The sequence below is a fragment of the Amborella trichopoda genome, chromosome 5 (assembly GCF_054954075.1).
Source record: "Amborella trichopoda isolate Santa Cruz 75 chromosome 5, AtrichopodaSantaCruz75HAP2 v2.0, whole genome shotgun sequence".
Taxonomy (NCBI): domain Eukaryota; kingdom Viridiplantae; phylum Streptophyta; class Magnoliopsida; order Amborellales; family Amborellaceae; genus Amborella; species Amborella trichopoda.
In genome coordinates this window covers 32,520,870-32,592,958 of record NC_142340.1, presented here as the reverse complement: position 1 = coordinate 32,592,958, position 72,089 = coordinate 32,520,870, and the positions used below count along the sequence as shown (strand labels likewise).

The window sequence follows — 72,089 nt, the reverse complement described above, 5'->3', positions numbered from 1 at the left end:
CTGTTCATTAACCAAAATATATCTAATTGAGGCCACCCTATTTCTAAATGAAAGATGAGTGAGTCTACTTTCAAAAATGTTTTGGAACCATGATCAAATTCCCTATCGATTGGAAGTTATGCCCAATTTTTTAAGAGACTGTCACACTAAAATTCCTGCTATTTTTCAGGATTGTTATATGCTTTTATGTGGAACTATTCATTGACCAAAATATCTCTGATTGAGGCCAAACTACTTCTACATGAAATATGAGTGAGTCTATTTTCAAAAAGGATCTAGAACCATGATCAAATCCCCTATGGATTGGAAGTTATACCCAATTTTCTAAGAGACTGATACACTAAAATTCCTACTATTTTCCAGGATTGTTACATACTTTTTTGTGGAACTGTTCATTGACTAAAATATCTCTGATTGATGCCAAACTATTTCTAAATGAAAGATAAGTGAGTTTATTTTTAAAATGATTTTAGAACCATGATCAAATTCCCTATAGAGTGGAAGCTATGCTCATTTTTTTAAGAGACTGTTACACTGAAATTTCTGCTCTGTTATGAATTATTGGGTATGCATGGTTGTAATAAGACATACTTATGGAATAGTGAATGCTTATGAAATATTGAATGTTTATGAAATATTGAATGAGCATGGTTGTAATAAGACATGCTTATGAAATAATAAATGCTTATGAAAAATTGAATGTGCACGGTTGTAATAAGACATGCCTATGAAATATTAAATGCTTATGAAATATTGAATGAGCATGGTTGTAATAAGGCATGCTTATGAAATAGTGAATGCTTATAAAATATTGAATGTGCAGAGGAATGGTAGAAGTTTTAAGCCATGGGATTAGCTTGGCTTGATTGATAGGGCATTTACTTCAGGAGTATGCAACACTAGGATTGCATGTAGTTAATATATGTTTGCCTGAATTTGTTGATCTGTTATGTTAATGGAAAGATTTGATAAACTGTTAGCTCTTGTGATGGCAGATATTTGATTTGCGATTGCCCCACCATGAAAGGAATTACTCACAACATATTACTAATACAATTGTGATACATGACTTTATATTATAAAACCTGCATAAATCTTGGGGAAGGTTATGAATAACGGTGTATAGGCAGGAATGCTAGACGCTTTGATCCACTTACTGGGCTTCATAGCTCATTCCTTTGATTTTCTTGAATGTAGAGTGATAGCTCGTAGGTTGAGGCCCAACGGTTGGGTGATCGCGACTAGCAGTTGAAGACCCGCACTTGAAGCTCCTTTTTTATTGTAGGTGTTAGATGGCAGTTGGCTATATAGTTGTTTTGTTGGAAGCTATGTATTGTTTTTGTTGTTGGGCCTTTCTTGCCTTGAACAATTTGTAATACTCTGAAAACTGTATATAAATTTGATTTTAGTTTGTACAGCTTTTGTTATGGTTGTGTTTAGATATTTTGTTTCTTTCGTGGTTTGTTTGATTCCTGCTTTTCATAAGCATCGAGTCACTCCCACCTGAGTGGCATTCGCTACCTCTAGTCACGGTCCTGCACCCTGTTACCCTCTAGCAAGGACGGTATTGGGGCAAGGTGCGGGGCTGTGACAATAAGAATGTTTACTTTTTGGTACGAAAGGATGGAATAGTCGTAGTTGAAAATGTGTAATCGTTTGTGATGTCATTGAATGCATTCAAAGTACGAGAAAGGTTTTCTCGGACTTTTAAGTAGAGCAATGTTACTGCATTGTTTTTTTTTCCCTCAAAATCGTCGAAGTCTTTTCTTCAGGCTCCAAGTCGAAGTGAAGCAAATCGCTTCCCCATTAAAATGAATATATCATTATAAATTTCAAAACTACTCACTATAAATGTAAAAGCAACCTTAAAATATACAAAATTTGAAAAAAAAAAAAAAAAAAAAGCTTGCATTCATAATTTTATAAGATATGCCCCTATAATAAACTTTTTTTACAAATTGTTATACATGATCCCTTTTTTTTTAAACTTTAAATTACTCCCAAAGACTTCCTCCTAATCTTTTGCAGAACCGAATTGCTTCTCTATTATGTCTATAGCGGTGCTCTAAGAAAGCTTGATAACATTGCTATAGAAAATTGATACATTTTTGTCACCAAAAGCACTTTCTAGACGAGAATTTGAGGTGACGCTTTATATTGTTCTCATAAAACCTTGGCCTTATATAAACCGCATCATATATGTGTGCATGTGTGTGGAGGAAAGTATACGATAAGACAGCTTTTTCACTTTTTTATAGAAAATGCCCAATTAAACCTAGATGTCAAAAGTTAAAATGGGTGCTGGTAATGTGCCATTGTGCTTAAATTTATTCTCGAAATCATTTGTAGAAAAATGATATATTCCCACTATATAATTTCACATTTCATGGCTAGGAGCAATTGTAAATTGTATGGTCCGTAAACAATCTTATAACATATAATCCTTATATAAATATTTTAAAAAGAGATTGTATATTATAATACAATACAATTAACCTTTCACAGTCGCTCATAGTTGTCTGGGTGTGCCATTATTTTGAAATATTTTCTCTTGGACTATAAGTTTGGTCAATGGGACACGTTTGGCCTTCTCATTCCACATCCAATGGCCAAACATGATTATCCCAATACTATTATTTTATACTTTCCCAAATACTCAGAATTTCAATGTAATGCCTTGATAGCAAACTGCAGAGCAATGTCTCCATGAAAACCACAACATGGCAACAATTTGAGAGCTAAACCACCTTAAAAGCAGTTTTGGACTCTTAATAAGTGGATTGGAATTCGCAAAACGCAGTTTTGAAACCCGCATAGTGGTTTTCTTGTGATTCGATGACCGGAGAGTTGCTCTCGAATATGGTTTCCTGGTAATGCAAGGATGAAGTGGTAAGTTGAAGGCAAGGAATTGGCTTACACTATAGAAGGCGGAGGGATCCACTAGAACGATAAAATGGTAGAGAGAGAAATTGGTGGTATGCAAAAATAAAAATCTCCAATTTCTGCCTTCTCTTTCCCCTACTCTCTCATCACACAATATGTTTTAGATCACAGGAAAACCTATCTTTTCCCTTACTTTTTTTTAGGGTTGAGATTTGAGAATCAAAATCAGATGAGTTTTAAAAACTCATTTAAAACAATTTATTTTACAAAACAGTGATATATATATATATATACGCTTGAATTTAAAACTAGTTTTTCTATCAAAATTATAGAACAAAGTATTTCTGTCATGGAGACCCAAGATAAATTTCAACTACTTTCCCAAAGGATGATAGAAGATCATAAAAGGAAATAATACAAATATTTACATATTGGCCTTGTCCAAATAGCTGTCAAACCTTTAACTAGAACAAGACTGAACAATTCTGTTATGCTCTGTTTAAGGGACAGCCGACATAAGCGATGCACTGATTCTCTGCTAGGAATAGTAGAATCCAGTCTCTGTAACAGGCTCATCTACTTCAATTGTTTTCCAAATTTTTCAGTGGCCCTAACAGATCCAAATCTCTTGAAAGTTTTAACTTTAAACCTTAAAACTCAAGAGTTTGACATGGACCCCGATTCACAAAACCTAGCTTTTGTTTACCGAATATGTTATAAGGTATTGAATACCTTATGTCTTAATGTTAGGCAAATGGCTTCTAAAGGTCAAACAATATTTTTCCAGACAAATATGGAAAAATCAAACTTGGTCATACCCAAGTCTACAGCATGGTCCCAAGTAAAATTACCTGAAAGATGGTCTTTGCAAGCAGAAGCCAGAATCAAAGCTCCAGGAAACAAAAACCCTAAACAAATAATAAAATATGCAGACGCAGAGATAAAAATCTGCTTTCCATCCTCCAGAAGAACCACACTAAGAATAGCTGACCCTACTATCAGGGATCCTCCCAGAAGTTCTACCTCTTCAATTCCACAATCAGAACATGAAAGAATATCTTCCCATAGAAGAACTATTATCGAAAGACTAAATAGAACTCCAAATCAAGTCTAGTAACCAGTCTATAGAGTTGAGACCCCAGGTTCTTCTGAAATAGAAGAACAAGAACCAACTCCTTCCGATCTAGACTTTGATATTAATGTTATTCAAAAGGAAGATTTTGTAATTGACAAAGAATGGATTAAAACGGACTTTTATTCTGACAAAAACAAATTAATAAGAGAATGGTTTTTTAAAGAATTTAAAGAACCATTAAGGGATGCCTTTCATTATAAGTTTAACTGATTTATAATAAAACATAAGGCAACTGTTAATTCTTTAAATGGTTAAAATACATAACCAAAGATTATAATATCAAAATCCAAAAGTTTGAAGTAAATATGGTAGAAAAATCCTTTCAAACATATCAAACCTCCAAGGGAGAAACAATTGAGTCCATTCATCCCCCTTAGACTAGTCTAGTACTTACAAGAGAAAAATTAGGGGAAAAAATCGAAATTATAGCCTCACCTCTAAAATTAGGACCCAAAGAAGGAGAGCAAAGCATGGCCAATCTTGATAAGATAACGCATATTATTGAACAAAATAATTATACGAACATTTTCCTTCAAACAATAGGAAAACAAACCACCCGAATAGAAAATGCCATAAATAAGTTGAAACCAACTCCTGGACCCAGAATCTTGGATAAGAAAAAGGAAGCTGTCCTCTTCAAACCTCCTCCAACTATTGAAACAGGGAAATTCAGCCTACAGGGAATAAAAAAAAAAGAGGAAAATAGTGAGCTGATAGATGAACTGGTCAAGAGATTGAAAAAACTGAATATTAGTGATAAAGCTCAATCTTCTAAAATCCAAAAGGGAGAGGTTCAGGTCTTGGAAAAGGCACCTGACGAAGAGATCGAACAAATAGAAAAAGCTTTTAAGTCTGCAAGCTTAGAATTAAATAAGATTGATTATGGTAAAAAAGTGAGACCAGTTTCTCAAACTCGAATGTACTATCCTAGACCTACCCCAGTAGATCTATAGATAAAAGAAGACTTAATATCAACCTCAGTCTCTTACTCAGGAAAATCCATAGTGAATTGGAATATCGATGGTATGGCAGAAAATCAAATCCTAGATCTCATGAAACATATGACTATGTATGCCACCGCCTGCAAGGCAAGTCGAAATCAAGACCATGAGATAGCTAAAGCCATAATATGTGGATTCACTGGTTGGTTAAGAGGTTGGTGGGACTTTTATATGGATGAAGACTCAAAAAATCAAATATTAAATGCTACAAAACAATGGATAGTTAAATGAGAAAATGGCTAGGAAAATATAGTACAAGAGGGTGATGCAGTTAATACATTGATTTATATTATAACCCTCCAGTTTGTGGGAAGCACTGCTCTGTTAGCAGCAAGGTCAGATGATTTATTATCTAATCTTAGATGTCCAACACTCTCTCATTATAAATGGTACAAATATATCTTCTTCTCATGACTACTGTCAAGAGAAGATAGTAAATCAGACCATTGGAAGGAAAAATTCATAGCTGGTTTACCATATCTTTTTGTAGAAAAGATTAAAACCATTCTAAAAAACAAACATGGGGGACTTATTCCTTATTCTTTGTATACATTAGGGGAATTATCAGCTGAAATTTGTGCTGAGAGTCTGGCTTTGTGCACAGACTTAAAACTTAGAAAACAATTAGAAAAGCAAAGAATAACATGGAGGAAAGAGCTAGGAGATTTTTGTAAACAATTTGGATTCAACACTTTACCCCCATCAAAACCATTTCTCAAAAGAAAACATGAGACAATCAAAAAAAGGAAGTTCAGACCTTACCAAAAGACAAAAGATAAATTCTCAAAAAAGTTTCTAAAAGACAAAACATCTTTCAAATACTAGGGAAAAAGAAAAATCCTTGTTTGTTACAACTGTGTCAAGGTTGGTCATTATAAAAACAAGTGCAGGGTCCAAAAGAAGATTAATTCTTTAGAATTGGAGGACGATATCATAAAACAATTATTTGAGATACTCCAAATTGGAATTGAAACTTCAAACTCTTCTGAATCAGAAGAAGAAATGCTAATTGGAGAAATCAATTATGAAGATATCATTTTTAGTAGCTTCGATTCAGATTCAAACTATGAAAAGGACCTAGAAACAGATAAGGATAATTGTCAATGTAACTACTATAAAGCTATAATAGATATGAATGGTTTGAATATCAATACCCTTACAAAAGAAGAAGATTTAATTATAGATCTTATTGACAAAATAATAGACCCAGAAGCTAAGAAAGAAGCCTTAGTAAAATATATCAATATGTCAAAAACTCCTTCAAGAAAACCCAACTCTTCTCTTGTCCCTACAAAAGAAGACTACAGTTTTCAAGATATTCTAAAAAGAGTACAAAATAAAACTCATAAAGAAAAGGAACCCTCAATATCTGAGCTGAAATTTGAAATTAATGAAGTTAGAAATGAACTGATAACTCTAAAGTCAATAGTCCAATCTTTAGAACTAGCTCATGATCCAATCAAAGAAACAAATGAAGATGAGAATATAGAGGAAGAATTTGATCAATTAATAACTGAACACAATATCCCCATCCCACCAGAAGTTGAAGATACCCTTTCGAAGCCCGAAACTTCTTAAGCTGGAATGATAATAGAAAAAATTCAAACTTGTAAATATATAAATCTGGTAGACAAAATAATAACTCAAAAATGGTTTACCAAAATCAAAATCGTAGTAATAAAAGAATACATCTTTCAAACCACCGCTTTAATAGAGTCAGGTGCAGACCTGAATTGTATCAACAAAGGTTTGGTACCAACTAAATATTTCAGTAAAACTACCCAAATCCTTAATACGACATATGGTAGTAAAATGCTCATAAACTACAAATTGACTGATATTGCAGTCTGCAACAATGGTACTTGTTTCAATTTTCCATTTATAATGGTAAAAGGGTTCTGCCAACCTGTTATCCTAGGGACTCCATTCCTTAATATGCTCTATCCAATCACGATCGATGATATAGGGATAGAAGCCATTATTGAGGGGCATAAGGTCAAATTTACCTCAATAGAAAAGCCTAGAGTCCATGAGATTAACAAAATTAGAAATACAGTTTCTTCCAAAGAAAAATTTTTATATCATTTGAAAGAAGAAATAAAATATATAAATATAGAAGAGAAATTGTCTCTTCCTGAAATACAGAATAAAATCAAGTATTTAAAAATAAATATGGGAAAAGAAATATGTGCGGATATCCCTAATGCCTTTGGGATAGAAAACAACACATAGTAAAATTAACCTATGAACCAGATTTTAGAGAAAGCAAAATTCTTACAAAAGCTAGACCTATTCAAATGAATAATAGGCTACTTGAAATCTGTAAGAAAGAAATAAAATAATTGTTATAAAAAAGGCTTATCAGAAAAAGCTCGTCTCCATGGAGCTGTTCGGCCTTTTATGTAGAGAAGGCGTCGAAAATTGAAAAAGGAACTCCAAGGTTAGTTATAAATTACAAGTCACTCAACAAAGTCTTGAGGTGGATTAGATATCCAATCCCAAACAAGAGAGATATTTTGGATAGACTAGTCAATGCTTGTATATTTTCTAAATTTGACCTCAAATCAGGTTACTGGCATATCCAAATTCCCAAAGAAGACAAATATAAAACTGCTTTTAATGTCCCATTTGGACAATTTGAGTGGAATGTTATGCCATTTGGATTAAAAAATGCACCCTCTGAGTTCCAAAACATCATGAATGAAATCTTTAATCCCTACACCAAATTCATGATTGTCTATATTGATGATATACTTATTTTTTCAGAATCAATTGAGCAGCACTGGAAACATTTAAGTATGTTTATCAAAGCAATAAAAAATGTTGGCTTAGTAGTCTCTGCTAGAAAAATAAATCTTTGCCAAACAAAAATTAGATTTCTAGGGCATAATATTTTTCAAGGCAGAATCATCCCTATTGACAGGGCAATTGAATTTGCATCCAAATTCCCAAATATAATTTTAGGCAAAATTGAATTACAAAGATTTCTTGGTTGCCTAAATTATATTTTAGATTCTTATAAAGATTTAATACTTAATGCAAAACCTCTATTTCAAATATTAAAAGCGCACAGGACAATAAAACAGACAATCAGACAATAAACAGATAACAATCAAATATTACAACATTCTTATAATAGAAGAAACAATATCTAATCACAATGAAGACTTAAATATAAAACATACTTACATCTGGCAAATACAGAAGCTAGTAAAAAGCTTTAACTGTTCCGGGATGTAAACAGGACCTCGTCCCAAAAACAGTCACACATAACACTTTTATACTCACTAAGCTGAATGGCTATATACACCACCAGATATACAGAGGAAAAAGTAGAAAACTAACAATAAACAGAGAACAGAGAACAGAGGGGTTACAAAGAGGTTGTAGAGAGGTTGCAGAGAATCAGAGAGACTGTAGAGAGTACAAAGGGGCTACAAAGAGGTTGTAGAGAGGTTGCAGCGAATCAGAGAGACTATAGAGAGCACAAAGGGGTTACAGAGAAGTTATAGAGAGCTTGTAGAGAATACAGAGAGGCTAAAAGCAAAGAGGTTTGTAGAGAAAACAGAGAGGCTCGCAGAGAGAACAGAGAGGCTGAGAGCAGAGAGCTTACAGAGAATACAGAGAGGCTAAGAGCAGAGAGGTTCGCAAAGAAAACAGAGAGGCTCGCAAAAAGAACAGAGAGGCTGAGAGCAAAGACTAAGAGTAGAAAGACTAAAAGAGGCTAAGAGGACTTGGAAACTCCAGGATGCTCAAATAATCTCAGGCCTTTTCCTTTTATAGACCTCAAATTCGGCCGACTTCAAATATTTGGAATCCGCACCGACGCTACAGTGACCGCACTTCAGCTACAGTGTCCACACTATCTGCTACAGTAAGATGCTGTCAGTGGCTTTTGTCGGTGATATGATGCTTTTGTCGATGATGTGATGCTTTTGTCGGTGATGTGATATTTTTGTCGGTGATGTGATGCTTTTGTCGGTGATGTGATGCCTTTGTCGGTGATTCCTTCAATTTTTTGGGGGTTCGTGTCCTCGATAGTTTGGAGTCGTCCTGCCCCCTCGAAATTTGCTTTACTTTAAAGGAAATTTGATGTCGTATTAATCATCTTCATTAAGGGGAGTACAGTCTTCAGGTTCATCACTTTGGATGAACATGGTTTCATCAGTAACTTTGAGAGCTTCCCAGATTTTAAGTTTGAGCTCGTCTTTAGACGTGGATGGATTTTGTTGTTGGAGAAGTGCTACATATTCTGAAATATCCATCTTTGGAGGTGGGGAAGATGATATAAATTTTATTTTGATTTTATTGGGATTTAGGGAGTTATTTTTGTAACTATCCCACCATTTAATGGAGATCTGTCTATGTAATTCTGGAACATAATCATATATGTCCATATCGTCTGATGAGATTTGGTACTCCTATTTTAAAATCCATGGGACCTAATATAAGACCATAAAATATAAGTGAAAGTTTCGTTTTAAACTTTTCTTATTGAAATCAGAGAATTCTGAAAATAGTTTGGAATAACCTAGATATAGTTGTTTCTTCCATTACTTACAGTGGTATAATTGTGCTACTAGTGCTACAGTTTTACCACTGTAAGTAACAGTCTATTTTCATTATAAAGATTTAGCGCTTGATGCAAAACCTCTATTTCAAAGATTAAAAAAGAATCCTCCAGCATGGATGGATGAACATACCAAAGCTGTAAAAAAGATCCAAATAAAAGCAAAGGAATTACCATGTCTGGCCCTATCTTGTCCTACAGCATTTAACATAGTTGAAACAAATGCCTCAGAACAAGGATTTGGTGCCGTACTAAAACAAAAGGTAAATGATCAAAAGCACTTGGTTCGATTTACATCTAAGACATGAAACCCCGCTCAACAAAATTACACGACAGTCAAAAAAGAGATCCTCACAATAGTCCATGCCATTACTAAATTCCAGAGTGATTTACTTAATTAATCATTCCTTTTAAGGACAGATTGTAAAGCAGCTAAAGACGTCCTCCAAAAGGACGTAAAAAATCTTGTGTCTGAACACATTTTTGCAAGATGGCAAGGTATTCTTTCTGCTTTTGAATTTACTATTGACCATATTAATGGTCAAAATAATTATTTTCCGGACTTTTTGACTCTAGAATTTATGCAGGGAGGACAAACGAAACCAACAAAGACAGACGATGGACATAGTCCCTAGTCCGGGTTCATCCATAGCCTCCCCATATATATATATATATATATATATATATATATATATATATATATATATATATATATATATTTATATATAACACTACGCAACACCTATAGGTGAAATGAACAGTGATTTCGCCTACCTCCATCACCGTCCAAAGTTCATCGTGCGGTCACGATTGTCCGATAGTATTTTTTTTTTCATTTTTTTTTCTACAAATCGAAATGACTTGAAATTTGGAACGTATATTCATCAAAAATAGGGAATCTTCAAAAATTATAAAAAACAATATTTTACATGAACAATTGACCAAAATACCCCCGAAAAGTTTTAGGGGTATTTTGGTCAATTTATTTTTCACGGATAATGTTTTTTATATTTTTGTTAGATGCGCCTCAATAAGATGTATATACCCTCCAAATTTTAGGTCATTCTAATTTGTGTTTTCTACTCATCAAGCCGTACTTAATAAAAATATAAAAAAATTATCCGTGAAAAATAAAATGACCAAAATACCCCCCAACAAATTTGGGGGTATTTTGGTCAATTTATTAAATGTAAAATATTTTTTTGATATTTTTTAAAGATTCACGTATTTTTTATGAACACATGTCTAAAATTTCAAGTGATTTGGATTTGTAGAAATCAAACAAAAATTCAAACACTACCGGACATCTATGATCGTCAAATCAGCCTCTATTTAATCTGGGCCGTTGGGCTCATATGTTCATATGAGCTAGTGGGCTAATCCCATCTTTTTCCATATATATATATATATATATATATATATATATATATATATATATATATATATATATATATATATATAGAGAGAGAGATAGAGTAATGATCCTATAAGACCATCGTCCACCCATTTGTGTAGGACCCCAAATGATCACCATTAAAATTGGTACGGATATCTAGAAAATTACATGGGTGTGAGACTTGACTTTTCTATAGATCCGTGTCAAATTTAATGGTGATCTTTTGGGGTCCTATACACATGGGTGAGGGAGGGTCCTATAGGATCATTTCTCATATATATATATATATATATATATATAGTGCAGCTTGTATAGAGCCTAGGCTCTAAACAATCAAATTAGAGCCTACCTTCAAATATTGTCAAGAAATGTGGTTTTAATGCTGGAAATCTTTGTAATAGCCTTAAAATATATTTTCATATTTATTTATAAAATTTAAAGCTTCAAAAATGGTGTAGATCAACAGATCTATGAAAACTTGAAAATTGATGGTCTAAAAATGCGTTACAAAATACACTATTTTCAAAACTTGAAATCCACTTTTTTCTCATGTTCATGCATCTTGATGTCGAGATGATCAATTTGTCGATATTTCGGCATCAAAACAACCTCTTCTAATGAAATTTTTGAGGTAGGCTCAAATTTAATTGTTTAAAGCCTTGGTTCTATATAAACTTTTCCCATATATATATATATATAAAGATAGAAAGTATAAAATGTGACCATTTACCTTTGGTACAAGGTAGTCACATTAATCTTGACCATTGGATGTGAAATTTGGAGGCTATAATTATTCCATTGACCAAGCTCAAACTTCAAAAGAATTTTTCTCGAACTTTGTGACACATCCAAGCTATCAATTTTCACATCGGATGATTGTAAGCAATTTTGACCAACTTGTATCAAAGGTAAATGGTCTCATTGTATAAGGTTGCAACCTTAAATAATCAAATTAAGGCTCACCTCTAAATTTTATCATAAAAAATTTTGTGTCAAAAATACTTAGTATGGCTTGAGAATATATTTTCATCTCTAATTATAAAATCTTAAACTCCAAAAAGGGATCAAATCAAGTAAATCTATGAACATCTGAAAATCTTGAAAATTGATTGTCTAGATAAAGTGTTGCAAGATACCCTATTTTTAGGACTCAAGAGAGAATGTACCTTCAATAAATAATATAGAGAAAATTACAAGAAGACCCCAAGAGTACACTTTCTATGCAACTTACTCATAACTTAACTTTTTCTCTCATTTTTTTTCCAAAAACAAACTTTCCATGCAAATATACCCCAAGGGGGACAATCATTTTTTTTTAGACAAAAATGCCATCCCCGTGTGCAAAAATCAATTTGGCCAGATTTGACTTTGACTTTCGAACCCCAGTAGCACATTGTTGGAGTGCACCATAGCATTGTCGGACCGAAACTGAGTACTACCGGACTACCCTTTGCAACTATTGGAGCCCAGTGACTCAGAAATTCTATTGCCGAATCTCCCTTTGCAACTTCCGGAGCCCAATGACTCAAAAGTTCTACTGTCGGACCACCTTTGAAACTACCAGAGTACTATGACTCCAAAACATTTACTGTCGGACCGCACTTATACAGTGTCAGAACCTTGTGACTCCAAAGTGTTCCACAGCCGGATCGCACTTACACAGTGCCGAAGCACTTGATCCACTGTCGGACCGCACTTACACAGTGCCAGAGCGTTATTTTGGTGAGAGAGAGGAGAGATAGGCATGGGTAAGGTAAAAGTAAGGGGGGATAGTTTAGGTAGTTTTTTTATTTATTTTTTTGTTTGGGGGGGGGTATTTGCATAGAAAGTTTATTTTGGGGAAAAAAGTGAGAGAAAAAGTTAGGTTGGTGAAAGTTGCATAGAAAGTGTAGTCTTGGGGTTTTTTTTTGTAATTTTTCCAACAATACATTGGCAACCACTGTCGTCAAGATATTAGCAACCAATATTTCAATATAACATATTCACAACCAATATCTTTTATATATGTATATATATTTTATTTCCTATTTCTCTTTCCATCTCACTACACCCATTATCACTCTCCCCATTTCTCTCTCTCTCTCTCTCTCTCTCTCTCTCTCTCTCCTTCACAAAAGCATTCATAAAAATATCTTAACCTCTCATCACCTCTAAATCTCTCGCTCACTCTTTGTAAGGTCTGAGACTTTTCCAGAGAAATGAATGTCGATGAGTGAGCAGCTGGAGCGGGTAGACAAGTGCGCGTGGAGTGCGGATGGATGAGTGCGCAGTTGAGCGCGGGTAATGAGTGCGCATGGAGCACGGATGGTTAAGTGTGCGGTTGGGCTCAAGTGGCGTTTGGTGGGCTTAGGGTATTTCTTCTCTCTCATGCTCTTTCTCTCCCAAGCATGCTTTCTCTCTCCTCATGCATAATCAATTGAGTATCATGTGGCGCATGCATGCTTCCACCCCTATCATTGTGTTCATCAAGCATGTATTCTCTCTCTTCATGCATGATCACTTGAGTGTCATATGGTACATACATGCTTCTACCCCCATTATTGTGTTCCTCAAGCATGCATTCTCTCTCCTCATGCATGATCACTTGCGGCACATGCATGCTTCCCCCCATGCTTATATTCACTCATTAATTTGGTTTTTTCTCTCTGTCATCACCTCTTCACGTCCTCACTTGCCCTTTTTTCCCCTTAGCCTTTAAACCCCTCCAAGTCCCATCATCCCCCCCACCCTCCTAAGCCCTTAACCTCTGAAGCTTGAACCCAATCCACTTGATGCTTGGCAATCGAAGTGGAACTTGTTGAGCTTTGCACCTTGGAAGTTTCAATTGGAGTAGGTAAGTAGATTTAGTTTTCATGGTGTCATGTTTATGTTAATGCATGTTTCCTTGCCCAATTAAAATGTGAAATTTGAGTGTGGGTGCATGCTACTAAAATTCTGTTAGAGTGTATTCCGATTTCCAGAAGTGTGGTCCCTGTTTGAGAGATTGTTAGGGCACCATAAACCATTCCTTAAACCATAAAATTTGGTTGTTCAGTAGTATGTTGAATGTACTTCTATATGGAATAGACCCATTTGTAATATCTCATTTAGTTTGAAAGTTGTTAACTGTTTGTTGAAGCATGTCAGATCTGTGAAATGAAATTCCAGGAATTTAACATATTTTTTTGTGAAGAGTTTAATTGATAGATGAGTCTAGTTAAACATTGGTTTTGGATTCATAATAAAATTCCTTATGGTTTGAAAGTTATGGTCATTTCTCAAGTAAGGTGTCATCCTGGATTTTCTGCTGCGCAAAACAGAAATTTCATTCTAGAACATCAAATAGTTTGACAAACTTTAGACCGATATTTGGGGTTACTTCCTACATAAAAGTTGTTTTTTTTATGAATCTGGATTGTCATAAAAGTTGTTGCAAGGTTGAACGATCTTTAAATTTAATGATATGCCATTAAATGTGGACAGTGTTCATACTGAAAAATCAGAAATATGACATAGTGACATATTTTCCATTGATATATGACATGACAATGTATCTAGAATTGATAAGCATGATAATATGACATAGTGATGTCTATTGCATTGATATATGACATGATATTGCATGACAATATATCTAGAATGATAATATGACATAATGATGGTTCTTGTGATTATATGTATAGCATGCTCTAGGTATGTTGATATTTTTGTGATTATGTGTATGATGTGCTTCTAATATGATTCATAGAGACATGGTTCTGTTATATGATCCAAGCATGATAACATGTTTCTGATATGATATGTGTGTATGATAACATCCTTAAGATAAGATATGTGTGCATGACAACATGCTTCTGATAAGATATGTGTGCATGACCACATGCTTCTGATATGATATGTGTGCATGGTAATATGCTTCTGATATGATATATGTGCATGACAACATGCTTCTGATAAGATATGTGTGCATGGCAACATGCTTTTGATAAGATAAGTATGCATAGTAACATGCTTTTAATAAAATATGTGTGCATGACAACATGCTTTTGATAAGATATGTGTGCCTGGTAACATGCTTCTAATAAGATATGGGCGCATAAAGACATGCCTCTATTATGATATGATGAGATATTTGTGCCGGCAGCTGTTATTTTTCCCTAAGCCTCTATGATAGGATGAGAATTAGGAGTGTGTGTGCGTGTTGGGTGGTCATTCCTTCAAAAATTATGTGAGGCACTACTTATTGAGACCCATTTAGTAGTGTAACGCTCTCTTGCCAAAAGGCACATGAGAGGGCCGTGTCTTGCAAGGCCAATACCTATCAAAAGTCCCAAAGCACGCTGGGGACCGTGTGTGTGTGTGAGGCACTACGCAACAGATTTACCTGTTGGTGGTGCTTCCTCTTGGTTGTAATGGTAGAGGCTTTACGCATCAGGATTTGACTTGCCAGATAATGGGGCTTCTACTTCAAGAGTTAGTTGGTATCTTTTGATCTAAATTATGCTTGTTACATACGTGCATAACTGTTTTGAGCTGTTATGACACTCATGCTCGAATGATTTGATCGACTCTTGTTACAATCATATCTAATGAATCTGATTTGTTATTACTCTAGCATGAAACAAATCATGCATGACACGTTTATTTATATGTGAATTTGACACATGACTCCATGTTTTGTAAGATTTGCATAAGACCATGATTATTGTTGTGATGTGATATTTGTAAGTATGATTGCATGACACCTAGATCTATTTACTGGGCTTTACAGTTCACTTTTTTAAATTTTCCCTCCATGTAGAGTGATAGCCAGCGTGTTTGGAATGACATGTCTTGGTGGTTGCGCTTGGGGTCCCTTACCCCCCTTTGGTTGAAGCTCCATTTTACAATATACGTTTTGGTCGGCTGTCTGGCCATATAATTTTTTCTAAGTTCGTATATGTCTTGATGTTGGGCCTTTGTGCCTTAGACCCATATGTACTATTTTGGAGTGTTATATGTATTTTTGGGACTTGTTTGTCCAATAGACTATATTGACATGTATTGTGTTTCATTTTTTTCGTTTCTTTTGTGGTTGTCTTTGATACTGGAAATTCTTTCTCTTCATAATGTTGAGAGGACTCCGGTCTGAGTGGCACTCGCTACCTGTGGTCATGACTCCACGCCCTATTGTCCTCCGACGGGTCCGGACTTAGCCCTTTGTGGGTCCGACAGAGATGGTAGGGAGTGGAGTCGTGACACTCTCTCTTACTTTCCTTATTTCTCTCTCCGCATTCCATAAAAATCTCTCCTCTCCTAAAATCATTCATTATTTCTCTCTCCCATGCACATAAACTTCATAAATTGGAAAATGTGGGATCTGTACCTCACCGGACCTGGACCCCACTCAATATTTTGGGTCCTGCATTTGGACCCGACCCGATTGCTGGGTCCAAATTTTGGACCCATAACCAGACCCGGGTCGGTCCCGTCCATTGCCACACCCTAGCTCCCCTCCCTTTCAAACAAAACCGTTAAAAAGATAAATTTATGCTCCCGCGGGAGCTTGCTCAATTCATTAAATCAATCCACAAGCTTGTCAAAGAACCGACTTCTTCTTCCTCGACAATGGCTCTTCTTCTGAAGCGCTTTGCCAGAACTGCTCCTGTGGCTCTTAGATCAAGGGCTCAATCCAATTTGAGCTCCATGGCTTCTTCTCCTTCCTTTCACACAACCTCTGAGGAGTTATGGAAAAAAAGCAAGGCCCATTTTGGAGCCATTTCTGCAATTTCAGGTGGTCTGGCGTACTTGTACTTGTTCTCTGATGATAAGGTAACCTCCCACTTTCCTTTTTTATTTTGCATCTTTTTCATAGAAGATGTGATTGTGAGGAGTTGAATTAGTTTTGATTTCTCTGTGTTCCAACTAACTCAGTCATTTTGAGTAAAAACGTGTTGTTGGTTACTTTTCCCAGTAATCATGGTTTTGGTGGAAATATTTTGGTAATTTATGGGTTTGGACACTTTATTTCATGTTTTATTCTTTGTCATAATTTTTTTCCTTTTTTCTCTGTATATTGAATTATTTTATTTCCATCTCTTTGCTTTTTCTTAGTTGGTGTCTACACATGGATCTATTCGCTTGTTTGTTATTGCGATTTTTCAAATGAGATGCATGACTAAACTGAAAATATGTAGCAAAAACAAAAAATGAAACGAAGATTTAATTTCAGGGATTCAAATCTCCTTATAAGTTCATATCTGTTACGGACATCTATCTTAAGAATATTAAGTATATTTTAAAACTTGGGTACAATTGGGGATTCATGCATTAGTTTCATCATTGATTTTTCACTTTGTCATTGTTTATATATATTCCTTTTTTTTTCTCATTCTTTGAATAATTTATTTATTTATTTCTCACAACTTTAGGTGAAATATGCCAACCATTTCGATTGTATTGATAATGCTTAAATCTGAAAGCTAAAAGGCGTTTCACCAATATTTTGGTCTTGTTCTGCAAATGTAACTATTTTCTCTTACGACTGTATTTTGCTAGTGTTCCTTTTTGCTTTTGATCCAAATTCAAATTACTAGGGATCTTTTCATTTGTGTTGACAGGTTCAGCTAGACTCACAACCAGAAGATTCTGCTCGAAGTGGAGGTATGTAGTCCCTTTGTTACAAAATAGTGTTTATTCATAATTGGATGGAAATGTATCCTTGTAATTCATGCCTCTTCTACTCCCCCCTTTGATAATTGCCAACTGTATTTGCACGAGTGCAATACTGTTGTTCCATTTACAATTTATGTATTCCTTCTTTTTGTTCGCAGAATGAGATGGCTAGTCCATATAACTCTTAACTATTCACATCCATTTGATATTTCCATCATATTCTTGAACTCAACTTTGATGCCTCAATCTGTTTCAAATTTGAACTTTGAAGTGTAAGATAGAGATAGAACCACTTCTCTTAAGCAAAACATGCATAACTTTCTATGTGTTCAACTAATTTCATTGTAAAGTAGGAATGCATGCACTGGATACTTTGGTCAAAGAATAACATTATAAAATGCCACTAGATGATGCTTTTATCATGTTTATGATTCTGGAAGAGTAAGGATCATGTTTATGATTCTGGGAGAGTAAGGAACTTCTAACACAATTTATTTGTGAAAAGATATGCCTTAAAGATTAGGAACCGATAAATGTCCTCTCAAGGAAGATTCATATGATGTGTACGGTTCACTGGCTCACAAAGTCCTTGGTGAGTTCCATATTTAGTTAAACTAGGGAGTTCAAGGGTTGAAAATCTAGATACTTGATGTGTTTTCTGTGGATAGTCATGCTAGGTGAAGATTTGAAAGAAGCAAAGTTGATGAAGCTACTTCTCAATAGTGTTAATAATTCTCTAAACTTTTCTTTATATTCAGGTTTCTTGTGAAGCAATATGCTCTCTACTTGAGGACGAGGGTTATAAGCTACATTTCATTAAGCTGAAATTAGGATGCGAGGGAACCAATTAGACACATGTACTAAAGGTTGGATTGAATCCACTTGAGTATTAGTTGTCTCAAAAGTACAACTTGGATTATCATCATCATTATTTGGGCATTTTCCCAACTATTTGGGGTTGACTGCACGATTCCTGGTCCGCCATTTTGCTTTATCAGGGGTCATACCTCAGTGAGGCCATATGTCCCTGTATTTTTTCTCACTACTTCCAACCATGTTCTTTCGGGCCTAACTCTTATCCCTTTTGAGCCTTCCACTTGAACAAATTCGCACCGTCCAATTGGTGCCATACTGGGTCTGCGCTGCGCATGGCCTACCCATCTAAGTCTACTTTCACAACTTATCGCCTATTGGAGCCATACTTAAGTTCTCCCAAATGTATTCATTTCGAATTCTATCTCTTCTTGTCTTGCTGCTCATCCATTGCAATATCCTCATCTCAGCTACACTCATCCTATGAATATCTTGTTTCTTGACCGTCCAACACTCCGCCCCATAAAGTAAAACTGGTCTCACAGCTGTCCTATGGAACTCCCCCTTTAACTTCATTGGTATTCGGTCATATAAAACTTCCTTTTCGTATCTCCACTTTGCCCATCTAGCTTTAATTTTATGCGCAATATCTTCCTCAATCTCTCAATTTTCTAGATTATCGACCCAAGATATAAAAAATGCGCTCTTTTTGGTATTTCTTAGCGTCAATCTCAACTTCCTCGTCTTTACTCTTATTATTACTAAACTTGCATTTTATATATTTTGTCTTAGTCTGGCTAATTTTAAAACCTTTGGATTCTCAAGCATCTCTTCAAAGTTTTAACTTTATGTTGTTGCTTCAGGTCTCATCAATTAAAACTGTCGCCCAAGAACAATATACACCGTAGTACCTCATCTTGTACGTGCCTAGGTAGGTCATTCATAACTAAGACATAAAGGTATGAGCTCAATGGTGACCCCTGATGTAGACCTATTGTCACTGAAAACTCACTTGTTTCTCTACCAGTTGTTTGCAAACTAGTTAGTGCTCCCTCGTACATATCTCCCACCATATCGGTATAGTATCTGGAGACACTTTTCTTTTCCAGCACCCACAAAATTAAATCTCGAGGCACTTTATCATAAGCTTTCTCTAGATCAATGGAGACCATATGGAGGTCTTTTTCCTTAGCCCTAAACTTCTCTATTAGTTGTCCAAGTAAGAAAATCACCTCAATTGACCTCCCTGACATAAAACCGAATTGGTTTTCTGATGCACTCGTTTCATGCCTTAGTTGTTGCTTAATCACTCTCTCCCATAACTTCATAATGTGGCTCATAAGTTTAATCACTCAATAGTTCGCACAATTTTGTATGTCTCATTTGTTGTTATAAATAGGTATTGCAATACTTTTCCTCCATTCGCCTACTATTTCTTTTGTTCTTAACACCTTGTTGAACAACTTGGTCAGCCAGTCAATGCCAATATACCCCTATGTACTTCCAAACCTCTATTGGGATACCATCTCATTCTAAAGCCTTTTCTATCTTCATCATCTTCAAAGCGAATGTATCTAGGGATTTTTATGAATAAAGCCTTGTTAGGCTCTACTTTTAAGATATTAGACTTGTTGAAAACTTATTTTTGAAAATTTTTTTCTCCTCTAAACACCGAACATGTTCTTTTCATTGTTCGCAAAATCGCCTGATCTAATCGCTAACCGCTTGGTTAGATCGGTTCTGGTTTTGAGCGGTTAGGGTGATCAACCAGTATTTTTAAAAAAAAAAATTCAAAAAAATGTATATAAATTCTCTAAAGTAAGGAATTTGATTTGTAATGCATTTTTACATATTCTTTACATTATGGTAAAGATTAAAATTTGTTTTGGTCATTAATACTCACTTTTATACTTTCCCATTTTTTTTAGAAAAGTTTAAAAATAGCCCTTGGAAAATATAAAATGGGTTAAAATCAATTTTTTCATTAATTTTCCACTTCATTTGAATGTGTTTTGTTTTAATCATTCTTTATATGCTTTTTATATTTTAGTAGATTTTGTTTTTTTTAATTTTTTTAACACTTTTTTGACTGCCCAAGACTTGCCCGATTAGAGCGGTTGAATTGGCAGGTTTACCGGTTGGGCCGTTTAAACCGCTTCCAGGCCGGTGTCCTGTTAACCGTTCCAGTTCGATTTTGTGAACACTGGTTCTTCTCCACTATTGCATTCTCTCTATAAAAACGCAACCCAATTTTTGTCTCATCTCATATTCTCTCTCTAGAAATCTAATCTCAATTTTCTCCAATCACACTCTCTCTAGAAGCCCAACCCATTTCTTGCCTCCTCTCATATTCTTTCTCTGGAAACCCAATCTCATTTTTGCCTCCATTCACATTCTCTCTCTCAACCTCAGCCCCATTCTTGCCTCTTCTCACATTTTTTAAAGAGAATATGAAAGAATGTGAGAGAAAAGAAGAATGCATTGGGTTATATTGTGGATGTGAGAGGAGGGAAGAAACCGTGGGAAAAAAGTTAAGAGATGAGAAGCTTTAAGATATTGCTTTTAAAAGAGGGGCAAAGCAGTCTATATATCCCTCTATAAAAAGTGGGAGGCCAAAGTCAAAAACAAAATCTCATGAGATCTCATATTTTAGAAGAAAATTCTTATGAGGCTTTGTCTTAAAAAGCCTCTGCCCTAATTTGCCTATGGTTCCTTCTACTGTTGTGTATCCATTGTGTTCATCATTTAATAATTATGGAAAATAAGCTCTCCACCTTTCATTGACTTCTTCATCTTTCACCAAGACCATTTGATCCTCACTCTTAATGCATTTAATATGTTCTAAATCCCTACACTTTTTTTCTCTCATTTTTGCTAATTTGAAGACATTTTTTTCGCCTTTTCTTGTTCCAAGTTTATTGTTTAGATTATCATATGCCTTAAGTTTAGCTTTACTTACTATTTGTTTAACGTTTTTCTTAACATTTTTATGCTCTTCTAAGTTTTGATAATTTCTATTTCATTGCCAAGTTTTTATAATATGATTGTTTTTCGGTAATGGCCTACAACTTGGATTATATAAAGAGGAAATATGAGGCTCAACTAGGATTATACAACTAGAAGAGGAAATATTGGGCATATTCTTTTTTAGAGCTTGTTGCCATCCCTTGATTCCAATTGTGAGTTGTGAGTATGAGCAAAGGAGCAGTAGCAATTTACTTAATGAACACTATTGGGAGATATTAATGATCTGGCTACTTGAGTCCTAGTACATTATTCAATATTGTTATTGGTCATTTGAATAGACGAAGCTATGTTATAGAATGATAACTGTGTATTACAAGTGGCTTATTACGTATCACATCTTCGGGTAAGTATAAGAAATCTCTCTATTTGGAAAGGCATGTATTGAGAATCATTGTATTTTAGGCAATGATTTTAATGTGGTGTATTATTACATTTTACTTGTTGGCTAAGATGCACTTTTCCGGATACAAGCATGGATGAGGAGAGTGAAACTACGACAACTTGGCATTTCCCAAAATCTAGGACATGGATGTGGATACAAGTATCCTATCTGATATAGCCTATATAATGGATAAATATGTGCATTTGATGCATTAGTACATGTCTCCATATCATGGTGCATAATTTATATTTATTCATATTATTTCTTTATATTTATAGTATTTTATATTTACAAGTGTTTTAGCAGTCTCTGGTAGTTGTATCGATCTTGAATTGTGTTGACACAGGTATGTTAGGCATATACAAGTAGTAGCGTACTATAAATTGTAGGCAAGTATGGTTTTATCCCTAGGAAAGCTTGTGAGGCTGAGTAATGGGAACATCTTTAGTCTACTTCGTGGTTCTTGTATTGAAGCACTCTTGATATTACTTTGGTGATTTGACATCTGTTCCTTTTTTCCCTTCATTAAAAGAAACAAATTCCTCATGTTGCATCCTTCTCATTAACCAAGACTTTAAGGTTTTAGGTACTGGAATCGTAAGGCTCTTTTAGAAATGGAAGATGGTGGGGGATTTTATGATGTTTGAATTTCAGGTAATAGGAAATGAGCTAATTTTTGAGAATTGAATGGGTGTCCCTTGCATGTTTCCCCTTTTTTAATGGATATCACTACTATTATTGACGAGCACAACGTTAAGAGAAACCTTTGACATAAATGAAGTTAAAGGTCATAGATACAATTGCAAGATTATTATATCTGAAGTGAAAGAAGCTTTGAGAAGAATGAAGGTAGGAAAGCTTTAAGACTAGATGGTAACCTGATAGAGGTTGGAAGTGCATTGGAGAGATTGACATATTTTGACTGACCAAGCTGTTCAACAAGATGTTGTGAACAAAGAAAATGCCAGAGGAATGGAAAAAAAGTACTATCGTACCTATTTACAAGAACAAAGGAAACATACAAAACCGCACAAACTATCAAGGGATCGAACTTATGAGTCACTCTATGAAGTTGTGGGAGAGAGTGGTTGAACAATGATTAAGACATGAAACAAATGTATCAGAAAATTAGTTCGGCTTTATGCCAGGTAGGTCAACAATTGAATCTACTTTCCTAATTAGGCAACTGCTTGAGAAGTTTAGGGAGAAGGGGAGAGGCCTCAACATGATCTTTATTGATTTAGAGAAAGCATACGATAAGGTACTTAGGGACTTAATTTGGTGGATGTTGGAAAAGAAAGGATCTTTAGAGGATATATCGATGTAGTGAGAGATGTACGAGGGAGCGCTAACTAGTGTGAGGACAACTAGTGGAGAGACAAGTGAGTTTTCGATGACAACCGGCCTACATCACGGGCTAGTGTAAGCCTATATCTTTTTATTTTAGTTATGGAAGAGTTAATTAGGCACTTACATGATGAGGTACCGCGATGCATATTGTTTGTGGATCACTTAGTTTTGATTAATGAGACTAGAGGCGGTGTCAACACAAAGTTAGAACTTTGGATGGATGCTTTAGAATATAAAGCTTTTAAACTTAGCTAAAACATATTCGATTGTATATTAGTGACAAGTGATGGACTCCCAATGTCCTTAGTTTTAAATTTTTTTTTTTGAAGCAAAAGTGATTCTATCAATAGATAATAGAAATATACAACTTTTAGCTCTGAACATATGTAAGTGTTTTTTCCATTTCTTGTGATCTTGCTCAAGTCCTTGCAATGTTTTAAAAAATGGTCTGCCTGGCGCCTAGGCGGCCTAGACCAAAAATCCGCCCGCTTAAACTCAGGCAGCCCTTCACGGGAGGATGTACCTGGGCGAGTGCCTAAGCGGGCGCCTAGGCAGGCTAGGCGGGCGCCTTGGGCGGATGTACCTGGGCGGGCACCTAGGCGTTTCTCGTTTTTTTAAAACTACGGGGCGCTCGAGGTTTTGGATGCCCGCCTAGGCGCTGGGCGCCAAGTAGGCTGCCTAGGGGCCGCCTAGCATTTTTTGAAGCCTTGAGTCCTTGAAAAGACTTGGTAGGTTCCATCCTAAGCTTATTTGTAGGTGAGTTTTTGTAGTTAGACTTGAAAGTTGGACTATGTAAGCTGGGTAAGTGTATATTGATTAAAATTTTTCTTTCTTTTCTTTATTTTCACCACCTGGATTACTTACAGATGTCTAAATAAATAATGAGAAAAAATAAAACAAAAGGAATCCCAAGGACTCACTTGTTTCCATTTTCACAACTCTTTATTACATAAACAAAATTGCATAAACTTGGACTTGGGATCATGAAACACATGACTGCATAAACAAAAAATAAATTGCCAGAAGATTACCTCAACTGGACTTTACACACCCAACTCCGGGTCTCCTCCTTTGATGGCGCACGGGATCAAGGTCTTTTTTTGATCTTTTAATGTATGGGAAACCTCGGGCTATCAACCCTTTTAAATCAGAGAGCAATGGTGGAACAATTACAAGGCTAGGCCTCAATGCCTAAGCATGGTGTACTAGGCTTCAATACCTAGTATGGAAGACTAAGTCTCAATACCTAGTATAGTACCCTAGGTCTCAATGCCTAGCATGGTAGGCCATGCTAGGTCTCAATACCTAGAATAGTAGGCTAGGTCTCAATACCTAGTATGGTACCCTACCCCCCTTTTCACAAAGCTTGGGGTGTGCCCCCCCTTTCACAAAGCTTAGGGCGTGCCCCTTATTTCTCTTTCTTTTCTAAGCAGGAGAGAGAGATGAGAGATCAAGCTAGAGATTGAGAGAGGGTGGCGTTCCACCTAGAGAGGGAGAGAGAGAGAGCTTAACATGTAGAGAATTAGGACCGCTATGGTGCCTATTTATAGATTTTCTCTAAGGTTAGGGTTTCTTAGGGTTAGCCATCTTTATAGAGAAAAGATCCAGACCACTGATCAAAGGAGACCTGTGGGTTGAGATATCTTAGCCATACAACCCTTAGATCAGCCATGATGATTAAAGGGAAGATACTAGAACCTTATCCTTCAGCTTCTTTAACCTAATCCCTTCAAATAAATAAAATATGAAAAATATATAAGATATACTTTTTATATCCATATTATCTCTTAAATATTCTTAAACTTGAAAAATTAAATTAATTTCCAAACTTTCCCTTTTCTCTTAATTGATTGAATTGCTAGTTTTACAAGCTTGCAAAATAGGAAAGAATCCGTGCAACATAAGGGGCCTCTAGTGGGCCCCACACACCACTATGTGCCCCCATATATTATGTGTTTATAAAATAGTAAAATGATTTTTAGAAAAGATTAATTATTTTATTTTTCTCTTTGAATATTTAAAATAGTAAAAATTCAATTTCTCTCTATTTATAATTTCATTTAAAATAAAATATCCAGAGACTTCTAAAAATTCAAACTATTAATCTAAAAATATTTTAACATCAAAATAATTAATTCTAAATAATTTTGATGGGATTTGGATCCAACTAGGTCAATGAATTATTAATTTGTCGAAGCACTCCATCTTCTATTGTGGACTATAATGCACACTCACTTTCACAAACTGACCTAGCAGTTCTCATGATCCATAGACCATCGCAGAGGTTCATGATTGAGCTACCAAAATCATCTAATAGGTGAGGAGATACAATCCCAGTCTATGGATTACAAGTTCTCCGCTAGAGATAAGTCCAAAGTCACATAGACCTGGTGCAACCACAACTTTATGTTACATAGGGGTCATCTATGGCACATGTACACATATCATCCTCAATGGTGACTCTTTGTCTCAATACGGCTATCATATGTGCATGCCGTGTGATGGTTCAATGCCGTGTGATGGTTCAATGATGAGGCTTTGGCCTTCGTCTCTACAGGCATACCATCATGCATAAGGATCACACAGTCCCATGACTCACTACTGTGACCTCACAAGAGATCAGCTAACCTTCCTCGGTTGTGCTCTATGCCCAGTAATTAAGGGTTTTCCAACTCGACTGGCTTAGCGCGTTAAGCTTAGTCTGAGTATTAACAAATAGCATTTGCTTATTTCGGTCCCTCTGGACTATACTTCTACTGGAGTTCATTGTTCCACTATAATTAATATTGATTACAAGCTCTCATAAGGCCTTTAATGGCCATAAATACCCAACAAGACTTGGGTGCATACAAGCTGAGTAGCCTCTAATAAATCCTAAGTCTTAGAATAACTTTTTTGAATTTTGCTTTGAATTACTTGGCCGAATCAATCACTGTTGTTCTTGTATATGTTCACTAGAGTTGGGTGCATATGGTAGTGTGGATTGGGTCGGTTGCCCCGATACAAGGAGGGATATGGCATGACATTATGTGGCTTAAACATTACCTTTGGGCTTGATATCCCTTCCATATAACTATTCAATTCAGATAATTATTTTACCATGAGCTTGATATCCATTCCGAGTTCCAACATCTTTTGTGAAGACTTATATGGAAGATATTCTCATAAAAGTGGTGGCACAGCCTAAAATAAACACTGAAAATGGAGATTGGCATTGTTTGATATCTTAGTTTAAATTTGAGGGGAAGTCTTGAGTTAAGGATTGTTTGGCACTTTCCTACATGCTACTTTTGTTTGTGGTAGTTCTTGAGATATTGACGTATCATTAAGAGTTGTATTTTAACATGTGTACGGGCAGATTCGTAATTGATATTTATATACACATGCACACACACATGTGCATATGGAAAGATTGCACAAGGCATCAACCTTATACTATAAAAGTGAGGCGCACATCAAAAACCCACTAGAAAAGGTTGGTCCGACACTGGAAAATCTTCCAATTGATCATCTCGACCACAAGATATATGAAAATGAAGAAAAAGGATTTCAACTCCTAAAAATAGTGCATTTTGTAACACATTATCTGGACCGTCTATTTTCAAGATTTTCAATTGTTGACTTATCATTACTCCTCATTTTTGCTCTCGCCTTCCTAGCCTTATGGACAGCAGGCAGCACCTCTTGCATAGTTCTTCTCTTCCTGCAGTCTTGCTTGCCTTATTGCCCTGCATACCTTGACAGGCATACCCCGGAATCAATTCATCTAATCGGCCCGCTTTGCTAATCCGTGGACCAAGGGATGTAGGCCTAGGAAAACTGGAAATCCAGTTCTCGGCGGGAAGGCAAGCCCGGTTGGTCGTGTTGGTAGGTGAACGAAGTCAAAGGGAATTGGACAACCTGGTATGTCAAAAGGATGATTGCATATCTTCTACTCATGCACACTCTGAGCCTTGTGTGACCATGTGTGCCGGTTCTTCAACAACCACCAGGCATGGTGCTGGCTATGTTTCTGAATGAATCTCGTTTGCTGGAATGTTCGGGGTCTAAACAGTGTTAGACGAAAAGGAGACGACTTGTTTTTCTTTGGTGTGGAAAAACCAGATGTCATTTTGCTTCAAGAAACCAAACTGGTGTTCTCGAATTTTCAGTTAGCCAGAGAAGTGTGGGGTAGGAGACCTTTGAATTTTGTGGGTTCTGATTCTTCTGGCTCGTCGGTTGGTTGATTGATTTTGTGGGATCCCAGAGTGCTTCATAGTGTTGATTTTGTTATTTTTGAAAGACATGTATATGTGTTATTTTTGGGTCCCTTAGACAATTTCAATGGGCTTTTAACTAATGTGTATGGTTCAAATTCTGTTGGGTATAGAGCTTTTTTTGATGAATTATCTGGAGTTTTTTCTCGTTTTAATACTCCGTGGTGTATTGGGGGGATGTTAATATAATTAGGTCGTCTAGCGAGTCTTCCTCTTCCCCTAATCTTTCAGCTTGTATGCCTCGCTTTGAAGCTTTTATCCAGCAGGATGAGTTGTTTGACTTGCCCTCCTCAAGAGCCTTTTATACGTGGTCTAATAATTCTGCTTTTGACCCAAATGGCAAACTCCTCGGCTAATTCTGAAAAAAGTTTATCAGGCGTCAACCTTAACCTATAAAAGTAAGACATACCACCTCAAATACCCACTAGAAACGGTGGTTCCGACGAAAACTCCCCAATTGATCATCTATCACTTGTTTAACCTTATGACTTTTTCTGCTTTTAGAGTTTATGCTGGACATTCCATGGCATAGTTATCAGAATCTTTGGTACACTGTTTTCTCTTCATGAATCTCTTATTGAATGTGCTTGTTTTGCAGCACTCAACCCAGAGAAGTGGATTCAATTCAAGTTGCTAGAAAAGGCAAAAGTTAGCCCTAACACCCATTTATTTAGGTAAATTATGTAGTACTCTTTGTCTGATGATTAACTAAATCTTTTGTTTGAAAAGTTTTCATTTTTCTTTTTTATGAAGAACTATTTGCTTAAATATAAATATATTAATTTTCTTTTGAGGTTGTCAAACTTGAAATGCATTGCACAAAACTCTTCTTTATTGCAATCACATTTTTTGAGTCCAATGCTCATGGGTGTCAGGTATCCTTCTGTTAGAAATATATATAAATGAACTTTGTTTAAGATTGTCATATTCATGATTAGTTTGTTGTGTAAGTTGTAAAGTATTAAAAAATGTTACTTAACTACAAACTTACTTAACAATAGGGTGGAGGATTCTGTGGAATTGTTCAATATTCAGTATGTGGAAAAAGAAAGGGGTTGCTAGAAGGACAACAAAGCAGCATGTAAAGGGGAAGAAGTAGGAATGGTTAAAGGAAGTAGTACTATTAGAATATTAATGGGTAGCATATCCACTACCAAAACTAATACTCTCTTGGTGGTTCCCATGGGATAATCATGTCAGATCACACTCCTACTTTCATTCCTTCATACGTTCTTGAAGCATGTCCAGGAACTAAGGTTTAACCAAGAAATTCTCTCTAATACTTTCCTTTAGTTGTTGTTCAGATCATCTGGATCCTTAATAGAATTTTTGGTAACTGTAATGCTCAGTCAATCAAGGCTCTGCTTGATCTATGCTTAAACCATTTTTGCTTGTCTTTTCGATTAAATATGGCATGTCACTTACCCACATCTTGAACAATATGGTGACATGGAATGTGAGTGACCTCTAGCTTCTAGGGATGATCCTTTCTGTATGCAATTCATTCTCTGAGCTTTGCATTCCTTTTTTTTTTTAATGATACCTAATGCTGAAGATAACTGTGAGTATGGGAAATCCCTATAGCTTATAACTGCAACCTATTAGAGATGTCTGTGGGATTGGAATTAGTTATCCTTCTCATATTAATCTCTTTCTTATTCATCTTCTGTAATTTTCTTGTCCTTTTCGTCTTTCTGTCAGAATTGGCTCTCTCATGTGGTCCATTTAAATTATTTGTTTCACACAAATTGCAGGTTTTCCTTCGACCATAGTTTAAGTTTAGGCCTTCGTGTTGCTTCATGCATCCTTACAAGGTATGTTGCAATTCATTTTTTTTTCCTTACAAGAGGTTTACTCACTTGTTTTGTGATTAAGCAAGTCTATACTTCCACTTTTCTCCTTTTCTCATAAAGATAACTCATGCTGCTTGCAGAGCTCCATTTGGCAAAGACAGTGAAGGAAAGACGAAATATGTTATCCGCCCGTAAGTTTTCCTGAAAAAGCTATAATGTATGCTTAGCAGTTTAGTCTACATTGGAGGTTTTGTTTGTTGACTTTGTATGTTATTTTCAACTTTTCTAAAACCATTTGTGCGTATTTTTATTTTTTATTTTTTGGGTGAGTTAGCTCATTAGATTTTTGTTTGATGATCATTTTGATTGCTAAATTTTTGGATCTTGATCGTTATTAATGGCCGGCTATTGGACAAGTCATAAGCTCACTGCCCTTGGCGCTTTAAGTTAGCATGGCCATATTTGCTTTTATTTGAAGCATAGTCGTTGGGAGCAGGAGTAAGGCGGGAATTGTCCCTGCCTAGAGTTCCCTCCCTTGGGAGTGCATGGGATTGCTGGTCTGGGACAGCCCCTATATTTATAAATTATGAACTTTATATATTACAAATGTCAGAGAGCACTCTAAAACATATGTTATATATATCATATATTATATATGCACTTATAAAATTGGGTGAAATTGTAAAAAATTCAAAACCAAATGATCCATTTTTTAATATCATATACACATGCACAATGGAAATTCCATAGTGAGAGAGTTCCTTAATAATTGAGATTGTAGGGCCATGACAATAAAGGCAACTGCAATTTATCAATGAGCTACCATTGTCCTTCAATGGTGCTCATGAAACCTTGAGGTTTGTCTCCGATCTCCTACTAATATAAGATATATAATTAGCATCTATAGACACACACTACTGTAGTATAGTGGGCTACTGAATATAGCCATCTTTATAATTGACAGTCTGTTTATTCGTATATCAATTTAAAAAAGAGTATCATGTATCTAATAACAGTATGGATCACATTCCCATATTAAATGGCATTGAGATCCCATGCTAAATGCGATCAGGATCATAAACATTCAGGAGCATGCTCCCAAGGAGGATCAACAAGCAAAAAACCGTGTACTAGGAACAAGATCATTCACTAGGAATGGCGCTTCCGTAACTAGCTCACGAATTTGTAGCTGATAGTAGGCATTTTGTTTTCTTTTTATTTTTATTGGTCAAATTGTATTGATCTCACTTGGCCTTTAGAGAATAAAGGAATAAATGCAGAGGCCTCAGTGCACATAAAAGTTCTTGTGGTGAATAAGATAATGTTGCTTTTGGTTTAATATATTAATCTTTATGTAGTGTACAGCTAAATCGAATGCTTTTGTTAGTATTATTGTAAGAATAGTATTTGGGTTTATGAAGCTTTTGATCTGATATAGCATTCCAGACTTTTGTCCTGTTTTCTTTTCTTTTCTCTAAAGGTAGCTCCAGTGATATCTAATCAATTGGCAGTGTCTCGTCGTTGGAGGCTGATCTGCCCTTTCTCACTACTACATGTTTTTGTTTTGATAACCTTTGGCTTTGAATACTATAATATATTTAGTCTCTTCTGGAAAGTGCCGTAGTTTTGAAATCTCCAAGGTGACCCCTTTAATCTTCAGTATTAATCGGTCAAGTGGAGATACAATGTTGTGTTAGTCCTCTCTTTCTCCATTCATTGATCGATTTATTATAATGCATACTATGTTTCCTATTCAGTATGTAGAGTTAATATGTAGTCCTTTATTTCCAAATTCTTTCATAGTTTTGAATCTTTTTGCATTGATTTCCCATGATCTGTGCAAAATACATCAGGATAAATATTTCTATATTGCCAAATGGAAGTATGGCATATCAATCTTTCAAAACATGCTTGAGTTGTGATTTTCCATAATTTTTTGAAAGTCCTGATTTATTTCTTCTTTTCTGTTTTAGGTACACCCCCATTTCAGATCCTGATTCCAAGGGTTACTTTGACTTAATGGTAAAGGTATGTGCGCCGTGTTAAAATTGAATTTTGTATATACATTTCTTACTTGACATTCTTCCATGTAATGCAATCCTTACTGCTTATATTGTTTTGTGACGACAGAATATTCTGGACCTTTCTGGGTAATTTTCAAAGTAAGATGATTTTATTTAGGGGAATAGACTGCAATAATTATCATAAATCCTAATCACTAAAGGTTATAGACAACCCTGTAATAACAATAAAAAAAAGAAGAACAGAACCCTACAATAAAAGGAAATAATAGATACTAGAGAACCCTGCAATCCTAGTCTTTCACTTTCACTTTTACAGATTTCATGTGGTGGTTGCTGCATTGAGTCACCTTCCAATTTAGTTGAAGTGCAGAAAAGGTAGACACGTCTGATGTGGTACTGAGTCTGCCATTCTTCAGCCTTCCTTTGGGACCCTCATATAAACAAAAAAAAAGAAAAAAAAAGAAAAAGAAAAGAAAATGATACCCTATGATGAGTTATCTTGCATGATATTTTAGTCACCGACGCCCTTAGAAATGCTCTCATACATGTATCTAAATGTAAAGCTGTATTGAGTTTCTTTCAGCTTCTTACCTGATGCTCCTTCATAGACTCACATATATGAACTTATGCAACTCGATAAACTCTTTAAGTCTTCTCAGTTATGGTATCCAGTTGGCACTCATAATTCTCTTCATAATACTTGGGATGCTAACATCTTTATTTTTGGCAACAGTCTTCATTTCAGAGAATCACATACCCAAGGTGGTCCTACACCAGACAATATTCCAAGAGCTATGTCTTTCTCATTTCCAAAATCCGAACATTGTATGAAACCATTTTCAAAACTCATACAGCTTGGCCTCATTATAGTCAACTCTCTCAATAAAGCTGCACATCCCTTCCTTCTGCTCTAAAATTATGAGTTAGTAATTTGTTCCTCCAAAACAATATCCTTCATAACTCATGTTCTTAGTAATTTGTTCCTCCAAAACAATATCCTTCATAACTCATGTCCTTGCTAGCCAAACAACATTGACCATTATTTGATTAGTAATCTTATTTTTTAAAAAGAAAAAATGAAAGAGATTTTACTAGTCATACTTGGTTCACCCTTTTTATCTTTCCAGTTCCAAAATTCCTATTGGGTCATCAGTCTATGAAACTCATCCCATTTGACTAAATAAACTGTACCAGACTGTTTTTAGTATAGTTCTGCAAACACCCTCTCCCAGAAGGCCAGAATCCATGAGAAATCCTGTTATGTTTTCTCAAACTTTCTTAGCATTGAAATTAGCATGTGAAACAAAGACAGACATTCTGTGTAGCATGGAAAGTTAGGGCAATGCAGATTAATCTTGCCATCCGGGGGCATGAGCTTCCCTTTTCGTCCTGCATATCTTCTTCTTGGTCTTTGCAATACTGGCTGCCATAATTTCTTTGTTGAGTTATCATGCAGTATAGCAAACCAAATGCTTGGCCACTTCACCCCCTACAGACTAGGTAATACTAGTCATCACCACTTCTCATCTGTGTTGTCACCATACTTGTGATTTTTGTGACGATCCTTCTAAGTGTTAAACAAAAGTTTCTTTAAACAGCGCCATGCACCATGTCTAAGCTGAAAACTTGATTATAGTAGAAATAAAAATTTATTCACTCTAGAAAAAAATGATTACTTCTCTACTGGCATCCATACCTAGGACAACCTGATAAAAACCCAGAAGCTGACACAATTTCATGCGGTGTTCTACACCATCTACTCTGGTCGGGTCTTGCTAGGTTCCCAAGCCTGAGTCATGCAACTCGACCTGGCAGAGTCCTAGTGTCTTAAACAAAATTAACCAAACAACTTTTGGAATTGGCAAAATTAACCAAACAACATAGTAGAAATAAAAATGTATTCACTCTTGAAAAAAACGATTACTTCTCTACTGGCATCCATACCTAGGACAACCTGATAAAAACCCAGAAGCTGACACAATTTCATGCGGTGTTCTAAATCATCTACTCTGGTCGGGTCTTGCTAGGTTCCCAAGCCTGAGTCATGCAACTCAACCTGGCAGAGTCCTAGTGAGACTTGACTGGGTCTTAAACAAAATTAACCAAACAACATTTGGAACTGGCAAGATTCGGCCAGTTCCCAAGGTTTTTCCTCCAGTCTCGGCAGTCTCCTGAATCTGATTAACTTGGGGGAGTTCGAGTCAGACTTGGCGAGTTTTAAATCACTGATTCCACGTAAGACTTCCAAGGTCTGTTTTGTTTTAGGAAATTATGCAACTCAGCACAAAACAGTAGTAGCCTCTTGAAGCCCTCGGATTTTCTATCGTTAGATCATCTCTATGAGGTCTCCATTCCCCAAATCCCTAGGTTTTTGTGTATACGTTTATGGATACGGATACAGAGAGACAAATATGAATCTGCACTTCTCAAAGTCCAGGACATAGATAAGGATGCAAATAATTCTATCTAATGCATACTCATATTCATCCAAAATATTGATATGTGTATTTACATATCGTACTGCATAATATTATATTTTATTCATGTTATGATTTATATAGTTTTGCTACTTTCAAGTATCCTAGGATTACCTGGTAAACATGACATGACTCAAGTACACTAACCATAATTAAGTATCTATAAAACATAGCTTAAATCATTGGCTTTGATTGTAAAATATACTCATTTTGTGAAGAATCTTTGTAAAGTCTAAACTGTTGCAACCTGAATAAAGGCTCCCATTATGGTTAGACACAAAACCCATTATCCTTCTAATCTACGATGTGTTAAGGATTTATTTGTTTTCTTTAATCCAATTGCAATTGTTTTCTGCTTATTCTTATGTTTCCCATGCAGCCCTTCAACAAGGGTACCATGGACTACTGCACTTTATTATCCTCATCAAATCGAGTGTTATCTTTTCCTTTGTGAGCTCCTGGAGTGGCTTATGATAGCATAGAATTTCCAGTTAGTCTCCTCTAGCGTAATGCTTTAGCTTTCCCTTTTTGGTGAGAACCATGACATTAGCAGTGAAACTGAAGAGTTATCTCAATGAAACAAATATTGAATAGTAACAAAACGAGTATGGTAACAAAACGAGTACAATGAAGCGAAAAGAGCCAGAATCCGTAAATTTGGCTTTAATTTACAAAATTAATTGAATCCTTGAACTCAATTATGCTAGGGGCCACTGTTGAGTAAGTTTTTTTGTCTGAAAGGAGATATATAATGGCCGTCAGCTGGGTGTTTAGGGATATTTTGGCTTTATGCCATTACAAGTCATAAGGTCATTGAGTTGTAGACTTTAATGTATATTATTGAATACTAACTCTAATAAATGGCATTATAATATGTAATTCTGTACTATATGATACATTTATCTAATGATACAACTAGAATATAATATATTTCTGCATTTGATTGGACAATATAATAGTTTTCTTGTTTGGGTAACTTGGGGCACTAGAGCTTTTCTGGAGATGCTAGATTGGACAATTGTCATCAAAATGAGAGGATGGTTGGGGGTTTTCTCTGCCCCACAGTTGTTTGATACTCAGATCTTTCATTCGTGTGGACTTCCAGGCCCCAGATTACTGATGCGCATTTATGATACAGCTATCTCGAGTGCCCATCCCATGAATTTGTCTCTTCTCTTTTAAACATTCTCCTATTCCTTGAATGGAGTAGATGATTTTGGGTTCTTATTACCAAATATAGTCATTATCTTTTTAAGATACAGCATTTATGCATCAATTATGTGTTATTTGTCATTAGGATGACTTGCATAAACAATCTTCGCGGTATGAGTGCTCATATTGTCTTTTTTCTTCTTTTGCAGGTTTACCCAGAAGGCAAAATGAGCCAGTATTTAGCAAGTTTAAAACCCGGTGATGTTGTAGAAGTTAAAGGGTAGACCCCAATTTTTGTTTCATTGAGATAATTAATGCTGCAAAAAGTTGTGTTTTAAGGGTTTTTTGTCCTGTTATTTTAGACCAATTGAAAAGCTCCGATACCATCCAAACATGAAGAAAAGGATTGGCATGGTAAGATTAGGGCATGGATTGATCCCTATCTTTATTGTGTACATTTTGAAGGAAATGTCCCAATTATGTTATTTTATTTTTAGCATCTTAGACTGGTAGAATGCTTATATTCATCTTCTTTTGAGGTTAACTCATTAGATTTCTGTTTGTGCCTTTTGTGTGCGTATGTTGATGATTCCAAAAAGCAGAGAGATGCAGCACAGAAGAGCAATAACTTCAATAAAGTAATTACAATTGGGCTTTGGGAGTTCCCTTTTGTTTGTATATGTTGAGCCCTCTTAGACCCTGACTAATATGATGCCAGTGGATTCCATGATCACACTCCAAAAAGTAAATTGGAGTGAGGAAGTAAGGAAATCACAGTCGATCTCCTAAGGTAACAAATATGAGCCTTACCCCTTGAGCCCCATGAATATCAGCTTGTGCTGGACATGTGTCCTTTACTTAAGCCAAAGTGCTGTGGATTAGGGTTTGGTCCAAGAACTAGTAAGAATTTGAGTCATTTGGGGTTTGTTTTACTGATATTAGGGTTGGTTAGGGTTAGATTCAACGGGTTTTCTCTAACTAGAACTCTAGGCTTGCTAGACAAGGAATGCTATGCCTCAAGCTCTCATCAACCTCTCTCTAAAATTCTAACCCCCCTTAAAATGATCTAGGCTTGGGATATTTATGGAGGCCAGATTAAACATGGATGGAAACCCAAAATCTCAGATCATCTAAAGGTGAAAAATAACTTTTTGCCCCATTTTCTTTTATCAAAGGTCAAGTTAGTTATAGTGATGTTGGGGGAAATATTAATGGTTTTCCCTTGGGAGTTCGAATCATCATGTACCATCACTTTCCCTTGCTGTTTTGCCAAATTTTGATGGATTTTCTCTTCATATAAACTTGTGGAGAATTGGGTTACCTCAACTTTTATACAAAAACTCGTCTTATCCATGGAGTTACGGAGATTTGATAGGCCGAAGGTCATTCTGCAGCAGTATTTGTTTTGAGCATTTATGGTAATGGGTATTAGGTCAATCTTGCGAATAACCATGTAATAGGTATTAGGTCATATTGATGTTTATGGGACTAATTGAGGAGCTTATCTGCAAATTTTCAACTCCAAGTACCATGTGGTTTGGGAGAAATTGTTTAAAAAGCTGGTGGAGGTCATGCTGTACACAACCTGCATTGACCCATTTGATCTCCTACTTTATTCTTCAATCCGGTATTAATCCAAGATAACAACCCCATTGATATATGCTATATATATATATATATATATATATATATATATATATATATATATATAAGGAAAAGATGTTAGCCGAATAGCTGATAGCTACAGTGTTAGCCCAACGGCCCAGATTGGCTCAGATTGAATCTGGGTTGATCTTACGGTGATGATCTCATTTCGTTATATCATTATAATATTTTTTCTACAAATCCAAATCACATGAAATTTTAATCGTCCATTCCTCTCATCAAGACGCACCTAATAATAATATTAAAAAATAATTCTCAAAAAATAAATTAACCAAAATACCCGTGAATAGTTTTGGGGGAATTTTGATCAATTTATTTTTTTGATAAATATTTTTTTGATACCTTTATTAGATTCTCCTATTTTTATAGAATACATGCTCAAAATTTCAAGAAATTTGTATTTGGAGGAAAAATTAAAGTACGAAATGCAATCATGACCATTAGATTTTCCCAAATTCAATCTGGGCCGTTGGGCTAACACTGTAGTTGTTAGCTAGTGGGCTAACATCAGCATCAGCATTTATATATATATATATATATATATATATATATATATATATATATATATATATATATATATATATATATATTAGAAGAGGCCTTATGGGTGAAAATGGGATTAAGAGACGGCCATGGACATAACATGTCCATTGCGGGATTTTTTCACAGAAAAAAAATGGGATTCAACTACGGACATAGCATGTCCGTTGCGAATTTTATGGCAACAGCCGTTGCAAGGCAAAACACTATTCAATTTCACCTATAGGCATTTTTAAGAGTATCTCACACATATATATATATATATATATATATATATATGGGAAAGGCTGGCGTTAGCCCACTAGCTAACAGCTACAGTGTTAGCCAACAGCCCAGATTGAATCTGGGCCAGATCCAATGGTCATGATTGTATTTGTATTTAAATTTTTATTTTTTTTCTACTAATCCAAATAACTTGAATTTTGAGTGTCTATTCTTTAAAAATAATAGAATCTAATAAAAAAATAAAAAATAAATTGACCAAAATACCCCTGAAACATTTAAGGGGTATTTTGGTCAATTTACATTTTTCGGATTTTTTTTAAATATTTTTATTAGGTGCACCTTGATGAGAAGAATGAAAATCAAAAACTTCATGTGATTTGGATTTGTAGGGAAAAATGAAAATTCAAATACGAAATGAGGTTGTAACCGTCAGATCAGCTCGTATTCAATCTGGGTTGTTGCCTAACACTGTAGCTGTTAGCTCGTATGCTAACTCCAGCCTTTCCCTCTATATATATATATATGGGAAAAGTTTATATAAGGTTGCAACCTTAAAATGTAGAATCATAGATGCACCTCAAAAATCTATGTTGTTTTAATGTTTAAAAAGCCCTCTAATCAATCATCTCGACATCGAGATCTATGAATATGAAAAAAACGTTTTTGAATCTCGAAAATAGTGCATCTTTCAACACATTATCTAGACCGTCCATTTTCAAGATTTTCATATATTTATAGATCTTTTTGATTTTAACCATTTTTGTCAGTTTAAATTTTCTAATTACGTATGAAATAGATTTTAAGATAATACTAAGAATGTTTTACAACAAAATTACATGTTATGATAAAATTTTAAGGTGCGCCTTAGGTGGATTGTTTAAGGTTGCAACCTTATAGAAACCGCATATATATATATATATATATATATATATATATATATATATATATATATATATATATATATATATATATATATATATATATATATATATATATTGAGTGATTATACTCTAGGATATTATGACCAGCTACTAATATACTATTGATAAAGTGTTATGGCTCTGATACCAAAAGTAAACCAAGATCTAAATCAAAACACAATTCTTTTATCAATAGTATCAATGGATATGTTAAGCATTAAACGTACTATACCTACGTATAATAATGTAATTTTCAAGACAAAGATAGAGAAAGGAGATATATCTACTATGATCCAATTAGTATAAGTAACTTCTCTAACCTTAATAGATAAAATAAACTTTACTTGCATTCCAAAGATTTACAATAAAGAGAAACCAACAGTACAGTCAAAAGGCTATCTGTAAAAGCAAAAACAGACGAAAGAACTTACATGCAGCAAATATAGTAACTGGTGAAGAGTTTCCACTCTTCAGGACAGTAAGACGGTAGGCTATTTAGATTACAGTCACACATCACACTTAATGTTTGAGTGGCTTATGATACACCACCAGATATACAGATTTTACTAGAATACAAATAAGAAATAAAGCATAAGAAAGAGAATTTAATTCATATGAGAGAATAGGAACCTGTATGTGAATTCAGAAACAGGGAAAGTGAATATGAGAAGTATACCCGGACTTCAGGACTCAGAATAGATTACCAAGAGTAGATATGAAGATAGTCTGCAGTTCTGGATTCTTGGGCAAAAGGTTCTTTTGATGGAAGAGAGAGAGAGAGCAAAGCAGAGCCAAGAGTATGGCAGCGAAGAGGGCTGAGCAGAGGATAGAGCTAAACAGAGGAGAGAACTGAGCAGAGGAGAGAACTGAGCAGAGGAGAGAACTGAACAGAGGAGAGAGAGACCCCGTCTTCCAGTGCATAGCAAATGGGGGAGGTTCTCCTTATATAGGCAGAGAGCAATTATTAGGGTGCCATCTGGAAAGTCAGGCACAATGGTTTGATGTGATAAAAGGTAGTACGGCGGTAACTTGTATAGTGACAGCTGTCAGCCATTAGGTACGGTAGCATCTTGTACAGTGACAGTTGTCGGCCATTAGGTACAGTAGCATCTTGCACAGTATTATGAGTAGGCAAAAAGGTGTCGGCAGCATCTTCCATAGTATTCTGAATAGACAAAAAGGTGTCGGCAGCATCTTATTTACACATGTGGCTTCTTTAGTGATGACAGGTGGCTTAGAGTCGTTATCATCGGGTCTTATTGAGTATTGGGCTTTCCTTTATTCGGGCTTTTATTTAGAGAAATCTATTTCAGGATGAATTAGCCCGCAATCTTCATTTTCTACTGCAAAGTCTTCTTCTTCATTTTGTGAAGAGGTTGTCATAGTATCTCCTTCTTCTTCAAAGATCTGTAAAAGCTGTTTCTTTAGTTCTTCCTTTGTAGCCTGGGGATTTTGTCGCCTCATCTTATTTATATATTCGGTGAAACTATTTGGGTTTTCAGTTGGGATTTGACCTGGTATTTTCTTTAATATAACATTGTTTGGGTCAAGGGACTTATTCTCATAAACGTCCCACCATTTAACAGATATTGTTTTACCAAGTTTTGGGATATATTCCCAGTCATTGGTCAAATTCTCAGATATTGAAAAATTCCATTTCATAATCCATGGAATTTGATATATGGCCATGAAATATAAATGATAATCAATATTTGGGTCTTTATTATTATATTCAGCAAATTTCTCTTGGGATAGTTGTATCTTGTGGGGAGGATCTGTGATCCCGAACCCCAGATCAAAAACCAGTTCCGAAATCAATTGGGTAATGCCTTGATGACTGGCATTTTCATTTGGATAAACCAAGTGTGTGAATTATTATTATTTTGGAGAGCAAATATTTTATGCCAAGCATCCATATATTTTGAATACTGGAAATATTTGTTATTGAATTCTGGAGCTTGTAACTTTCGACTTCTCATAGGGTCTGAGCCCCATTCCTCATATGTAACTATTTTTCTTATTTGAAGTTTCGAGTATGCCACTATATTCGTATTTCTCTGATAATAGTGTACCAAAGAGATGGAGCCTGTTTCTAACAATATTGCCTCATACCATTCTCGGGTTTTGTTTCCATTGGAAGGGTTTAGGTTATGTATTAAATATTGGTTGGCAATTATATTTGGGTCCAGGGTTATATGCTCATCCTCTATTATCGTATCTATTAAAAAGGTAGTTTCTACAAATGAGGATTTTCCAGAGGGTGAGGTTTTATTTGGGCTAGGTGAAGCTTGCTGTTTTATCAAATGACTAGGGGCTCCTGGGTAATTTATTATGGGTTGCCCATAAGATGGTGATGGCGGTGGATAGCTTATTATTGGTGAGCCAGGGGATAGTGATGGAATAATTTCCATCTTGTTTTTGCCTCTATTCTGGCTATTGGTATTCATTATTTGTGAACTATGTTGCCTCTGTTGTTGACTAGCTTCCTCTCTGTCCTCCCTGCAAAAATTCACGTGTTAAAAAATCAGGGAGAAAATTATGAGTTCCTTTAAGATGTTCAATGGTAAAATCAAAAGATGAAAGGAGAGCTTGCCAGAGAGCAAATATTTGTTTAGAAACAAGATTCTTAACATCTTTGAGAAGAACATCTTTAGCAGCTTTGCAATCTGTTCGTATTAAAAATTTTGATTAAGAATGTCACTTTGGAATTTGGAAACACAATGTACTATGGCAAGAATTTCTTTTTTAACTGTGGAATAGTTTTGCCGAGTGTTATTCCAAGCTTTAGAGGTAAATCCAACAAGTTGTTCTTTATTATCTATTTTTTGTTTTAATATGCCTCCAAGACCTAATTCGGAAGCATCACATTCAATTATTTGAAAGCCGTAGGATTAGATAACGAAAGACATGGCAATTCTTTAGCTTTAATTTTTATTCTTCTTACTGCCAAAGTATGCTCTTTTGTCCATTTTGGTGGATTTTTTTTTAATATGTCAAAAAGAGGCTTTGCATCAGTAGCAAGATTTTCATAGAAATCGGAAATATAATTTAAGCATCCCAAAAATCTTTGAAGTTCAGTTTTATTAAGAATAGTATCTGGAAATTTATTAGCAAATTCAATAGCTCTATTTATGGGAATAATACTTCCTTGGAATATATTATGTCCCAAAAATCTTATCTTAGTTTGGCAAAGACTTACCTTCTTGGCTGAAACTACCAAACCCGAGGTCTTAACTGCATTGATAAATACATTAATATATTTGAAATGTTGTTGTATGTCTTCAGAGAAGATTAGTACATCATCAATATATACAATCATGAAGTTCATGTATGGATTAAAATTTCCATTTCAATTTTCTGTTTTACTTGTTTTATTTTTTACCTATTCTCAGGTAACAAAAGGTCTTTCTCTATTATTTTATATTTTACTTCTTTCTTTAAATGACAAAGAAATTTTTCTTTATTTTCTATAGTTTGTTTGACATTATTTATTTCTTTAATTTTGGGTTTGTCAATAAAGTCAAATTTTACTTTGTATCCATTTATATTTGATTCTATTCCTGTGCTATCTATTGTTAAAGGATATAACAAGTTTAAAAAAGGTGTTCCAAGAATTACAGCATGACTAAGTCCTTTAACCATAATAAAAAGCATTTCGAAACAATTTCCATTATTACAGACTGTAGCATTGGATAATTTATATTTTATTATTAATTTGCTACTATCAGCTGTATTGAGTATCTGTGTTGTTTTATTAAAATATTTAGTAGGTACTAACCCTTCATTTATACAATTAAGATCAGCACTTGAGTCTATTAATGCAAGAGATTGGAAACTATATTCTTTATTAACTACAATCCTTATTAGTGTATACCATTTCTGAGTAACTACCTTATCTAATAAGTTTACATAGTTATTATCTTGTATAGTTTTATTTTCTGTATTAGAAGATTCTGGTATTTCATCAGTTGAAGGTGGCATTATTTCCTTGCGTGTTCTAAGAAGATTATCAAATTCTATTTCATCATTTGTTCCTACTTCAGAGAAGTCTGTAGTCATTTCTAAAATTCGTATTCTATTTTTAAGACTCTGGACTTCAGTTTTTACTTCATTTATCTCGTGCTTTATTTCAGAGATTGATGGTTCCCTTGGTATAATTTCTTTCTTATTAATCCTTTTAAGAATTTCTACAAGGCTGTATTCTTCTTGAACTTTTACCAAAGGGGTAGGCTTATTTTTTGTTTTTGCCATCTTTATATATTGCATTAAAGCTTCTCGTTTCTCTTCGGGTTCAGATAATTTATCTATCAGATCTATGATTAGACTTTCCTCACTTGTAAGAGTATTAACAAACTTACAAAAATAGTCTTCCATATCTATATCGGAGTCTGAACTACTCAGAATCAAATTTTCATCCTCTATTCTTCCTAGCAATGATTCAGAATCAGAGGTTGTAGTATCACTTTTAGACTCATCATTTATCTGGATTATATCATATATTTGTTTTTTAACATCCTCTTCAAGGAGTAGATTATTAATCTTCTTTTTGACTCGACAACTACTTTTGTAGTGTCCAACTTTCCCGCATTTATAACAGACTGGCAGCTTCTTATTTTCCTTCTTAAATTTAGTTTTAGGGGCAAATTTCTCGGTAAATTTATCCTTCTTTCCAGTCCTTTTTTCTCTTATCTGTCCAGGTTTATATTTTTTATTCTTTTTCTTGTGGACTTTTTCGGATGATGGTAATGTATTGTATCCAAACTGTTCGCAAAAATCTCCTAGTTCTTTTCTTCTTGTCATTTTCTGCTTTTCTAATTGTCTTCTTAATTTGAGATCAGTACACAAGGCTAATCCCTCAGCACATATTTCTGCAGAGAGTTCTCCTAAAGTAAAGAATATGGGATGATTCCTCCATTTTTATTTTTCAATCTATTATTTACCTTTTCAGCAAAAAGGTAAGGTAGTCCTGCTATAAATTTTTCTTTCCAATGATCCGCACTACTGTCTTCTCGGGATAGTAATCTTGAGAAAAACACATCTTTATACCATTTGAGAAAAACACATCTCAAGTTAGAAAGTAAATCTTCTGATATAGCATCAAGTAAAGATGTACTTCTACAAAATGGAGGGTTATGGTGTATATTAGCGTATTGACTGCATCACTTTCACTATGGGGTATATCCTGATTAAGTTTATTTTTCACCACTCATTGTCTGGTAGCATTAAGTATTTGATGCTTGGTAGTTTCACTCATATGAAAGTCCCACCATCCTCTTAACCAGCCTGTGAAATCACAGACAATGGCTTTGGCGACCTCCTGGTCATGATTTTCGGCTGCTTTACAAGCAGTGCCATACATAGTAATATGTTTCATTGTATCAATGATCTGATGGTCAGACATTCCATCAATATTCCAATTTACGATCGTTCTTCCAGGATAGGATAATGTGTGAGATATTAGATCTTCTTCAAATTGTTTATCTACTGGAGTAGGCCTAGTATGATACATTCGTGAAGGGGCAACCGGTCTCCACTTTTTCCCATAATCAATCCTATTAATATTAAGATTATTATCTTCTTTAAAAGCTTCTTCAATTTTAGATATCTCTTCTCTTCTGAGTGGTTCTTCTTGAATCACCATAGCTTGGGATTCTACTACTTTTCCTTTCCCTTTATCTTTGATATTTAAGTGGGATAATTTTTTGATTAGTTCATCAACTAATTGCTTATTATCGTCCTTTTTCTTTATTCCTCTAAGATTAAACCTTTTTTATTAATTTCAGGAGGAGGTTTAAACAAAATCGCCTTCTTCTTGTTTGTTATTTTCTCCTGAGGTTTTTCAATTAAGTTTTCTATTCTAATAGTCTGCTTACTAAAAGACTGTAAACAAAGATTAGTACAATTATTTTGTTCTAGAATATGTGGGATTATTTCTATTTTATGACTATGTTCACTTGGTATTATTTTATAAGGTGAGGCCTTTGTCTCAGGTTTTCCTTTTGTTACTCCTTTTATATGAAGATTTTGTGCCGGAGGATGTATACTCAATACTTCCTCGCCATCCGCTGTATAATAGGTTTGATATTAATCTTCAAGAGTGTTTATTTTAAAATTTGGGATAGGAATATTCTTATCTTTAAGTGTTGTTATTAACCATTGAAAGAATCCTATATTTTGTCTATATTTCTTTATAAACCTATTATACCTTTTATGGAAAGCATCTAAAAGTTCTTGTGAGAATTCCTTCAGATACCAATTTCTTATTTCAGTATTAGCTTTGGACAGATAATCATTTCTTATTAATTCTAAATCTACCTTTTCTTTTTTCTGAAGTGTTAAGACTTGGAAGTCATAATCAGAAACATCTGAAGGACTAGGATCAAAGGGTTTATATACAGGTCTTTGTATATTGCTATTCGTTCTTGTTAAGCCATGTATTATAGGTTCTTCTCTTATAGAGGAAGTAGAATGCCTGGATGTAACAGAAATCCTTTTTGGGAGTCTGATTAGATCATCGTTTGATACGTTCAATCTAGTTCTCCTATTAGAGCTAAATTGAATTTCTATATCTCCTTCAGGATGTTCTATTATTTGATCTGAATTATTATTAGTAGGTATTGGGTATTGTTGGTTTTCATTCTGAATGGACCAATTTTCCGGGAGAACTATTTGGGACCACTTAATTGATTTTGGAATGACAGTATTTAATTTTTCCATGTTTGTTTGGAAAAATACTGTTTGTCCCTTTGTGTCCATTTGTAGGACATTTGGACGAAGAGTATTCATGCCTTTATAGCAAATTCTATATATTAATGCTATATTTTGGGATCTTGGGTTCATGTCGAACCCTTGGGTTTTTAAATTAAGAGTAAGTAGTTTTAAGAGATTAGGATCACTTAAAGAGATTGAGTAATTTGGAAAACAATTAAAATAGACAGGACCGCTACATAAACTAGATTCTACAACTCCTAATAAGGAATCAGTAAATTTATTGTGCCTGCTGTCTCTAAGGCATAAGAGTATTGAGTTATTTAACCCTAATCTAGTGAGAGGCTTCACAACTATTTGTATTAATCCTATATGCAGGTATTTGTAATCCTTGCTTTTATGGGATTGAATCATCTTATCCGATAAAAGCTGAAAACTCTCTTGTTCACTATTTACTGAGAGACTTTGTTCTACAGTCTTTATAACGTAGCCAGTTTTAAACTCGAACGTACCCTTTTAATAGATATCAGTAATAGGAACCCTTGGTATCTTCCAATTATGTATCTCTTTTCTATATTATCGATTATAACCTCTTCTTTATTCTTTTTCCTTAGTGTACCAATAGATGGGGATAATGCCCTATTGGATAATGATCTAATAAAATTTTCCATTTAGAGATACAGATGAGTACTCTAGTCAACCTCTTACGTCCTGGTACCTTGACGGCTCTCCTTGGCCTAAGCGGTAAAATGGACTGGGGCGGCAATGGTCTCAACTCTCGGACTATCTCTCTGATAGTAATTTTATTAGGTGATTATACTCTAGGATATTATGACCAGCTACTAATATACTATTGATAAAGTGTATGGCTCTGATACCAAAAGTAAACCAAGATCTAAATCAAAACACAATTCTTTTATCAACAGTATCAATGGATATGTTAAGCAAATAAATGTACTATACCTAAGTATAATAATGTAATTATCAAGACAAAGATAGAGAAAGTAGATATATCTCCTTTCTCTATCTTTGTCTTGAAAATTATATTATTATACTTAGGTGTACGTTTATTTGCGTAACATATCCATTGATACTGTTGATGAAAGAATTGTATTATATATATATATATATATATATATATATATATAAATAGATATGGTGCGGTTTGTAAAGAGCTTAGGCTCTAAACAAACAAATTAGAGCCTACCTACCTTCAAATAGTGTCGAGAAATGTGGTTTTAATATTGGAAATCTTTGTGATACCTTAAAATATATTTTCATATTTATTTATAAAGTTTAAAGCTTAAAAAATAGTATAGATCGACAAATCTATGAAAACTTGAAAATCTTAAAAATTGACGGTCGAAAAATGTGTTGCAAAATACAGTATTTCCAAAACTTGAAATCCATTTTTTTTCTCATGACCATGCATGTTGATGTCGAGATGATTGATTTGAAGATATTTGGGCATCAAAACAACATCTTCTAGTGAAAGTTTTGGGGTAGGTTCAAATTTGATTGTTTAGAGCCTCGACTCTCTCTATATATATATGTATAAACATTGAGTGAGGAACAACCTCTCCAAATTTCAGCTCATTTCACTATGGGGTTTGGGAGATAGGGCCTAAAAAGTGCCAAGAGATCATCCAGGCTATTGCTATTTGGCGCCTTTGAATAGTGACCGGCGGTGTTGTGAATAGTGACCGGCAGGGTCGTGAATGGTGACTGGCTGTCTCTTCAAAGATCTCTTTGAAAGAAGATTGACTTGAAATTTGGAACATAAACTTTTTAAGGGGCAATCCATCATTTCTACTAAGTTTTGACTTCATCAGACACCATTTGCTGGGGGTTGTTTTGTAAATCGACCCACTTTTCTGGTGTGAAGAGTGCCCCTATCAGCGATCCCACATTAGAATCCCATATCTTGGACATCCGATCTTGAATGCCCTGATTTTTGGAATAAGCTTCCGTCCATTTTGATGACCTTCCGAGTTCATCCGGTTAGGGTTTGACTAATCTCCGTTATTATGTGTCCGTATGACAATTTAATGTCAAAATGGCATCCCTAACGCATGGTTATTACCCAAAGTCCTATATTTCACATATGATGACGATCATCAAAACTTGACCTTGATTCGAGACTGCTGTTGTGGTCTCCTGCGGGTTGCGTCAGTTCTGTTGTATGTGGTACCTTTTGATTGTTTGGCCAGTCAACCCTGTGCTTCCACAGTTGGCAGGTTACCATTATTTGAACCACTATATTCCCTATCGTTTAGGGGCTTGTTGTGTAATACAGGTCCTAGTGTCCATCCCTGGCTTTTGATCTCATGTTTGCTTGGGTAGGATGGCCGCAGTATAATCCCGTCCTGTACTCCATAGCTGACCACGCTGGTTTGATGCTGTGCTGTATGTCCTGATACTGAAATATATCCCAAACAAATTTCCCCAAAAACACTGAGAACCAAATAGACCCATAGATTTTCTGATGCCTGTTTGTATAATTGGCGTTGGTTTTCTCAACTTTTTTGATATTTGACTTAAAAACTACTGGATATTGTCTGTGGCTTACAGAATTTCGTCTTTCATGTGAATCATCATATGAAATCCTCACCTCTTGTGTTGCATGCTAGCAGTCTTCGTTCATGTTAAATTTCAAAGATACTTGTGGCCTTGAGAATTTAGGTTGATACCTGTAAAATTGAGTTGTTGCAATTTCACTAGTGAAAATATAGATTCAATCATAATATTAATCGAGGTGACTATTGATACCTTTGAATGCAGAGTTTTGAGCAGCTTATATTTTTTGACTTTAGTCATAGATAATTAGCTCTTATAAATAATATGAGCAGTGTACTGTGCAGGATTTCTAGCTTCCCTAGTGGCTCTAGTATGTTTGGTAACCCTCGATGTGAGCCTAGAACTCTTTACATTTTCATTGTAGGATATATTTAGGTGCAAGCAGAGCAATTAGAAACTGTACTTGCCTGCTGGCTTTCTTAATTCTTCCCCTAGGAGTTATGATCTGGACGGAAAAAGGATAATTGGATAAGATGGTGGTGGGTTGACACTACCTAAGGGGCTTCTTAATCAACGATTTAACTTAAAAACTTGGGATTGAGACGAAGATGTCCATCTATTTTAGTCTAAGTATGAATATCACTAGAAAAACTTAATATTGAAAAGCATGCTCAGGTATATATCATAGAAATATTTTACCAATTCATCTGTTTAGGCATTCCTGTATATATGGTTGCTTACCATCTATAGAAAGTTCCTAAGGACTGCTGGACTTAAAATTATTGGAGATCGACATCCGTTGCCCTTGTTTCTTAATGATTGCTCGTTTAACTTTCAGTGTACTTGATGGTTTTGTATGAGGCACGGCTATGCGCATGGCCGCCATGAACTCTATCTCAAAGAGGATCATCATTGTCAAAGCGTTTCCCCAATTAATTGGGGTTGGCTACACAAATCTTGGTCTGACATTTTGCTCTATTAAGGGCCATACCCTCAGAGAAACCATAAGTCTCATATCTTTTCTCACTACTTCCAACCATCTCATTTCGGGCCATCCCTTGCCTGTTTTGAACTTTCTACTTGAATTAACTCGCACCTCCTAACAGGTGCTTTATTGGGTCTACGCCACACATGGCTATGCTACCTAAGTGTACTCTTTCAGCTTATCGCTTATTGGTGCCACATCTAAATTTTTCCGAATGTATTCATTTCGAATTTTATCCCCTATTGTCTTGCCACTCATCCATCTCAACATCCCCATCTCCGCTACACTCATTCTATGGGTATGTTGTTTTTTGACCACCCAACATTCTGCCGCATAAAGCAAAGCTGGTCTCACAGCTGTCATATAAAACTTACCCTTTAGCTTCTTTGGCATGCGACGATCATATAAAAGTTACACATCTCCACTTCACCCACCCAGCTCTAAGTCTATGTGTGTCATCTTCCTCAATCTCTTTATTTTCCTGGATTATTGACTCAAGATATCGAAAGTGCGTTTGTTTTGGTATTTCTTGGCCGTCAATCTCAACTACTTTATCGTCTCTACTCCTATTGTTACTAAAATTGCATTCCATATACTCTGTCTTACTAATTTTTGAAAAACAATTCTTTGCCTTTCGTTGACCTCTTCATCATTCACTAAGACCCTTTGATCCTCACTCGTAATGCCTTTAATGTGGTCTAGATCCCTACACTTCTTCTCTCTCAGTTTTTCTAATTTAAAGACGTCTTTTTCAACCTTTTTTGTTCCTACTTTACTGTATAGATTATCATATGCCCTAAATTTTGCCTTACTATTTGTTTAACATTTGTGTTAGCATTTTTATATTCTCTTAAGTTTTGATCTTTTCTATTACATTGTCAAGTTTTATAACGTGATTGTTTTTCTCTAGCGGCCTTCTAAACCTCATCACTCCATCACCAAGTTGCCTTATTAGAGAGGTTACCTTAAGTATATCTAACCCTCACTTTGATCTCTCATTAATATGATTAACTGGAAGGTTTTGGATAAATTGTTTAGATCATAGTTACCCACAATGATTTGGAATCCGAATCGATTTAGGAATTGGAAGTGCAGAATTGGCACTGGCTGAAAGATTGATGTTTTCAGAATCGACATCCGTACAAGAGGAATCGTGGGGGATGAAATTCTTTTTTTTAAGAATCGAGATTCGACCAAAGTAGAATTTAGATCCCTACATAGACGGACTCACGATTCCTAGCTCTTTGAAATCGAGTTTCTGACCTAGTTGGAATCGACCAATATGAAATTGAGATTCCAACATCTTTGGAATCAACTGCGAACTGAGAGGGAAACAATACATTTCTCAATGCCATTCATTGACCGACATGCCATATATGCACATTTACATTATTTGTATTACATTATTTCTAACAGTTTGGTGTTGCAATCTCTCAATTGGATCGATACAATGCATACTTAAAGAATCAAGTGGAGAATGTGGACCACCACTTTGGTTTGTATTGGTCATTACTACCAAAAAGATGACTACACTTGTAGCTTGAGATTGAGCATCTAGCTCCTAGGAAACTTCTAAACATCACTTTTTAGAAGCAAAAGAAAAAAAACGGGGGAAAATGGAAGAATTCAGATAAATGTGGAAACCGATTTCAACAAGTGTAGAATCGAGATTCACCAATTGTGGCATCGAAAATCAATATATATTGGAAATCAGATTCTATACTTGTTGGAATCGATATTCCTAAAATCAGGAATTGAGATTCTAGACTTCATGGGAATGGGTTCCGTGAAGATTCCTAATCGGAATTACCGAGTCGGGTTTCCGAATCGGAATTGCGAGCTTCGGTGACTATGGTTCAGATTGTTCTCCAAGCTGTGTTTACATTTTTACTTTCACAGTGAATGTATACACCATGAACTGATGCCTACTGCAATTCCCGTTGTGTTACGGCAGTATGAGGATGGCATTATGTCAACCATTGTATGCTTTAATCTTACAGGTGGAACATCATTGGCAGATGCTGTGTTCCTGTGTAGAATTCATTTGAATTTAAATTGTGATCCACTTCTAAAGTAAGTTTTATGTAGAACAATCGAAGATTCATTTCAGACTATATCCTGAAGTTATGAGTCCACGTAACAATTGAAAACTACTGCAACTTAGTTTTCAGTTAGCAATTCAAAACATAAGTGCACAGAGTTTCTTATCCAAATATTATCTACTCTGTGAAATTCATGTCTCTACGATCATCAAATGCCTGCCTTCTGTGTAAGTTAATGCATAGCCTCTTTTTTTTTTCATCTTTCGGTCTAGATGCTGCCCAGACTTGTACCAGTCAGTGATTGAAAACTCTCTGAGTCCATGTTAGATTCGGCAGCCTACTAAATCCAGAGGAAAAACCTTGGGAACTGGCAAGTCTTGCCCGTTTCAAATGGGTTTTAGTTAAACTAGGTCAAGTCTCAATGGGACTCACCCAAGTCAAGTTGCCTGACTCGGGCTAAGGACCTTAGCAAGACCTGATTCGAGTCCATGCTTTAAAGCACCTCTATCAAATAGACAATTTTTGGAAAAAAAACAATCTGGAAAGTGTTGTGACTTGATTTATCTCTTCAGCATGGGGAACTTCTTGATGACTTGGCTCTCAATGCATCCTGAATGGATCCTTGTAAACGAGATATGCATGAATTGTGAGCCATTGTATAGATCCTTAGTCTTCGACATCAAAGTTTCTTCTATAATAGCCACACCAAACCTTTTTTGAGGTTTGGAATGTTTAAGTTTTCCTTGCAGATCGATGGGCTGAGGCTTCTGTTTTCTAGATTGACCACATCCAAATGTGTTGTTTGAATTGTGCCCTTTGGCTAGATGCTTACAATCTTTCACAAAGGGAAAATATTGTAGAACTTCTTTGTCAGGACCACCTTACCGCATGTACACTTGTCTTGTTGCACCCATATGCTATTATTATCTAATTTTCTCTCATGTTTCAATTGTAAAATCTTGTTTGGAGAACTGTGCTTTCTCTCACTATGGATTTTGTATAGTAGTAATCTTTGCATGCCTTTCGGGTCATTTCTCGGAACAATTTAATAAAATAGACCCATTCAGAGAAGATCTTGACCGTCTATCCAGTGGGAAACTGAAAGGGGTATTCCAGGCTCTCTTTTAAACTCCGATCTCTCTCTCTCTCCTCATTCTTCTTTTCCCCTTATCTCTTCAAATTCATACACTCTCACTCCTTGCCCCCCCCCTCTCCTCCTCTGCTCACACCCCCTTCTCTCTGCTATGCCTTCCCCCTCACTTGCTTCTCTCTTGTAGATATATCTTGAATTCATGTTTATTGACCTCTCATAGGGTCCCTTTGTCCGTTAAGCTTATATGTGCTTGACGCCCATTTGATCTTGATTCAACTTCAATCCTTGGGTATATCCTAACCCTAGGCCGCATATCTCTTCATATGTTTGCTCCTTGAATTATTGAGAGTGTATAGAAACCAAATCTCATGTACTTGGAGTACAACTATGTTAAAACTCAAGACACTGCAACTTCAATATTAATAATACACTTGAAATTGAACTTATAACTTGAAATTACATCAAGGTTACTGTAATTATAGTGAACAATTGACATCAAAATACACTCAAAATAGAGGATACAACTCAATTAGGGTCCCTTGTCCATCAACAAAACAAACTACTCAAGGGGATCATCAAAGTACACATGTATGAGGTGATTTTGAAAATTCTGCACCACTCAAAATTACAATGCAAAATTATACATCAATGGACTTCATAAAACTCAATATAACGTGATCTTCTTTATATTTTTTTTAAAGAAAGTTTGCATACCACGTGTAAAAAAAAGACAGAAAGAGGAGTTTGCGTTCCAAAATTTTAAAAAATATAATTTTTAATTACATGGTTTAATTAATTTTGGATACTATTTTACTTAAGGTGAAATTCATTAATACAAAAAAAAAAAACAGCTGTATATCCCGTACTGTGAGATTATGGTTATTTTTATATGTTTATTAATCTTATGTTATATTTCCTTAATCTTGGTATGCTAAAAAGAGCTGTAACCTGGTGCTGGTCCCGCCTAAGCAGGGTCTTGGCAGGGGTGGGCTGGTATGCTACCTACCTATCTCAATTTCTCTCATTCAATAGGTATCTTATCCACATAAGTGTTACATGTCCTACCTTCAAATGTTGTTTAATACATTAGAGTTGATATATAAATGGATATCAAACCTATTATAACAAAAATTAGGAAAATGTTTTAGTCGTAAATAATGGTTTATAATTAAAATTGCTTTAAGAAACTATAATTCTAAATGTATAAATTAGTTGAATTTATAAATTCAAGAACTATTTTTTACTCAAGGTGAAATTAAAAATTTTATAAATACAAAATTACAAATTTTAATGCGTATTGAGTAGAAAATTTGAATTTTCAAAACTGCAATAGAAAGAATGGCCCATTTTAATTTTAGTTAGTAAAATTTAGAGCGTTTAGGTGTTTTTGGCCATTTTATTAATGTATAAACAATAAAGTTGGAAGTAATTTAATATACCATGACACCCACTTTCAATCTAAATTACTAATTGTGAAATTTATTAAAAGCAAACTTTAACGGTCATTATATTCACCAAAATAACTATGAAAAAAAAAAATGCTCATTCAAAATTATCAAAAAAAATAAAAAATAATGCTCTATTTTTTTATTTGTTAGGTTCTATAACATTTATAAACTATTTATTGAAATTCAAAGTTTAACTTTTCACTAAAGAAAGTACTTTTGGCTAGTCACTATTTTGATTATATTTTTTATTTTAAGAATATGGTTGACAATATTTATGAAGCCACTAATTTCACTGCCTAAAATTGTAGGGTAGATATTTCAAAACATAAGTGTCCCTGTGGGCTCCCTCAATTAAAAGAAATACTAATCAACTCAAATTTTATCTACCAACTAATAATATTGCTATATCATAATTGTCATTTTGTGAGGAGTTTCCACGAAGAAGAAATTCTCTTAATTTTTTTATAAATTTTTAATGTCTTTAAATTTTTTTATTACTTAATTAAAAACATATACTACTCTCAAATAATATAAAACAAGCATATACTACACTCAAAGAAATACAAAAATATTAAATTATTAAATAATGATTGTGTTTCTTATATTTTTACCAAACCTTGATTTTTAAAATTCATTAATTATTCATAATGCTATATGGACTATGCTTCCGACCTAGGGAACCCTAGTTAAGTGCTCTCGAGGGCCTAGATTTTTAACAAGATGGAGCTTGACTTGTATAACTTGATCATTCCATTTGTAGAAGTTGGGTCGAGCTTCCCAAAAGAGTAGGATCTCGATCCCTAAAATTTAGGGTGTACGAGCAACGATTCATCACCTAGGACCTTCTAGCATGTCACAATCCCTGGTTTCCTATCTGATCCCGGAATCGGTTCCAAGCCGGATCCTGATCTTAATAACTGTGCTTTGAATAATAAACAGAGCATGATTTTAGTAGCATAATTATTTTCTTTTTTTAAATGGATATGCATTTAAGACTTGTTTCCTTGTAAAAGATCAATGTAACATGAATGTGATTTATATCCATTGATCCCCAAGGGGTTGGGATCGTGTTCCTTCTATATGGGAGCGAGATCCACCCAAGGTCCAGCTCCGTGAGCTTGGTGATCACCACCAAGTTATGAAACTGCAATAACTATGATCCATGCTTAGTGTAGGGGATTCACAAAGCATTTGTAGACTGGGTGCAGGATAGGGCTCCGGGCCTAGATGGCTTCCATATGGCCCTTTTTAACCAAATTTGGGACACCTTGCCCCTGATATCTTGGCCTTCTTTGATGAATTCCATCACCAAGGTTATTCACAAGGCATGACGCCACCTTCATTGCCCTTTTACCAAAGATTGAAGGGGCAGCTAAAAATGAGAGACTTTCAGCCAATCGATCTCATAAATAGTACCAAGAAGCTACTATCCAAAGTGCTGATGACTCGTCATAGTGGGGTTCTTGACTCAGTAGTCTCCCCCATCAAAGGAGCATTTATTAAAGATCATCAAATACTGGATGGAGCAATTTCTCACAAATGTATGCACTATAGACATCAACTTATGAGTTTCGGGTTAAGTGTAGATCTTGTGAATTGGGCTGCATCGGATCCACTTCCCATCCTAATCAATGGAGGCTCCCAAGGCTATTTCCTTGAGGAGCCTTCATCAAGATGTTCCCCTCTCACCTTTTCTTTTCGCCATCAAAAGCGAGGTTTCAATAGGTCTAATCTCAAAATTGTATGACCAAAGTCCCCTAAAAGGCTTCAAATCATCAAGCAAAGTGAAAACGGTGGCTACGTAGAATTCTAGGATATAAATTTTAAATTTTTCCTCTTTTTGTATTAATTGTTGGAATTTCTACTTACAGTTACCACAAAAACAATGCACAAAATAAACCTACTAAAATGTAGGATCTTTAAGCCTTACTGTCAAGATAACTTTATTCAAAACTGAACTCGAAAATTATAATTAGGAAACAAAATAAGAATCAAGAACAACAAATTATAATAAATAAACTGGGAAGACTTACTTGACTTTTTTGCCTAGGGTTACACCCTTAGGACTTACGCACATCCAATACTCTATCATGTGACCAATGGCACACTAGATTCTTAGATCCTGTTGAATCGGCCAATCTGACTGAGAGCATGAGTTACCATAAGGGTTTTCTTAAACCCTTTTAAACCTTGGGGCATGCCACAAAATGGCACCTCCCCTGGCCTAAACCTGGCTGCGTGTGCCCCTTTTCTCTCTTTGAGAGGTGCGTGCCACCCCAAATCCTAATGGATGTGGTATGCTACCTTAGAGAGAGAGAGAGAGAGAGAGAGAGAGAGAGAGAGAGAGAGAGAGAGAGAGAGAGAGAGTGTGTGGGGTGGAAAGGGGAGAGAGATGGACAAAGAGAGATATAATGCACTGAGAATTTCTTTTTCGAGGGGGCAAGTGTTGGGGGGAATCCCCTTCTTATATAGGCCTTAAGGGCCCTAAGATGCTCCAATCAGATTAGGATTCAATATGATCTTAGAATATTTTAGTAATATGTGAGGTGAGAGAGAAATAACTTGAGCCATCCATCTCTAAGATTAGCCAACATGATTCAGATACGATATTTATGAACCTTATCGCCTAAGATTTGACCCCACTTCTAATCCATCTAGACTTTGACCAGTCAAAATATTTCTTGATTTATTAAAAATTCCTGTTTATCTTTTTGGGGGGTAAATCAATGGGGGAGAAGGCCGCCTACCTGTTTTTCATTTATAGAAGATAGAAAAATTACAACACACTATTTTATAACCTTACAATAGGGCAGTTGCGCAACATCATGAAGTAAAAGAAGAAAAAGAAAATTTGGAGGTCTATAGCACCACATGGTGGCATCCGAAAAACTGTAGCCTTTTTAGCTAGTACATCAACCACCATATTAGCCTCACGATAAATATGGAAGAAGACCAAGAATGATTTGCAAGTCTGAATTTGCAGTTAGTAGCTATGGTATGAAGTGCCCATGGAGATTTACAACCGCCATGAATGACCTGTACAAGTAAGGAGGAATCTCTTTCAATCTGTACGGGGAAGCAATCCATCTGTTTAGCTAAGTCAACACCCGCTTCTTAATCGCAGGATTCTGCATAATTGTTGGATGCGATACCCAGGGTGATAGCAAATGCGGCAACGAAAGAACCATTGTCCCTTCTAATAATGCCTCCACAACTTGATCTGCCTGAATTTTGAAAAGAAGATCCATCAACATTGAGCTTGAAATGTTGTGGTTGAGGAAATGACCATGCAATTGGTGGGTAACTTGATCCTTTGTTGCCGCCACGTTGCTTTTAGATTTTCTGTAATTGCCTTCTTTGAAATGTGAAATGACTAGTCCTTAGCATCTTCCAAGTGTTGAACATGACAAGCGATCCCCCTAATCAGCTGTTCACGTTTGGACACCTTTCCTTAAAACATGTGATGATTGTGGTCCTCCTAAAGCATCCAAACTGTTGTGAGAAATAAAGAATGCCAGATATTAATAGGACCATCAGACTTGAATTTGAATGCTATCCTTTTCCTCATGGTCGCTGCCATAGATTAGTATGGGGTGAATCGTTTACCACATCTCCATGCTATAGACCCCATATCCCTCGCGAAAAAAGACAATCAAGCAATAGATGACATCTATTATCATCATTAATATGACAGAAGGGGCACACATGAGCCTTAGGGTAATTTCTCTCTGCATAAGAGAGGACGTAGGTAGTTTGATGAAGGCTCAGCCAATAAAACTGTTTCGCCTTAGGATGGCACTTAGAGGGACCATAGTGATCTGAAAATTAGTTGAGAACCCCTTTGACAAATAAAATTCCATTCCTCTTTAATCGAGAATATTCCATTAGCAGAGTGAATCCATACTAAAAGATCATCCTATCATTTAAGAGGAGTTGAAAAAGCCTCCACTTTCTTCCATACTCTTAGTGAAGGGCCAGATGCTCTCAGGAACGGGCCATATGTAGGGGAAGGAAGATGCCAAGTTTGTGGGGAGCCATGTAGGTAATCTGCAACCTTTGCCATGTCCTTCTGAATATTGGAAGCATAAGATTCCATAATTGATCTTTCTGATAATCATGGATCTGAAAATCTACTATCCTGCCATCCCCAATAATCTAACATTGTGGCGCAAGAAAGGCAACCCCATTTGAATGACTTTCCAAGCATAGCAGCAGTTTGTTTTATAAGTTCCCCAGATAGAAGAATTTCTAAAATACTCGTGTTTAAAAAAACATGCTACCAGAGAGGAAGGATTCGCCAGGATTTGCCATGCCAACTTCATCATGCACGCAATACTGAACTCAATGTCACGAATCTCAAGTCCCCCCTCTTCCATTGGAAGCTATACATTTTTCCTTTTATCTCACTAAGGGATATTTAATAATGTCAAAATAAAACAAATATGACCAAAATAATCTAGATCCCATAAAAATCTCACTCAAGATTTTCTCAAAAAAACATCGTAGAAATTTTCAACTAAACAAATAAGATATTTTTCGTAAAAGAAAAAACACCCTCAAGGTTTCCCAAGTTAATGGGAAACATGGGGCGTCAAACTTTGTGGGGTGTGTGGAAAATGTGGGCCCAATTTCCCACACCATGTAGACCCCACGCTTGCAGGGGTTGGGCCCCCCCACGTGGGTCCCACCTTTTAAAATCAATATTTCAAAAACACCCCTTATATAGAAAATTTCAGAAATAACTGTTAGGGGGTATTTATTCATTTAAATTCAATTTTAAAATTATGAAAAATATCCAAAATCACTAATCATAAATATTGTTGAAAAACAATATTTATGAGGTTCTTAAGAAAATTTAAAACTTACAGAAATACCTCTAGAAGTGGATTGGTACCAATACTTCAAAATAAGTGACTATCACGGCACTCCATGCATGTCGGGATCCTTGATCCACAACTGTCTTCTCAAACTAATCAAAATAAGTGACTATCATCAGGGCACTCCACCCATCCCTAGATCCATGATCCACAACCTTCCCAAACTAATCCAACGGGAGCTATGACCCACATTTATGTGCAGGGGCTTATGATTGGGCCATCAAAGTTAACAAATAAATGGTAGAAGTTAAATGCACATATTACTATAGTGCAAAGGGAGCTCTCTCTATGCACATATACACATATCCCTCTATAGTGTTGCTTTCAAAAAATGCAATTATCATATGTTCATAGCCATGCAGAAGTTTTGTTGAGGATTTGGCCTTTGCTCTCATAGGTCTACATGTTTGTTTGAGACTATGAACCTGGCCTGTAAACAACATCCTTGGGCATCTCTTTGACCTGAACGAGGGATGACCTTCTATAAACCCTCAATGGTAGTGCCTATGCCTAAGGAAAAGGGTTTACATGACCTGAGCCATAAACTGCCTAACCTAGGTCAGTCAACCATAGTACACTCCCACTTTAGTGCACAAAAATATATTTACATGCTCTCATGGCCTTTAAAGGTCACAAACCCCAACACAAAGGCTCCTTTATCTCACTTCTGCAGTGTGCCAATGAGATGTTAGTATTATGTGAAGACGTCCCTCAACATGCAGACACTGTGTCTAATCACCTGCTGCTTTGAGTTCTCTACGGGGACTTAGTTAACATGACTAAGACCAGTCTCATGGGAATAGGGTTAGAGCATCTTGCGGTGGGGAACCTAGCCAAGAGAATTGGATGTGGTGTGGACTCCTTACCTTGCAAGTACCTTGGGTTTCCCTTATGCATGAATAGGCCAAGGATATAGCTATGGGATGTAGTGATTGGATGGTTCGGAAAATGCCTCACCTCATGGAAAGGTGGCTACCTTTCTTTGGGAGGAAGACTCACTCTTATAAAATCCACCAAGTATTCTTATATTCCACCTTTCCTTTCTTCTGAATGCTAGTGATGATCCTGAAGAAATTGGAAAGGTTAACAAGGGACTTCCACTGGTTTGGTGCCCGTGGAGACAACAAAACCTTTCCAAGGTACTTCCACTGATTGGTGCCCGGGAAGACAACAAATATCACCTAGTCAAATGGACTATGGTCCGTAAAACCTAAAAAGCACGGAGGGGTTCAGGGATTAAGTTTTTAAAAGATATGAACACTTTACAATTGAGCAAGTGGCTGTGGCATTTTCTTACCCAAGAAACTCAGCTTTGGAGGAGGTTTGAACATAAGTATGGCGTCAACAACAGTAGCTCGCATTGGGGACCATCGTCTTGTATGTCGGGGGGATTGGAAAGGTGTTCTTTTGGCCTCCGACTTGTTTTTAGAGAGCACTTTTCTGGGAAGACCTTTGACTGGGGAACTCTCGCTTGGAAGTTCAATCGCCCAACCTCTTCCTGTTGTTATGAACCAGACCACTAGGGTCTTGGACACAATAGAATTTTTGGGTGCTAGAAGCTTTTGGAGGGTCCTTTTTAAGGCTTACTACTTACATATCAGAGGACATCAATTTGCATCTAAATATTTTTAAAAATGCAGTTAATCTTTTAACTTTAAACTTTCTCTAGTTTTATATATTTATGGTACGCCCTTATGATGCTCCCAAACTAGGGAAATCGTAGCAAGAAACAATATCCCTCGCCTTCCCCCACTCCTACTTCTTCATCAACTATGGGCCAAATTCAGAAACCATGAGAATATTCTTTCCTCTCTCCATGCCTATTTCCTCATTGGCCAGGTTAGTGACAGATCTCATTGGGTGCTTTCCACCTTGGGGTTATTTTTGATTTCTTTCTATCAAGAAATCAGGCAAGATCACCACCCACAATATGCTCCTTATAGGTGTGGATTGCACCCGCTCCACCAAATGCCAAAATTTTAACAGAAGATTCGGACTTCTGGTCCAATTGGCCGGTGCTATGCCACTCCACCTCTTCTAAGGTCGCTCATTCCTCGCTATTCCGAAACAAGGCTGGATCAAATTGAACTTTGAAGGATGTTCCCTTGATAACCCAGGACCAGCTGGGGTTGGAGGATTGTTCAGGGACCCTTTTGGCTCCACTATTCTTGCTATCTCCATACCCATTGGTCTTGCCGATAGTACCACAGCAAAGGCCAGTGCTTTACTCAAATGCCTAAGAGTTTATGGCCCTGGGTGGGGCAACCAAATTGCTATTGAAGGTAACTCTAAATCTATCATTTCTTGGGCTTCAAGCTCTCCCTGAATGACGCTTTAGTGAAAGAGGGAGCAGCATCTATTCCTGGGAATGGGCCTCACTAATTTTTGTTTACAGCTGTATTCTTGATCTTTATCACGAAGTGATTGTCTAGAATTTTTGTATCTACCTCACCTTGAAGGTATTTTATCCTGTCCCAGTCCTTGCTGCCTCTTGAAACATCTGGCTTGAACGCAATACACGTATTTTTGAAGGCAAAGTAAGAGATCTCGAGGTCATTTTGGATTGTGTCAAAGCCTGAGTAAGTTGGTGACTCCTCGGGAAAGGTTTCAGAATCTTTCGCTTTTCTACTGAATTTGGCAACTGTAGCAAGTTTAAGCAGGATTCTCTTCAATAAATCTTCCCACCGGGCTGCCCCATGGCCTGATTCCATCAAATTTAACTTCAATAGCTGTTCATTTGGCAGCCTTGGCATCTAGGGAATTGGGGGTTTGTTTAGAGATTGTCAGGGTGCCACAGTTTTGTCCTTTCTAGGGGCCATTACTGACTCAATCATGGCCGAGGCCCTAGTGCTATTCCAAGGACTGAAATTTTTCAACCTCAGTTGGTGGTTGACCATGGTGGTTGACGGCGACTCTAGAAACAACCAATTTGGCAAACAATTGCTAGACACACCCTTGGAGGCTCAATATCAGATCTTCAAGGTGATCTCCTTAGTTCGATAAATATCAATCACACATTGCGCTAGGTCAAAAACTTCATGGACGGCCTGGCCAAAACTAGGCGTTCATCATCAACGATGCATAGAGAACCTGAATGAACATAATTTTGTTTATAGTTTGTCACTTGGGTGATTTTCAAGCCGCCAGAGTTTTTCCCTTGCTGGGCCACTTTTTTATGGTCTGAGATTTTGTATATCTTCTACCCAAACACATTGTAGAGCACATTTTATAATATATTTTTACTTCATACAAGTCAATTGTATTAAAAAAGGGAAAAAAAGAAATAGATCATCTGCAGCACTTGTTAGGTTTTCGACAAAACCTGCGGTTGCCTAGCAGATTGTTAGCTGTCTCTCATAGGGTTATTATAATCATAAAAAGTCTTGTCCAAAGCATCTACCAGTTTCCTAAATGGTTCCAGAGGTGCAATTATCAAGTTATGATATTTTTGTACATCATTAATCCAATATTATCTGTCCAGGGATTCTGTTATTTCCTCGAGGAGCGATCGCCTATGGTTTTCTCTTCTTGTTTCTAATTGCATGCATGCACAGGAATGGATTATATTCACTAAGTTACACATCCAACTGCATTGTTCAACGTGGTTCTCCCTTTTTCCCTTTCAGATTCCCTCAGTCCTTTCAAATAACCTGTTTTGCTTTGAAGAATATAATATTTAGCATGCGTATGGTGATATCTTTGATGCATTAGAAAACATTCTTGCTTCTCTGTGAATTACCGATAAGCAAGTGGCTGCACTTTCTTCTTAGCCACATTCCTTCCTTTATATAATGCTCAGAACCGTTGTGCTCCAGATTGCAGGTGGTACAGGAATTACGCCAATGCTACAGGTCATTGAAGCTATTTTGAAGAATCCTGATGACAACACCCAGGTTTTCCTTATTGTATCAGTACTAACTTTATGTTCCATAATTCGAAATTGATCAAGATGAAGCTAAGTTATAATGTACATTAATATATTTAGAGTATCTTTGTCATGAAATTTAAATTTTCTTTTTCCAGTTAGACAAGAAGACCTTTTCTACAAGAGGATCTTTTCCATACTTTTTTTATGCATGGGTCATTACACTTGAACGCATTCACACAAAGTCATGCAAAATACGTACCACACAACTGAGGGGGGAGCATGCACAGCTTGGATGACCATAGTATCAAATCATTGAAAAAGTTATAAAGTGTAAAGAACTATATGGCACAGAACTGATTGTAGTACTTGTATTATTTAAGTTTTATAAACCACACTTATATTATTGAGGGAAGCTAACCTCCCTGGGAGGCAGAAGATCTGCCTCCCTGGAAGTTGTAGCATGTGATATTTGGAGCTGGAAAACACTGTTTGATAATTTATCTGGAATTCTGAGGATGGCTGGAAACCTGTGTTTGATTGAACCTAGAATTCTAGAAAAATAAAGATCTGGAAATTAGCCAGTTTTAACCATTCATGGAAGTTTTCATTGATGAGAGGACAATATTTGGTCATTTAAGGAGAATTTAAGATCAACATCAAACACTGCCTTGCGTTTTAGATGGAGAAACTATATAAACATCCTTTTATAATCAAAGATAGCGTAGTTCAGTCATGTTCTTGGTATGACCTTTGTAAAAATTGGTCCAGCACTCAAGAAAGAAATATTAAGAACTCCGCAGTAAGATTTACATAAAAAAGGGTAATATAGTGGAACAACCTGTGTGTGTGTGTGTGTGAGAGAGAGAGAGAGAGAGAGAGAGAGAGAGAAACTCCCCCCAAAAAAAAAATATTTGAAGAAGAATAAAACATGAGAGAGTCTTTAAAAAAAAAAACACGGAAGTCTTCTAAAAAATTCTATTTTAAATAGTCTAATACAAGACTTTCTATGGAAGTCTTTAAAAGAGCCCCCACTTTAGCTTCTGAGGTGGCTGGTTCCAATGGGGGCACATGAAAGCTGTCTATTCCCATTTTTCACATATCCTGGAAGCCGCAGTGTAGCACTTCCTGTAATCAAACCCAGGAAGTGTTACGTTTTTGGGAAAATGTGGCTTCCAAAGCTGCATCTTTCCTTAATCAAACGTGCCCTGAGAGAATGACGGATTTTCATAATATTTCATAGAGAATGAATGGCATTTTCCTGTCGACTTGTTTTGGCAATCTTCATATGCTTAAAGCACCAGTTTATTTAGAAACCTGCATCAAAGTTTCATGTGCTTTTTAGAAATTTTTTGTCAGTTTCTATCCAAATACTGATAATATGACTAACGATGAAGTGTGGTAAAGAACTTATACAATTTGGAATTCAAGTCTATGACAAATATTAATGAGTTTTTGTTTCTTTCAGATATCATTGCTCTATGCAAATATTTCTCCTGATGATATACTGCTCAAAGAAAAGCTTGACATGCTTTCAGCCAACCATCCAAATCTGAAGGTCGAATAATTTCTTATAAGAAAGAGGTTAGAAGATTATCACGAGTTTCATTGGAAATTAACTATCTTTTATTATTTAATGCAGATATTTTACACAGTGGATAAACCATCTCAGAATTGGAGAGGTGGTGCTGGTTATATATCAAACGACATGATCATAAAAGGATTGCCTGTACCTAGTGATGACACACTCATACTTGTGAGTTTTTATAGTATGAGTTTTTATTTCAGTGCCTGGTGCTCAATTATAAGCTGTTCCATTTGCATATGATCTTTAAAAATTGGTTTGGTGTTACTTGAAATGCTATAATTGAGTACCATTCTCAACCTACATGTTCTTTTTTCTTTCTGATTAGTGGCATGTTTACAGTTTTGGGATATACTTGTTTTTTAATGGTACCACATCTGTTATCCATGTAGGTGTGTGGCCCTCCAGGAATGATGAAACACATATCCGGAGATAAGGCCAAGGACCGATCACAGGGGGAGGTAAATAAAAACCTCCTTATATTTTACTGTTGAAAAAACCAATGAACGAAAATTCGGCTGCCGGCGGCCTGGCAGACAAACCGCCTAAGGGTAGCTTAGGCTGTGGGGTCTGGGCGGCCATGCCTAAGGCAGGCACCTAGGTGGTCTGAGCGCCCAAAAAAAAAGAAATTCAAATCCACCTAAACAAAAAATAAAGCGTGGTATTGCCCTTCTCTCCCTCTCTCTCTCTCTCTCTCTCGTCCATGTGCTCTCTCTACATATGAGAAGAGGAGAAGATGGACTTAAAGTGTTCGATGCGTGGCCTCTCTCTCTCTCTCTCACATAGACACACACACTCACACTCACACTCACAACATATATAGACCCATATGCTCCCTTTTTACATGTAAGAAGAAGAGAAAGAAGAAGATGACCTGCAAGTGTTCGATGTGAGGTTCATCTCTCTTTCTCTCTTCCTCCCTCTCTCTCGACGTATCCTCCAAGTGTTTGAGACATTTCTCTCACAAATACAGATTCAAAAGAAAAAAAGAGGATGATCTTAAAGAATTCCATGCGAGACCTTGCACACACACATACATGCGCATGCACACACACACATTTACAAAACACATGCACAAAACAACATATGGCCCCCACCCCAACCCCTTCCCCTCGGGCTGCCTTTGTGTATGGGCACCTGCCTCCGCCTTTTTTAACCCTTTCTGAACATCGAAAATAACTAAATGTGGCATGTCCTTTTCACTAATAGGAGAAGTTTTACTATAGTACAACGCAATATGGAAAATCATATCCAGTTGAGGCCATCATTGTCCAAAGATATGGATGGTGATGACTCCAATAGGATAGGGGTTTCCATAGTCCATCAGTGGCCTATGGTTTGGCAGTGTCTGTTAGACTAAACAGTCCCTTTTCTATGCATGAACTCAAATTAAGTTCTTTGGATCTTGGTTTCAAACCTTACTGGTGGTTTGTGTCATGCAGCTCTCCGGCCTCCTAAAGGAAGTTGGATACACGGAAGAAATGGTATATAAATTTTGACAACAGGCCATCGAAGTACCAAATTTTCTTCGTCAAAGGTGTCAAGAGAACAGGAAAATCAGTTATTTTATGTAATCCTCATAGTGGGGTTTTTGTTTTAAGACAATAGTTTAATTTTAGAACCTGCATGGCTGCTTACCAACAAAAGCAAAAGCAAAAGCAAAAGAGTGGTTCCATATAATCTTTGAGAGAATAAACAGAAGTTTGTTGCATTGTTCCTTCATAATTCATGAGAGATTCAACTGAACTAACAATGTTCATAGAACACAATTTTAATAAATCAAGACTCTGATATGTTCTGTTACAAGGGTTTTGAGCTCTCTCTCTCTCTCTCTCTCTCTCTCTCTCTCATTTCAGTTTAGACTTGGAAGAACTCTGCAATGGCTTGGCCATTGGGCGAACATGGCTCTTCCTAGTTACCTTTGTCATGTCATACTTTATGGAGGAGAAGGCACAAATCAGTGCAATGACCATTGTTGGGTACATGTAAACTGCCTTTGTGGGATCAGTGGTTGCAGGTTTTCCAAGAATACCTTCTTTGACAAGGCCCCAAACTACTAGAAGAGTTCCAAACATGCTCATCCTTCCGGGTTTCAATAGGCCCACAAAAGCACCAGCTACAGAGAAGTAGCATCCTGCAAGTACCTGAGAACCAAACAATAGAAGTTGAGAGAGAGAGAGAGACAGAGAGAGAGGGAGAGTTGGGATTGAAAGATAATCACCTCCAAACGCTGAAGATCGACAATTGCAGAGTAGTTCTTGGCATCTGTTAAGTTATAGAAGTGAAGAGTGTTATCCCAACTTGGGAAGGTGAAGTTTGACAGGAGGCTGCTTGAGATGGCACCAGGATAGAGAAGGGCCTTGACCACCACAGTGGGGAAGACATCGCTTGCGATTAACTGTGAAGACGTCACTTGGAGAGGCGAGTTGCACATCCCTGATCTGCATGGCACTCTGAAGACACCACATTTCAAGGAGCAAACTTGGTCATTTTAATAAACCACAAGCATAGAGAAGAACAAATAGAGAGAGAGAGAGGGAAAGTCCTTCATAGAGAGAAGTTTTCCATATGGTAATGGAAGGGAAGCGCATCAATCATGGATAAAGAGATCAATTTAGAGTACTCGACATTGCCATTGTCATTAATAGTCAATTAAGTATGGAAAAGGACCAGAAAAGAAGTTACCCTAAAAAACAAATGCATACACTTTGAGATTATAATTTTGAATTAACATGCTCATATTAGTCACCAGATGCTGATAGATTCATTAATCTCCGGAAATGAGACAAGTAGACAACAAAGAAAGGAGAAATTTGACGAACAAAATATCATATTCTACAATGGAAAAAGGATGGGTTTTCTTCTACTTTTAGGGTTTTTTTTTCCCTCAGATCTAAAACTACCCCAATTTAAGATTTCCACATGGAGAAAGATGGTTTTCTTATGAGATTCCAAAAGGAAAAGCCATGGATACAGAAACCAGAGAAGCAAATTGGTTTATAATTATATGGCCAAGGTGTATTAGGAAGAAGAACCAATCGTTCGATTGAATACGCGCATAATCCACAATTTGGATGTGTGTGTGAGAGAGAGAGAGAGAGAGAGAGAGAGAGAGAGAGAGAGGAATAACCTGAAGAGTGGGATCTGAAGAATGATTAGGAGGAAGTAAATGCCAGAGGCGATGGTGGAGACGCTGGTTACCCATTTACCAGCTGAAGAAGAAGAAGAAGAAGAGTTTGAGGTGGGTCTCATGACTGTTGATGCCTTGTGATTAGACTTGGAAAGGGAAGGCATCCTCTCTCTCATCCCATCGATGCTACCACTCGCCGATACAGAGAATAACCAATATCACAAAAGGGTGGAAATAACTCATTTTTCTAAGGGTAAAATAGAGGGTAGATTATTTTGAGAACGAATACTATGCTCTCGCGGAAGCATATTGTGTAACTACTCCCTCCTACGAAATAGAAAGATTATTTTAGTCTAAAATATTGGTAACCATATAAGAATTACTAGCTTATTTTCAAAATAAAAAAAATTTGAATTTCAAGTTTTGTGACACTTGATCTAGCACTTCAGGAATTGGACAGTCACTATTAAATCTTTATGCATAATTTTTGTTTTTTACATAAAAGAGTTTATTTCAGAATTTTATTTTTATTTTTATTGATATTAGTTTATGGGTAGTAGAAATTGCATCCCTAAATTGGAGATCCAAAAAGTATTTTTTAGCATGTCTAATCCTGAGGGAGTAAATGGATAATATGCTCCCGCGGGAGTAGAAAACCTTTTAGCAATTGTTTATCTGGTGCTAGCGCACGGGGGAAGAATTCAAGTTGGACGGAACATTTTATATTTGAGTTTTTTTTGTTTTCGACGGTGTGCATCCCCTCTCTAAAGCTTGTCCAATATGGAGTTTTGATCCAATCTTTTGAGGATTCATGATCTAAGCCAAATAATGAGAAAAATAAAATTTTTAAAATTGAAAATGTGCATTTTTGGGGAGCTTTTTTGTCACCGTCCATATGGTATCTTGGTCTGATATCATCGCTAAATTGGTTTATGCGTTGGGGGTTTACGTCGCCACCCCCATATATTTTAGCGAAGATTATAAAAAACCCCCTACAATATTCGTCATGCAATTTACCTCCAATTTAATTTTTTTTTTCACTTTTTTTCCCAAAACACTTTCTATGTTTCAACCAAAAATAAAAAAATAAAAAATACCTAAACTACCCTCTTTTACTTTTACTCTCTATCCGACCAAAATATGCCTCTCTCATCTATCCCACCAAAATAGAGACTCCGACACTGTGTAAGTGTGGTCCCCCAGTAGCGCTTCGACACTGTGTATAATGCGGTCCGGCAGTAGGGCTCCAGCACTGTGTAAAGTGTGGTCCGATAGTAGGACTTCGGCACAGTGTAAATTGCGGTCTAACAATTGAAAAGAGAGGTTCGGTAGTTGCAAAAGGTGGCCCGACAGTAGATGTTATTGGATTCCAAGGCTCTGACACTATGTAAAGGGCCTGACAGTACTCAGTTTCGGTCCGGTAGTTGTCTTAGGGTGGTTCGATACTTGTGCGCTCTGGCAATGTGATAGTGCGCTCCGACAATATGCTACTAACGTCCACAAGTCAACGTCAAATCTGGTCAAATTGATTTTTGTGTACGGGAAGGGCATTTCCGTCTAAAAAAATGAACTTTTTCCCTTAAGGGGTATTTGTATAGAAAGTTTGGCTTGGGGAACAAAGTCAGAGAAAAAGGTTGGTTCGGCATATGTTGCATATAAAGTGTGGTCTCAAGGTTCTTTTTGTAATTTTCCCTATATTTTACATACATCTCTCGTCTCCCAGTCGTCTGATCCGAATGGACAGCCTAAACACTATTTTATTTTAATTTTTTCTAGAAATGATATTGATACTAAATTTCGGGCACCCATCCTATCTTAAACTTGCACCTACAAAAAACATAAAAAAATATTCCCCATGAAATAAAAATGACCAAAATACCCTTAACTTTCAGAGGTATTTTGGTCATCTTATTTTTATTAGAGTTATAGGTCTTTCCTTTTGTTTCCATAATTAGTGATGCAATTTGTAAGTGTATTGTGTTTGGACACCTAATATCATAAAGAAACCAAAATCCATGGAAAGGGGGTTAGAACCAGTGTTCGCAAAATCTAATCGGAACGGTTAACTGGACATAGGGTCGGAAGCGTTTTAACCAGCCTAATCGATAAACCGATCGATTCAACCATTCTAACCGGGCAAGTCCCAGGAGGTCAAAATATTGTTGAAACAAATAAAAAAAGATACAAAAAAAATCTTCTAAAATATGAAAAACATATAAAGAATGATTAAAACAAAACATATTCAAATGAAGTTGAAAATTAATGAAACAAGTGGGTTTTAAAGAATCGATTTGGACCTAGGTGTATTTTTAAATTTTTTTAAAAAAGATGGGAAAATATAAAAGTGAGTATTAATGTCCAAAATAATTCCTAATTTTTGGGATTTTATATTCATTTTTTTGAATTTTTTTTTAGAAATCGGCTAATCACCTAAACCACTCGAAACCTGAAATGTCCACTTGGCAGGTTAGAATATCTGGTTTTTCCAACATGGGTTAGGACCCCATGGAATTATGAGATTTGTTAGGACTAAAATGGAATTATTTGGCATTTTTGGAATTTCTATTAACTGTAGTAAGTGTTAGAATAGGCCTTGCCAGCATTTTAACATCGCTGAGCTAGCTCGGACCCAGCTGAGTTGGCATGAAATCATTTCCTAGCTGGGGCTCTTGCTCGGACACGGGCAAGTTGTCACTATTCTTGCTTCTACAACTTTTATATGTGAAGGTTCAAAACATCGACTCGGCTAAGGCACTCAGGCACTAGCTGAGGCGATGTACTCGACGGAGTCTATGTGCTGGATTTGTGGTAGCATGCCAGCCCTTGTACGCACAATAGAGAATGTTGTGGGATCCAATCCCCTCAAACCATTTTTTTTTTCTTTAGAGCAAATAAAAACTAGCTCTACACAAAATGCAGGCCACAATTGTTACTACGATTATCTCTTCTTTAGAGCAAATAAAGACTAGCTCTAAATAAAATGCTGGCCACCATTGTTACTATTGTTATTTTTTCTTTAGAGCAAATAAAGACTAGCTCTATATAAATGCCGGCCACCATTGTTACTACGGTTATTTTTTATTTAGGGAAAATAAAGACTAGCTTCTATATAGAATGCCGGCCACCATTGTTATTGCGGTTGTGTGGCAAATTGGTTAGTACCTTTGGTCTTTACTTCTCAATGGTTTATTTTGGAGTTCTTTTTTCCATAACTCTGTTAAAAAATATATTTTTTAACTCTATATTTCTTAATGGATTGGATTTATTTTGGAGCTCTTTTTCCATAACCCTCTTAAACAAAATTTCATGTTGTGTGAGTTTATAAGTGGTATTGAGTTCGATTGGGGGGGGGGCTGCATTTTTTTTTGGAACTCTTTCTCTCTTAACTCTCTAAAAGAAAAAATTCTTACATCATGTGAATTCTAAAAAAATGACCCCTCATTTTTTCATAATTACTACTTGCTTTGGATCTCCTTTTTTGATAACTCTGAAAATATAGTAAAAAACTTACATATCGTGAGGTCTAAAAACCCCAAAAGTGATAAAAATGTATGCACACTCTAGCAAAAGTGACATTTATTTTTGGATGTAACTACATATGACTAATTATAATAATTTCTCTTGTTCACTAAAGAAATATGTTTCTATGATAAAATTTCATCTAACATGCATCTCTTTAATAAATCAAAACACAAAAAAACATTAGGAAAAGATGAGTAAAAATGGGGTAAAGGCTCTTCTTGAGTCTCACTATCAGAGTGAGGGCGTTGGGGGAAAATTTGTAACAATGAGGGAGCCATCCCTATCGTCGCTGTGCCCCTTGCCAATCTGGAACATTTGATAAATTGTTATATAAGTTATAATCCCAAAAACTTATCTAGCCCTCATGCTCCCTCCCAGTTGGTTTGTCTCCCTCCCTAGCATCACCTTGCACCTCAGCACCTGACTGTGTTGTTTGCCCCGATGGTGGCATAAAGCTTGCTGCAACATTGACTAGATGGGCTGCGATCTCTATAGCTATGTCTCTCTGTTGCATATGCATACCAACTACCTTGGTCCTCCTCTTAAGTGGTAGTTCCCCTAGCTCGTCTACCATTCACACGCCCGCCTGCCCCCCCACCTCTCTCTCCTGCTGTCTACATGAATGTCCTCCTGGATGTTCCCCACGTCTTCCACATCCTCACCTAAATCTTAAACTTGTTCTTGTAAATACTCTGTGTTCACTGTCAGCGGCTGCCCCTCTCATTGCTCCTCCTCTATTACCCATTCTTCTGTGAGGTCCTCTTAGAATATATCGTCTAGGTTAATTGGGTCATAACTTGTGGGTTCCTTTTCTAGCATTTTTTGCCTTAGGTTGAGATTATAGTGCACATAAACCAACTGATGCAGCCTCTCAATCTTCAACCTGTTCCTCTTGGGGTATGAATCCATTAGAACGTGCTCCAGTTTCTCTCGCATCTAGAGGACGAACAGGTTTGCCTTAGTACCATGACTGCGATCTTCTTTAGATATGGGGTTTGGAGTCCATATAAATCCCACCATGTAGCTGTCACAAAATAAGTTAGAATATTAATCAATTTATAATTAAAATGAGAAATGAAATTATCCCATAATTAGTTAAATTAAAAAATTGTAATTTATAAAATTTGTTGACTGACTTGGATCTAAGGTGCTTTTCTTCTTTATAGCCATGGTAGTATCAATTTCTCCACGTGCATCTATATACATGAGAAGCTAAAAGACAAAAATTCAACATAATTAATAAAATGTTGCACAATAAACTACATTATGGCCTAACTATTAAAATGTATTGATTGAAACTTACATCTTTCAACGCATTAATTTGGGACTCTTCATCAGGCTCCATTCTCTCAATAATGTACCTCACATCTCTCATGATTTCTAGGTAGTTGCACTGACCCGGTCTATAATAATAATAATCCAGGTTAAAGAAGAAGCCTGAAAACAGTGTAAACATAAACATAGATATCCCAATAAGAATAAGAAATCAGCAGTAAATTATAAAATAAAACTCTAAAATTAGAGTTACCTACTGCATGTATATGGTGATGCAACTGCATGGTCCACCTCAAGTCAATAATCTTCCAAACCTTTTCATAAAATCTACAATTGTCCCTAATAGCCTATTTTTCACGGTCTAGTGCCTCATAGAGTAATCCCATGGTTGGCCTCAGATCGGAATCAACAAACCTCAATACCAGCACTAATGGTGCAGTCACTCAAATGACTTTGTTGCATCTAGCCCATAATCGACGGCTACTGATAATCTTTTGTACCTTCATCCCAGCCTCACTCATTCCTTCATTTGACTCAACCCACTCTATTGATGTCACCTCTCTCAATCCCTTTTTGTCGCTTCAATATCAACTCTATCGTTAAGTATGATGTGATAAACCTTGTGATGGCAGGTTTGACAAGATCTCTATTACAAGGTGTTCTCACTAATTCAAGAATATATGAGTAGTTGTATATATATATGTAGTTAGCTATTGTTGCTTCTTAATACAATTAATTGCTCACCTCCTTTATATTGTTAATGTACTCTAGTATCATATCTATAGAATGTGCAATGCAAG

At 36.0% G+C, this 72,089-nt stretch overlaps 2 protein-coding genes across 5 annotated transcripts; one reads left to right on the top strand and one right to left on the bottom strand.

Moving 5' to 3' along the window:
* The first annotated feature begins 16,552 nt into the window (after positions 1-16,552).
* Positions 16,553-65,165, top strand: LOC18432663 (FAD/NAD(P)-binding oxidoreductase). 4 transcript variants are annotated; one of them, XM_006842766.4, is made up of 13 exons: positions 16,553-16,775; positions 17,564-17,606; positions 28,045-28,120; positions 29,201-29,260; positions 29,380-29,430; positions 31,213-31,267; positions 35,102-35,172; positions 35,255-35,306; positions 61,728-61,805; positions 63,246-63,335; positions 63,420-63,533; positions 63,755-63,823; positions 64,805-65,165. In XM_006842766.4, the coding sequence occupies exons 1-13, from the start codon at positions 16,572-16,574 to the stop codon at positions 64,859-64,861; spliced, it is 1,020 nt and encodes a 339-aa protein (XP_006842829.1). In that variant the 5' UTR covers positions 16,553-16,571; the 3' UTR covers positions 64,862-65,165. The 4 variants fall into 4 exon arrangements, with proteins under 4 accessions (XP_006842829.1, XP_088722616.1, XP_011622802.1 ...); XM_088866490.1 differs by having other exon boundaries at positions 61,728-61,817; XM_011624500.3 differs by lacking the exons at positions 35,102-35,172; positions 35,255-35,306 and having other exon boundaries at positions 31,213-31,261.
* On the bottom strand, positions 65,018-66,687 carry LOC18432662 (tail fiber). The gene is made up of 3 exons (XM_006842765.4): positions 66,493-66,687; positions 65,584-65,815; positions 65,018-65,506 (listed from the first exon to the last, which is right to left on the bottom strand). Exons 1-3 carry the CDS (start codon positions 66,666-66,668, stop codon positions 65,210-65,212), a joined length of 705 nt encoding a protein of 234 aa, XP_006842828.2. The 5' UTR covers positions 66,669-66,687; the 3' UTR covers positions 65,018-65,209.
* Positions 66,688-72,089: the final 5,402 nt, after the last annotated feature.

Bases quoted from the DNA above. Each gene is read 5' to 3' on its own strand.
- LOC18432663 (XM_088866490.1), top strand. From the start codon at position 16,572: ATGGCTCTTCTTCTGAAGCGCTTTGCCAGAACTGCTCCTGTGGCTCTT. The intron at 61,818-63,245 runs GTATCAGTACTA...TGTTTCTTTCAG, and splicing joins ACACCCAGGTTTTCCTTATT to ATATCATTGCTCTATGCAAA. The intron at 63,336-63,419 runs GTCGAATAATTT...TATTTAATGCAG, and splicing joins CCAACCATCCAAATCTGAAG to ATATTTTACACAGTGGATAA.
- LOC18432662 (XM_006842765.4), bottom strand. From the start codon at position 66,668: ATGAGAGAGAGGATGCCTTCCCTTTCCAAGTCTAATCACAAGGCATCA. The intron at 65,816-66,492 runs GTTATTCCTCTC...TGGTGTCTTCAG, and splicing joins CTTCAGATCCCACTCTTCAG to AGTGCCATGCAGATCAGGGA. The intron at 65,507-65,583 runs GTGATTATCTTT...TTTGGTTCTCAG, and splicing joins TCGATCTTCAGCGTTTGGAG to GTACTTGCAGGATGCTACTT.